General features: G+C 40.2%; 2 protein-coding genes across 3 annotated transcripts; both read left to right on the forward strand.

Moving 5' to 3' along the window:
- The first annotated feature begins 1555 nt into the window (after window positions 1-1555).
- On the forward strand, window positions 1556-6018 carry LOC306830127 (gap junction delta-2 protein). 2 transcript variants are annotated; one of them, XM_079353393.1, is made up of 3 exons: window positions 1556-2319; window positions 2815-2894; window positions 4185-6018. In XM_079353393.1, the coding sequence occupies exon 3, from the start codon at window positions 4193-4195 to the stop codon at window positions 5300-5302; it is 1110 nt and encodes a 369-aa protein (XP_079209519.1). In that variant the 5' UTR covers window positions 1556-2319; window positions 2815-2894; window positions 4185-4192; the 3' UTR covers window positions 5303-6018. The 2 variants fall into 2 exon arrangements, with proteins under 2 accessions (XP_079209519.1, XP_079209518.1); XM_079353392.1 differs by having other exon boundaries at window positions 1556-2894.
- A 3070-nt stretch (window positions 6019-9088) lies between these two features.
- On the forward strand, window positions 9089-47170 carry LOC306831041 (RNA-binding protein Musashi homolog 2-like). Its single transcript, XM_079354898.1, has 15 exons — window positions 9089-9336; window positions 10073-10113; window positions 10238-10319; window positions 10733-10817; window positions 11727-11768; window positions 13507-13599; window positions 20390-20438; window positions 33691-33773; window positions 36239-36353; window positions 37113-37187; window positions 41088-41150; window positions 41250-41438; window positions 43937-44091; window positions 44325-44399; window positions 45962-47170. Exons 1-14 carry the CDS (start codon window positions 9275-9277, stop codon window positions 44364-44366), a joined length of 1176 nt encoding a protein of 391 aa, XP_079211024.1. The 5' UTR covers window positions 9089-9274; the 3' UTR covers window positions 44367-44399; window positions 45962-47170.
- The last annotated feature ends 4182 nt before the right edge of the window (window positions 47171-51352 follow it).

The raw sequence follows: 51352 nt of genomic DNA on the forward strand, positions 1-51352 counted from the left end.
TTCTCAGTTAACTTCTTCCTCAATAAACATTTTCCTTCTCAGTTTATCATCTATATCTCTAGTTTAGTCTTCAATACAACATGTATTGTAATATAGGTCATGATTACATTTTGACTGTAAAGATACCAGGTAGCAGGAGAGGAAGAGCTGTTCTATTTTGGTTACCTGATAAGCACTCAAAGTCACTGAGTGTCAGAATTTAAAATTTTAATTATAGATTTTTTTACAGCATGTATTTTGTGGGCTATACCACAATTAGGAGCTAGAATTATTCAGTGTCAGAGCGTTTTTTTTTTAGTTTTTTTTTTTACTGGAATTGCACACGAAAAGCTTTTGCTCACACCTTTCATGTCCAATAATCATGTCTACTGTAGCTGACATTAAAAAGTAATGCAACAGAGTGGCAACATGTAAATCTTTATTCTCTAAGTACTTAAAGAGATGTTTTTCCAAAGTCACAATTTAAAAATCTTTCAATGGGGTCCCTAACCTTTCCTCATCTGAGAGTTACTTTGAACAAATTATGTCCTGGAGCTATTTGCATCACATCACTGACATTTATGTATCTTGTATACAAATGTGAAAACACAAAGTTTTAAAACATTTTTTAAAAAGTAACATTACTAGCATTTCAAATATATGCTCTCCATCCATGTTTAGAATTTAAATGAGTCAGGTCAAAGTCTTGTGCTCTGTATTTTAACATCAGTTTGTCACATCAGCATTAATCAAATATCGTAACTTAAACCCTGTGTTATTGGCCATATGTTAAGTATGTCACTGAATAGGGTCCAACCGGAGAGATTCAGTTCCTTATTGGATGATGTAGAAAAGTTTACGCAGTAGGTGAAATGAGTTTTCTTGGAACTTGATGTGAATTAAAGATGTTTTGATAGAGCAGGAGAGCATAACCACTCGGTTCTGTCAAAGTAATGTATTTATTACCCGAGTTACACAGGAAAGGTTGATGATGATCAGAGAAAACCTTTTGATACATTTGCAGGTTGCACCAGCATGAAGCCATTTCCTGACCAAGACCATCCCTAAAAAAATCTGTTCAATCATTTTTCTACATTAAACCTGTTGCAGTAATGTGTCCTCTCTGTGTCTCTGTCAAATATTCGTTTCCTGTTTTATTTGGTCATTGCACCCTCCTTGTGTTCCTGTTTTCCTTGTGTGTTTCTTTGCTGTTAGATTCTGAAGTTTAGTGTTTCCTGTTTTATTTTGTAGTTTTTTACCATGTGTGTGATGTCTGGTATTTCTTCCTGCCTCTGTGTTTCTCTCCAGTTTTGATTGCCATGATAATTTTCACCTGTGCGTCAATGTTCCTTCTTGTCTGTCACTTCACATGTCTTACCTGCCAGATTTACGTGTTAATCCTCCTTATGTTTTGATTTTTACCTTTTGTGGATTAATTGACTTTTTTGTTGGAATCTTCGACAGTTAGATTTGTTTAAATTAATTTGCTTTTTTGAAAGCCTTCAGTCTGTAGCAGGGTAACTAAGTTCAGCCTCAGGATTTTCTGCTTTTCTTCACTTCTATCAGACTGTTTTTTTAATCCAGTCTGGTCGATTACTTATCAGTCTGCTCCACTTTGGTATCTCCTTTTAGATCTTTTTCTATATTTGAGCTTTTTTGTATAACGGTGCGTGGCCGTGTCTTTATTTGTGTCTTGCTATTGTAAACTACTTACCTGGAGAGAGTTATAAAGTTGTTTGGACTGAACTGACAGTTGACGAAGAGTGTTTGAGTTCTGGTGTGTATTTGTTTGATGAGAAATGTTAAAGACATCTTTTTGGGCTAAGGAAAACTATGATGAACTATTTTATCATTTTTTTATAGAATACAGCTTGTAGCACTGTGATCACACAGCTTTAGAAAACATACAGGAACGATGTAGATGTGAGGTGAATAGGACATATTTTTTCTTAATATGTAAAAAAAAGATGAATGAAATCTGAACAAAGTTCATGCTAATCTTTGGATAGGTCATCCCTTTTGTTTATCCTAAAAGGAGAGTTGTGTGCTGGTGGACCTCTGCCAGGGAGTTTGTGGGACTTTGGTGGTTTAATGGTTGGTTTGCCTCCAGATCTGATTTTTAACACATCCATATTGTAGTTCTATTGTGGTTCTTTTTTTGCCAGTCTGAACACAAAAAGCTTCGAGATTGGATTTTTCCAATTCTGATCCAAACCACATCTGCAAGTGTTTTCGAATGCGATTCAAATTGGATTCCTATAGATCTGACTCAATTGGAACGACGAGTGGGACTGACTACGTAGGGCCCCAAAGGAGGAAGGGGCCCTTACTGGTCCCAAAGTAAGTCTGTAGAGTTGACTGAGGCTGTGATGGAGGGGCCCAATGTGCTTTTCTTTTCATGGGGCCCAGTAATCTGGAGACACCTCTGGCTGCAGCTTCAGTACTCATTTAAATTGTGTTGTATCGCTCTGTAGTAAAGCTGACAGCTGCACAGGCTCCAGCTGCTGTCATTAGTCTGAAGCATCATCCAGAAAACAAAGAAATGCAGAATAATTTATTCCTGTCTAACTTTTGGAGCTGCATTAAAACAGAACTTTTGCATAAGCCTGCATTCTGTCCTCTTTCTAGCTTGTTCCATGCTCTTTTTGTTTGACTGTTCCCGGCTGTTCAAAAAGGAACCCCCCATTGTGTTTTGAAATCTTTGTTGCACTGTACATTGCCAGCCTTTGTAGCACCGTCACACAATGCCAGTTTCAGACAGAGCGGCTCAATATGTGTGGTCAGCCTATTCTCCCCCTACACACTCAACATGATTCATCTCATCATTGCTTTAAGATAAAAAAATAGCCATGCACGCTGCATGGCTAAGGCAACTCTGTGAGGATTTTTTCTGGAAAAATCAAGAACGCATTCAGGTGAGTTTTTCATTTTATAGACTTTCTACTATTAGATAAAAGATGAGTTTGTTTAACTGTTTGACAAGGAGTGAGACTTTTATATGTTTTGTTTATAGAAGCACAGTTATAAAGAGCTACAAATGATACATCTGTGTGATAGAAACTTTATACTTCAGTGTAGAAAAGTATAAAGGCCAGAAAACCCTGAGGATTTAAAGTTACAGATAGTTAATGCAAAAGCTGACATTAATTTTAGATGATTGACCTACAAATTCAAAACTCCCATGCTCTGACAGAAATATTTCACAAAGTTTATCAATGTCCTTACCTAATTTCTTTCCTCATAATATAAAGAACATTCTTGAATCTACGGTAATGTACCGTATATGATGTCGGCTAAACTCTTGAGACTCAAACTGATCCAGGTCTGATACCAAAACAATATTTCTCCACTGGTAGTTAATCTGTGTATTAATAATCAATATGATGTACACAGTAATTGTATTACAGTGCCCCATGCCCTGGATTGTTAATGATAATCATTTTATTTATAGAGTGCCTTTAGTCAAAGTGCTATACACAGCTTAAAAACACAACAGACAAAACACATCATTAAAAACATCAGCCATAAACAGTGAAAAGATGGGTCTTCAGCTTCGCTTTGAATACATCAAGGGATCAAGAAAGTCTGATATAATCATCATGGGATGTTTGAGGGTGAAATGGTGAGCTTCTTTACAAAACAATCTCAGCAGAAAAGTCCCCATGGGATCAGTAGAGGTCGTCAGGTTCTATGGAGCCCTAAGCAGACAAACATCCATATACTTTGTTTTAATTCCTCGTCCCAGTGATAACAAATACATTTAAGTAGTTTTCTTGCCATATCAATGGGCAATTTGAGTGCATTTCTGCTTTCTAAAAAACTACATATGATCGCTGTTGTTGTGTAACAATCTGAAATGACTCCTCTACTTGCCACAAACTAGACAATAGTTCATACTGTGTATCAAAAGTGATGCATCAAGAAAATCCAAAATGAAAGGTGTAGAGGTGAAAGAACATGTCAGGGCCTTCTCATGAAACTTATTTTAAAACAATTTATTTTACAAATGTTTTTGTGCAGTGTGTTATTTAAAAAAAAACATTTCAAAATATTGGGTACCCCATACTTCTATTTTTGGTGCCATGTTGTCAACATTTTAGAATCATATCAGAGATTGCAATTCTGGTATTTTGACACCTTTATAACTATGTGCTGGCTGACTGGTTGATAAAAACCCGAATGATGTGTCATACTCTCTCTCTCAGGGTGAGCGATGGGGGATTGGTCTATACTCGGTCGCTTCCTGTCCGAGGTCCAGAACCACTCCACAGTGATCGGCAAGATCTGGCTCACAATGCTGCTCATCTTCCGCATCCTGCTGGTGGCGCTGGTGGGAGACGCTGTGTACAGCGACGAGCAGTCCAAGTTCACCTGTAACACCCAGCAGCCCGGCTGTAACAACGTGTGCTATGACACCTTCGCCCCCGTGTCTCATCTGAGGTTCTGGGTGTTCCAGATCGTGCTGGTGTCCACGCCGTCCATCTTTTATATTGTGTTTGTTCTTCATAAGATTGCCAAGGACGAGAAGCTGGGCGAGAAGAAGCCTCAGGTGTTAACTCAGAGAGCATCCAGACACGGAAGGGAGGGGGGCATGGAGAAGGAGGGGGTGGAGTCTCTGAGAGTGGGCGTGCCTACATACTGTCCTCAATACAGGGAGGACTGGGACCAACGTGACAGGGAGGGGGACGGTCAGAGGTATCTAGAAGAGGATTATGGGGAAGTTGGAGAGGACCCTACCCGTCAGTCTAACCAGATCCTGCTCATCTACATCCTGCACGTGCTGCTGCGCTCTGTCATGGAGATCACCTTCCTGGTTGGCCAGTACTTCCTGTTTGGGTTCGAGGTGCCCCACCTGTACCGCTGCGAAACCTACCCCTGCCCCACCCGGACGGACTGCTTTGTGTCGAGGGCCACAGAAAAGACCATCTTTTTAAACTTTATGTTCAGTATCAGCCTGGGCTGCTTCGTGCTCAACATGGCTGAGCTTCACTACCTTGGCTGGGTCTACATCTTTAGGATCCTATGCTCCGCCTGCTCCACCTGCTGCGGTCAGGACAGGGACACCATCCGCCTGTACTCGCACCACAACCCCCTCCTCCTGCAGCTACGACATTCTCTGAGGGGACAGCTCGTCCTGCAGACCCCTGCCGCCATGGTCCCTGAGAAGAGTGGGGGTCTGCTCGCACACGGCCCAGCGATCTCCTTCGAGACAGACTCGACTGTTGAGTGCACGTCCAAGAGGAGTCCAGAGAGCAGAGACAAGGTCAAGGTGAAGCTGGCCAACATGGCCCGCATGGGACGGACTAAGAAGTCCTGGCTCTGAGAAAGACCACTTTAGAACCGTGACAAAGATGACTGTTAGGCTTAATATGAACATTAATATTGAAAAGACAATGTGAACTTGAAAACCTCTGAGAGACGCATCACTTCATCTCTGAGATGAAGAGAACTGTGACGCTTCAAATGGACGTTCATTTGATGAATATGTAAACACGTTGTGCTGTGCAGAGACCGGGCCACAGAAAGGATCCGCTGAAAACGTGCCAGTGAGTGAGAGCGTTCGAGCAGGAGAAACTGTTTCTTTCGCTGTGTCCTAAAACAGCTCAGTATACTTAAAGCACAGAGACAGCAGAGCAGTGAAGTGACAAAGTTGTAGGATTTCTCTCTCAGAACTTTCACTTCTAACACAATCATCACTGACTCAAAATGTCAATGTTGATGAAACTTTTGATTGTTGCTTCTGTAACAAAATTAAAAAATCATACAAATGTACATCATAAGTAACTTGAATGATCTAAGAAGTTATTTTAAACCAAACCAGCTTTAAAAGAAAAAAGAAATCTAGCCTTCACTTTGCCAGGTTTGTCACATTGAGATCAAGAACCTTTTAGGTCAAGACAGCGAGCAGCAAAAAACATAGTTAGCCAGAGACACAGAAGGACAAAACAAGACAAAGTCAGTCAATCAGTCTTTATTTGTATAGCGCCAATTCATAAAAACATGGATCTCGAGACACTAAACAAAAAGCATTGAGTCCAAACTTGGCAGTCGAGCTAAAAACACTGACTCCTGTAGAATCTGTTTCCAAGTGTTTCATTTTAGAGTTTGGGACATGGAGCATTAAGAGGTCCTGAAGAATACTGTCCGGCACTATTTCTGTTCATTTAAACCAAACTGAGATGATTTGGTTTCTAAATTTCACCAAACAGCGACTATTTTACTACCTTCAACGTGTCAGAAGGACTTTCATGTCTGCACTTTCGTCATTTCGTGAATAAGTAACAAAGAACACATTTTGAAACAGAATATTAACACACATTAACACATGACTGTTCTCAACATACTCAGCAGTGTGGTTTTTAATTATTGAGGCAGATTGGGTTTCAGCATAGACATGGAATAGTTTCTCATAAAGTCAGACTGGAACTTTGAAATGGATCACCTTTATAGAAATGATGAATTATTATTACTGTGCTGCTGCTGCTTTTAAACCTGATCAGGTATTTTAAAGTTTTTACTGTGTTGTGATGATACAGCCACAGTGTGACACTGTTATTTTTTGCCCTCTTCAATCTTCATATATTTATATTTTGCTGTGAACCAACATGTTGTCAACTTTTCTGTTTTCACTCAGAACAGTTTTCTCAAAGTCATCAACTTTCTTATTTTTTAATAATCACACACATGACACAGACCTGCCTGGAGTTGTAATTTGCAGTTTATTCCTAACAGCGTATCTCAAAGTCTATAATAACTTTTTATACGCCATCATGAGTATTACCTGCTGCATTCACACATCTCAACCTGATTTTACACTGAACATGTGTAAGGAGGCTGATAGGAAAACGTCTGGGTGAAATTTTTGGTGCACAGTGCTTTGTAGTTGGGCTAAATGAAATATATTTAATATCACATTTTGATGTCTAAGTTTGTTTTAATCAGCTGACCGGTCACCTCGCTCATCGGAAATGCTGATTTCTCATCTTGTGTTTGAAAGTGATGAAGTTGCATCATCTATCTGTGATCTGTTTACAGTCTAATGACAGCTGGTGGAGGATAAAATGTATTGTAATATAGCCAATACAGTCTGTCCTTTTATAACCCTGGATGGCCAGACATTCTTCAGGTGCTGTGACACACTCGGTCCTGCAGGTGGAGCTCTAAGCTTGTAGTGTGGCATGTCCTGTCACTGCTCTCAATCACCATCAAAGTACAGTTTTTAAAGGCAATTAATTTTAAAAATGTATACTTTGAATCACGATGACAACAGAGAAAAAAGAAGGAAAAAAAGCATATTTGAGAGAAATCTGTGTGCTCTTTAACAAGCATTAAATCGCCTGTCTGGATCAGATGAAAAGTTAAAGCAATCTGTCAGTTTAACCTAACACAAGGTGTGTCCACAGAGGACACTTTAACTCACACAATTGTGGTGTTTTATTTAACATGGTTGATTTCTGTCATGATATAAGAATTTTAAACTTTGTGATTCAGACAAAATTCAGGAAAAAAAATCCTGCACACTCTCTAAAATGTCCAAACATGTTATTTAACATCTTTTGTACATACACTTTGCAAAGTCCCTTTATTTATAAACTATAAATTAATTAAAAGTATTCCATCCTAATTACCGCTCGTAATCGAGTTAAACTGATCTGTGAGGTAAAATAAATCACTGCAGCTCTGTCTTCTGACATAACATGCCTGAAGATGTGACGTTCTTTAAAACATTGTTTCTTGTCAGGAGGCTTGTGTAGATCAGAGATATGAACAGAGAGGAGGAAGTGTCTCCTCTGGAACACAAGGTTCATTATTTTCTTCCTTTTGTGCGAGATCATAGATGAAGAAGAGCTCTGGTAGAATAGGTAGAGTGCAAAAGGGCTTTATTAGCATGGTAAAAACTATGTTGACATTTCTAAAGCTAAAGTAAAACACAAAATTAAACAGAAGAAAGAATACATATCAAAATTAACAGCTGTGCTAGTTCATGTTTTTATTTTAAATACAAGACAAAAAGGTAATTTAGCTTTTAAAATATTTGCAGATGACTACAGATAACTTACAGAAATATAAAATACAAATATTTAGATAAAGAGACTGTATTTACAGCTCTGTCATCTGTGCGCTCTGTCTGTGTTTGGATCCGTTCTCTGTTGCTCTGCAAAACTGACACTGACAGCCAACCTACAGCTCAACAGCAAGAAAGAGACCAAAGACGATAAAATGTGGTAACAGTAATGTTATATAAACATGTATCGTGTATAGCCAAACCAGGATGCCACTGAAAAACAAACTGAACACAGACAGTCTGAAAACTGGAGCTCTCGTGTTTTTTTTATGAAACCATCTGATGAGTATGTTTGAGCTCCCCCTGACGCTCTGCTCGGTCCTTAATATAGCTGTTTACTTGTTCAGGTGTAACACATTATTTCAATAACATCTTTTTTTTCTTCTCCAGAGTTACTTCATAATCTTGTGCTGAGAATCCTGGGAAAAATCAGACACCTCGTTAGTTGGTCCTGCAGAGTATGAATGTTTGTGGATTGACGATGTGGTTTAATGTTTAGGTGGCATCACTTTTTTCATTTTTTAAGTTTGATTTTGTGCAATTAAGACAGCAATCTCTCTCGTCTTCTTGCGGCAACTTTTATTCAAAAATATGACATCTAAAAGTTACCACTGTGGGAGATTCTCTGGATTTTTTATTTGGACTAACTTTTCTCTTATGCTCCTATCTTTTCAAATAAACTTGTCTTTTAAGTGTCAGTACAGTTTGATCAAATTAATCATCAAAGTAATGATCATTTATATCAATGGTGTATCCAAAAGTATTGAGTAAAGTGTTGACGACCTAAAATGAAAGCAGAATGGGTCATTTCCGAAATAGATGTGTGGTTATAATAACATATAAAGGTTGACAAAGGCTGTGGTGGAGGGGCCCAATATCTTTTCATAGGACCCTGAAATCCTGGACACGCCTCTGGACACTCCTGCAGCACAGGTGAACTCATTTTTGAAATGTAAGCCTTTTTATAAAGGTGTGCTTGGCTCTTTTAATTATTCTTATTTAAGGCTACCCACATACAGTATCTCTCCTGTCAGTGCACCTGACAGTTCACCGTTTAACGGGGGGGCAGGGCGTGAATTACGCCACACAGTCGGTCAGTGACGTAGGAGGAGGGACCGCAGACCGGACTGACCCCACGTGTGACGGAGCGCTGTCTACCGAAGCCCGGCTCCATCCTCCGACCCTCCTTCCGTGAGTGTCCGTCAGTCATTGCTTGCAGCCCGGGCAGACATGGAGGGAGACCGGGGCCAGTCTGCGCCTGGAAGCCCGAATGATCCGCATCAAGACCCGGGGTAAGGTGACCGCCTGTCGGTGTCATTTCACTGCTGCGTCTCACCCCAGCTGTTCTTTACGAAACTGTTTGACTTTGACTTTACTCCGCCTTCATGGTCCGGTCAGTGGTTCATGTTGTAGTTAGAATGTAAAATCAGACGGTATATACGGCCCCGAAATGAGCTGTTACTGCGCGGGTCGGAGGACGCACCAAACCTCGTTTAGAAATCTGCTGTTTAAATATTACCGTACCTTTGGCTTTACAAACACTGGTTAAAAATGGTGATTTTAACATTATACGTAACTTAACTTATTATTTTATGATCGGCATGTTGGTTACTTGGTTATCTTATTTTTTTCTTCAATGAAACATAAGAGTTTGTGTGCCGCTTCGCCTAATTGTCTCACCTGATCAAGACTTTAAGTTGAACTAAGCAATTATTAACGCTGCAAAGTGTATGAAATGCATGCCGAATCCAAGATCATTTTCAGATACAACCTCCGCACTGTGCAGGGTTGTTTCATCCGTCATCGTTGACTTCAGAAAGAAGTGTTTACACTGCATGTTTTAAATGAAGGCTGGCGGGACGGAAGGGCTGCTGCTGCCTGATCGGCTCCGGGAACAAAGCTGTCGTTTCTTCTCACTCATATTGTCCCTAGATTTTAAAGTTCTCCACAGGCAGACAGGAATTTCAACTCAACATCAGAATTTTCCACATGACTTTACTGACTTCCGGGTGTTTCTTTTTCTTAAAGGAAAATGTTCATTGGTGGGCTCAGCTGGCAAACTTCACCAGGTAAAGTCCCCCCCCCATGTCTTAAGCAGTACGGAGTCCTCCCCTGTGTATCACACTGCCATTCACTGTTGACTATTTTCTGAGTTAAAAGTCATCGTTGAATGGTGTTATTGTTTCTCAACAGACAGCCTTCGAGATTATTTCAGTAAATTTGGTGAAATTAGAGAATGTATGGTGATGAGAGACCCGACCACTAAACGCTCCAGGTAATTATTACATCAATATGCTCACCTGTAGAAGATTGTAGTCTGCATTATAACAACACCCTGCAGACATTGAAGTGTGTTTGTTGTGAATAAAATAGATAATGCAGGCTGACATTGACCACAGAGCTGAGGATAAAAATCCTACAGCTTTAATTTCTCTCCTTCATTGCTGTTTCATGGTTTGTTTTTTTTCAAGGATGCTACAATATGAAAGTAAACAGTCATTTAAACAACCTTACAGAATCACACTGATTGTCTGAATGAAACTCTTGTATAAAATGTGGATGTAAAAAAAAAGGGAATGTAACAAGGTAAGATGTGTGGATGCAGACATGCAGTATAAAGTGTCTGTTCTGTGAAAATGACAAACTTGATGAAATAAATGTCCTGTATGTTGTTTTGTGCGTCTGCAGGGGCTTTGGCTTCGTCACGTTTTCAGACGTCACCAGTGTAGATAAAGTGTTAGCACAGAGGCAGCACCACTTAGACTCTAAAGTGGTAAGTTCACCCTTTTTATTCTGATTACATGACACACAGGGACATGATTGATCTGTCCTATGATACCTCTGTGTGAACACCTGTGGGAGGAAAGCATGCTGGGTACACTGACTTCATGCAGCAGTTTAAGTTTCCTTAATCTGTTCTGGCTCAAAGATCTCAGAGTGTGACTGGGTTTGATGGAGTTTGTGTTTTTGCGATCAGTTTTTATTTTCGCTGGGGTTCATCTGAGCTGGAATACGTCAGAGCGAGTGAATTTAAGGGGGCTTTCACATCTGGATGATTTGGAGAAGTAGTTCTTTATTCAGGAAAAAAAGGAAAACTCCTTTGAGATTAAAAATCTATTTTTCCAAAATGTTTCAAACAATAAGCAGCAACACATACCAACATATTACAAGATACAGCAGAGTGACACTGATGGTTAACCTGAAGCTGTATTTTTTAGTGTGTTTTCTGGTTTAAATTACCAGGGCTTGGTTGTTTGAGAAACTAAATCTGTATCAAAATGATCCTGTTTGGAAAATCCACTTGTATTTCTGTCCAGGATCTCACCTCTGTCTTTGTTTTTCAAAGTTAAGCCAGATTTAATCCAATTTATCCACACTTGATTACTAAAGAAGACATCTTACACTGTGATGAGAGCTTTTTCACTGTTTATTCATTAAAAAATAATGAGTGATGGAAAAAATGACACGATTATTCCAGAATGAAAACTGAAAGTGCAGCCTGAAGTCGGTGTTTAACCTATTCATGGTTGCTCACAGCAGCAGCTCATCTGTTGTTCATGTGTATGTTCTTCACACTGTACTTAGCGCTGTGAATAAATAATATAAAGAAGAATAAAAAATCCCTGCAGATAGTTTATATAAAACTGCTGACTTCAGTCTGTCCTCTCTCTCTTTCATGCAGATTGATCCTAAAGTTGCCTTCCCCAGACGAGCTCAGCCAAAGGTAAGAACATGTTCTGTGTGTGAAACACTCTCTACTGTCTGAATGAGGGGATGTGGTTGTTGATACGTGAAGACCAATTAAAGATAAATGACTAAAGACAAAGTTGGAGAGTTTTTATTTAGAGAAGATGTGGTTTAAGTTTGATTAGCACTTGATCAGTTTCTCTAATTGATGTTTTTTTGTCACATTGGTATCTAATGAAGTCTTAAGTGAGACTCTCAGAGCTCTTTCTCATCAGGTTGTCATCCTGCTTCTCTCTGTCTTTTTGAATGAAACTTTTTGTGTGTGTGTGTGTGTGTGTGTGTGTGTGTGTGTGTGTGTGTGTGTGTGTGTGTGTGTGTGTGTGTGTGTGTGTGTGTGTGTGTGTGTGTGTGTGTGTGTGTGTGTGTGTGTGTGTGTGTGTGTGTGTGTGTGTGTGTGTGTGTGTGTGTGTGTGTGTGTGTGTGTGTGTGTGTGTGTGTAAGCTAAGGCTATGCAGTGTTTTGTGTCTGTCTTCAGATAACACACACACAGCTTTTACCTGTGACAGCACTTTCATCCACACAGAGACTTGGTATTCATGGTCAGGAGGTGATGACAACCATGACGTTTTGTGAATCAGCTGATAATTCAGAACAAAGATTAGTGTAGGAAACACATGTTCACTCGTGCTGCTCTGTGTGTGTATGTGTGCTTTTTTTCTTATTCATTCGTCAGAGGCTTTAAACATCTAACATAGTGATAACTATGAAATCACAGCTCCTTATGGATTCACTTACTCATAATCAAAGTCTTTAAGGATAAGGATCAGTTTGTTTTACATTCGTTTTAAACCTGTTTGATCATTGATTAAAGATAGTCAGTAGCTTTTTCCTAAAAAATAAAATAAGATCTTATACAAAAGTAATGCCACTGAGTCATCACTTATGGTCCTCTGTACATGTGTGCTGGTCACTGTCCAGTTGTATGTTTTGCATTCTGGTTGGAGTTGTGACATATTGCTCCATATTGGGCAGATGTGTGGTGATGTCACACCAGTACAAACAGCGGTTGCTCTCCAGCCTGATTGACAGCTCTGTTATACCAGTCAGCTATGTGCTCAGCAGCTAGGTTGAAATCAGGTGCTGGTACACTAAAATGACAGAACTCTCAGGGTAGAGAGTGTGGTCTGAAGGACACAGTCATTATTTCGCACAGCACTCAGTTTTCCTTTCACAATCATGAATACAAGATTATCAAGATTCAACGTGTACTGTGTTGCACGCCACGGTGTACTTATTTTGTTTGTGTTGTCCATGTCCTAAAGTGTTTGTTAACATAGAAGAGAAAAGTAAAAAAAGTGTCTTCAAATGTTGCCATATTTTTTATGTATGCATCTCAGACAAAGCTGTCTGTCTTTCTCTCTGTGTGTGCTGAGAAGCAAATTCCTGCCTGTCCGTTTTGTCTCTATGAGGACAGTCTGTTGACAACGGCTGCTGTATGACCGACACTGCTCTGTGACTTTTTAATGTTGTGTTGAGATTGTGTCTCCTGATCGGAAGAGGGCACAAGACATGATTGGTAGGTGGCAAAACGATGGGGAATGTCATACGCGGCCTCTCAAAAAAGGGGGAGCGCTCAGGAAAAAGGACTGCTGCTGCAAACGCTGCTTTGGAGACAATTGAAAAAAGACACTGGTCAACGGGGCTCTCTCTCTCTCTCTGTCTCTCTCTCTCTGTCTCTGTCTCTGTCTCTGTCTCTCTGTCTCTCTGTGCTCCAGATGGTGACGAGAACCAAGAAGATGTTTGTTGGGGGACTGTCTTCAAGCACAGTGATACAGGATGTGAAGGTGTACTTTGAACAGTTTGGAAAGGTAAGTGTGTGTGAACATTCAGAGCAGTGTGATGTGTTGCTGTGCGTGAACTCCGTCAGGAGCACAGATTCGGATGGAGGTGTACTTCCTGCATTTTAGTCCATCACACTAATGTTGGTGTTGTTGATTGAACCGATTATAGCTTTTGTCTGTCATGATGATGTCCGTCTTGTTGGTTCAGTAAGTGCTTATTAATGAAATAACCAACATAAAAAGTACAACAAGCTAATCCATTTGACTTTTTATTTGCCATACAGATGCCATGAGATTAGCTGTGTTTTTATGCAGTGTGGCTCATTTCATTGAGCAGCCGTCTAAAGCTTCTTTATCAAAGACGCTGTACGGGCAAAAGTCTGTACAAATAAAGCATTGTACTTTTGTGATCATCTGAACCTGTGTTGTTTGGGACTGCATTAGCACACACTGGCCCTGTGTAGCGAGTATAGCTGTTGTTGCTAGCTACTTGTCATGCATTTGGAGGTTGGTTGTGATGCTGCAGTATCCTTGTTTTTTCAAAAGCTTGCACGTTGCATGTCTTGTGTCGAACTCCAGACTCCCTGCTGTTTGTAAAAATCCCAAATGGTCCCATGAACCCTGTTCAGTTCAGCTCACTTTGCATAGAGTTTCTCATCCATTTGGATTTGAATCACGTGTTTTGCATCATGTGGTTTAACTTTCCTTGCCACCTATTGGCTTTATTGTGAACTGCACCACAGGCAATGCCTTCACAGCTTCAAGGCTGTATTGATACGGTCAAATCTGCATCGATGCACAGATAGGCATGGCGATATATCGCCATATCAATTTGTTTCGGCACTAACACACACACACTCACACTCACACACACTCACACACACACACACACACACACACACACACACACACACACACACACACACACACACACACACACACACACACACACACACACACTGACATCATTTCATCGCTCTCTCTGACGTCTCCTCCACAGAGCTTCCTCTCTCTGGACCGAGCCAGATAAGCAGGTAATTCATCATCTCAGTGAAGGGTACACGAGCACACACACACACACACACACACACACTCTCTCTTATTCACACACACACATACACGTACACACACACACACACACACACACTCTCTCTCTCTCTCTCTCTCTCTCTCTCTCTCTCTCTCATTCACACACACTCTTATCTACAGGAGCACTGTGGCAAGCCTATGCAGGGTCTGCCTGAAAATGGCCTCCATATCACCATGACAACATAAGAATTATCCTGTTGATGACAAGAGACAAATTCATATATTTCCCATCAACCCTCTGTGCACAGAGCTCTCAGTTTATGCTCATATCATTGTTCAAAAGAAAGAACGGTTTAACGGAGCGCAGTGCTGTAAGGGGGGTCTTTATAAATTTAAATTACCCACAATGCCTTTCTCCAGCAGAACAATGAGGAGGAACAGTCTGAGAGTCTGAAGGGAAGAGATACAGCTTCACTTCTTTCTTGACTTTGCTTTCTTTATTTACTGAAGGAAGTCATTCATAGCACATTATAACACAATCAGACAGAATGTGACTCATCAGACAGATCCATCAGGTCTGAAGAGAAAACCGTGGGGATGAAGACGAGGGGGAGGATTAGAGCAGTGAAACAGAAGGAGTTTTTTTGGGGGGGAGTAAAAATAAATCCTCTGAGGAAACAACTGTTGGACAGGTTTTAGAGTCTCTTTTGTGTTTTGAAAATTAAACGTAGCACACACTTTTGAGAAAGAAGTATTCCTGCGTCATTCACCGAGACTCAGTCATTAGAAACCGTCTCCAACACGTTTTTTTTTTTTTTTTAAATTTATGTTATTGTCTTTTTAAAACCTTGCATGTAAGGTGTCCTTGGGGTTTTTGAAAGGCATCCTCAAATAAAATGTATTAGTATTATTACCATAATCTGCAGCTGCAAAAACACATATTACCAACATAAAAAAATGGTTGATGAAACGGTGTCCCATCTATCAATAAAAACCAGCATCAGTTCAGGTTTAATACAAAACCTGATGGATTTAAAGAGACAGATCGCTCAGCTTTCCAGAGTTTGACCTTCAGACTCCTCTGTGAAGGTCACCCAGCCTGAACAGAAAACATCCGTGTCCACAGAGTGCCTTCAGCTAGCCGCTACAGAGTTCTCATGAGCGACAGGAAGGAGACACAAAAGATCTAACACATCAGATTTAAACTGTCAACATGCAGATACTTTATTCTGTATCCTTTCGTCAACATGGCACCATCACACACTCGGTCACACATAGTGATTCAGTCCTGTGACCGGAGTTTCTCCTGAGCTTCATTAAACATGGTCGAACCACACCCGATTCATAAACAACAGTTAAAATGTTTAAAGGTTCAGGCAAAGACAGAGCTGACATGTCATGTATTCAGTCGTTTTATACATCAACATCATCATGTACGTCTCTCAGCATCCTGTAGATCTGTTTATTGTTGTTACATCTGTGTAACATCTCCATCTTTTGGGTTCATAGTGCTGTAGTAAGCCTGTTCTAACTTAAAACAGAACACACATTTCATATGAGCTGAAATACTTGAAGGTAGTTGCATGTTTTATGCACAAGCTGGCGAGCATTTCCCCCCCTGCGGAGAGCTAAGTTCAGATTTAATATGTGTGTTTTTAATGATGAGGAGCTGCACCTGCTGCTCTTCATCATGACTCTGATGGTGATTGACAGCTCAGACAGGAACAGACCTCCCCAGAGAGAAACCTGTTGACCACAGCGAGTGTCACAGGGCGGACATGTGCAGAGAGAGAGAGGAAGGGACTTTTAAATGTCAAGAAAATCCTTGTACGAATCAAACTATATTGATACCTGTTTGATACACAACAACAAAAAGAAATGGCATCTACTGTTGAGCACGTTCTCGTGTCCAATTCAAAATTGCAGACACACTGCTGAAATCGCATAGAAGTTATCAACATTTGGATTTGCACTCACTTAAGTTATTATTGGTCATTACATTGCTCAAAAAAGTAAAGATAACACTTAAACAACACAATGGTATTCCAAGTCAATCAAACTGTCCACTTGCAACACTGATTGACAATTAATTTCACATGCTGTTGTGCAAATGGACATAAACAACAGGTGGAAATTATAGGCAATTAGCAAGACACCCCCAATAAAGGAGTGGTTCTGCAGGTGGTGACCCCAGACCACTTCTCAGTTCTGATGCTTTCTGGCTGATGTTTTGGTCACTTTTGAATGCTAGCAGTGCTTTCACTCTTGTGGTAGCATGAGACGGAGTCTACAACCCACACAAGTGGCTCAGCTAGTGCAGTTCATCCAGGATGGCACATCAATGTGAGCTGTTGCAGGACGTTTGCTTTGTCTATCATGGAGCATGGAGGCGCTACCAGGAGACAGGCCAGTACATCAGGAGACGTGGAGGAGGCCATAGGAGGGCAACGACCCAGCAGCAGGACCTCTACCTCCACCTTTGTGCAAGCAGGAACAGGAGGAGCACTGCAAAAGGACCTCCAGCAGGCCACAAATGTGTCTGCTCAAACGGTCAGAAACAGACTCCATGAGGGTGGTATGAGGGCCCAACGTCCATAGGTGGGGGTTGTGCTTAAATCCCAACACTGTGCAAGATGTTTGGCATTTGCCAGAGAACACCAAGATTGGCTAATACACCACTGGCGCCCTGTGCTCTTCACAGATGAGAGCACATGTGACAGACGTGACAGAGTCTGGAGACGCCTTGGAGAACGTTCTGCTGCCTGCAACATCCTCCAGAATGACCGGTTTGGTGGTGGGTCAGTAATGGTGTGGGGTGGCATCTCTTTCGGGGGCCGCACAGCCCTCCATGTGCTCGCTAGAGGTAGCCTGACTGCCATTAGGTAACAAGATGAAATCCTTAGACCCCTTGTGAGACCATATGCTGGTGCGGTCGGCCCTGGGTTCCTCCTAATGCAAGACAATGCTGGACCTCATGTGGCTGGAGTGTGTCAGCAGTTCCTGCAAGATGAAGGCATTGATGCTATGGACTGGTCCGATTGTTCCCCAGACATGAATCCAATTAAGCACATCTGTGACATCATATCTCACGCCATCCACCAACGCCACAATGCACCACAGACTGTCCAGGACTTGCTTTAGTTCAGGTCTGGGAGGAGATCCCTCAGGAGAGGCAGCATGCCCAGGCGTTGTAGGGAGGTCATACAGGCACATGGAGGCTACACACACTACTGAGCCTCAGTTTGACTTGTTTTAAGGACATTACATCAAAGTTGGATCTGCCTGTAGTGTGTTTTTCCACTTTATTCTGAGTGTGACTCCAAATCTAGACCGATCCATTAGTTAATAAATTTCATTTCCATTGATCATTTTTGTTGTCAGCACATTCAACAATGTATTTAATAAGAATACTTCACTCATTCAGATCCAGGATGTGTTATTTCAGTGTTCTTTATTTTTTTTGAGCAGTGTATAACGACGGCCTCGTCTTAAAACATCTGAAAAAGGATCGTAAATTACTGATTTATCTCAAAGTTGAACAACCTTGGGTGTCCTCCTCTGATCAGTTTCGGTCCCCTTTTGTGCACCTTACTCTGTAACCTTAGCCTCTTACTGCGGTGAAAACTGTGGAGTCCATCAGATTTCATGGATTTGAGGCGAAACGCCGCAGGTGTTCGATGGTCTGTGGAAAGTTCTGGAGCATTTTGTCAGCAGGTGAAGCTCTTATCAGCACAGTCGATCTCATTTTGAATAAAGGAGGGGTTTAAAGTTCTTCCTCTCTTAGAGGGGGCTGTGGATGAAGCAGTCAGCAGAGGGATGTGAGATTCAGATAAAGTGTTTCTTAAAGGCTCAGTCTGTTTATCCGCGGCACTCTTATCTCTTCTCTTGAAACCTCCACATGTTGGGTTAATAATCTGTTTGTGTCAGATGATTGCAGTAACACAGTCAGGGTTTGAGTTAGAAACTTGCTGCAAATACATCTGTGTTCATATCAGCGCAGCAACCCTCGATCAGCCGACTCTCACTCTTCACACAGCTCGCTCTTAAATGTGAGCTCTTTCTTCTTCTTCTTCCTATTCTCCGTGTCTCTGTATTTCTCCCTCTCCTCTGTGGCTTCATGTCTCCATCGTCTTAGGAAGTCTATTTTCTGATTACATGCTCAGGATAAATCAGCTCTGTAGTTCTGAGAGCAGATTTGGTCAGTGTGTGAAACTGCGCGATGCATAACTAACTACAGTTCAAGCTCTCAGTGAAGCTCAGCACTGTGTGAATGGAGTTCACCTGTGGATTTTTAGAACGGTGTGTTTCTCATTTTGATCGCTTTTATAGAAGTTTGATCCCTTCCAAAGTGCTGACTCTGGAAATATCACCCTCATGTCTTCAAGCTCGCATGAATTTCTATTCTATGATAACAATGCACGTGGATTCTTCATGTGGCTTAAGCAGCTCTCCTGGAGTTAAAGTAAAATCATATCTACAGATGAATGAATCTCAGAGAAGTCAAAACCAACGTCACGTATAATCTTTAATAGCATCCATGCTTCCCTTAATGTGTATTTTCCTGGATCCTCTCCCCTCTGAGCAGCTTTGGCTCGGTCTTCAAGATGGCGTAAGAAAAATGACTTTAGTTTTTAGCTAGCGATGGAGGAGTGAGAAAATAACAAACTAGAGACCTGGGGTGTGCTTGCATTTTCTAATGACCATTTTTGTCCTTGTGTTTGTTCTCTAATAACCTGTGTGCTAAACTCTGAAACAAGATGCCAAATCAGAGTGTGTTTACTCACATTCAGAGTCTTGCAGTCGAGTCCCGGCCATGATTCCGTGCAGACTCGGTCTGTAACAGAAGTGAAGTTTTTCTCATTATCTTCATGAACACAACCAGCTGCTTCCTGAACACAACTGTTCACATACTGTATATCACTACCTGTGTTATAAAGGATACCTGCAGAGGGCGCACTACAGAGCTCAGGCTGTATGTAACGTCCTGATGTAAACCACAGACATGGAAACGCTTGAGGAGGGGAGTGTTGTTCATTCCGAGATCATTTCAGGAAAAGTGACAATGGTGAACAGAACAGACCAAGTCTGCACCATCTGCACGCCCTTTTTTTTTCGAACAGCATCCTTTCAGTTTTTCAGACTACAAAAACAGAACAGATCCGTCTGAGCTATTCTGATAGACGCGTCTATCTCCAAAACTATCTGTCATTATTGTCCCTGCTGCTGTGTTGACTCCGTCACATCCACTTTGCTCTGCCCCTTACTATGTTGTGTACTGCATGTTGAAATAAAAAAATACATGTTTTATAAAGATGTGAATAGAGGACGTTCCAAACAGACGCAGGGGAAGAGAGGCAGCAACCATGCGCATGTGTAGTTATAAGTTTGTTTATCTCCGACCTGATATAACTTGTGCATCTGAATGAGACACCAGTGTTTTAAACAATCAAAGAACCTCTCTTTTCTCTGATCCCTGCTTTGTTCTTGAGAACGCTGATTCACTCTTTTAAAAAGGATTAAAGGAGAGATGATTTGACGAACACGGTCTCTGTGTGTGTGTGTGTGTGTGTGTGTGTGTGTGTGTGTGTGTGTGTGTGTGTGTGTGTGTGTGTGTGTGTGTGTGTGTGTGTGTGTGTGTGTGTGTGTGTGTGTGTGTGTGTGTGTGTGTGTGTGTGTGTGTGTGTGTGTGTGTGTGTGTGTGTGTGTGTGTGTGTGTGTGTGTGTGTGTGTGTGTGTGTGTGGGCATATAAGAAGTCTGACGTTTTCACTTTTTTGTCTTTTCTCACAGGTAGAAGACGCCATGCTGATGTTTGACAAAACCACCAACAGACATAGAGGTGAGACAGTTTTCTGTTCATACAAGTCCAAGTTTTAATCAAAAGTCATGACATGCTAAGATATGCTGCAAGCACGCACGCACGCACACACACGCACAGACACGTACACACAAACATCAATTTAGACAAAAGTTGTAAACGTCCTCGAAATTGTTCTCCCTGAAGGTCGACTCATCGCTCATCACAGATAACTTTCAGTTAGACACCAATCCATACTGAATCTGTCCCCTTATCACGCTGATTCTCCACACACACACACACACACACACACACACACATACACACACACACACGCACACACACACACTCACTTTATTTAACCTATCTCTCTTTAATTAGCCTCGTTTCCCCTTCGGCTGTTTTGTCCCTCTGACGTGTCGATATGGATCTGCTCTGACGTTCTGCTGATGGGGTGAGGAGGGGGATCAGGTGAAGGGGGACAGGTAAAGAAAAGACCCCCCCCTCCCCCCTGCAGAACAGAAGGTGCAGACTAAAGGATGGAGGTGTGTGTGGTCTGATAAGGTTCAGAGAGCTGAGGCTGCAGAGAGACAGGAGGCACGATGGTTATCTCACACACACACACACACACACACACACACACACACACACTGGACTTTACAAAGACACAGCAGACACTGTTCTCAGCAGATTTAAACAGGGACCGATCTGCATCACAAAAGTTCTTTAAATGTCATACTCTGTTTCTTATGATCTTGTCTCAAAATGTGCATGTTTTTGGTAATAATAAGAAGGTTTGATTTATTTGTAGTTGTAAATCCAGTAATATCTTCCATTAAAACACCTTTTCTCTCAACACACAGTCCAATTAATGCGTGAAGTGCTTCACTCCTTAGTGCTCTTATTGAAACCTCAGTAACGCGCTAACTGAGCATGATCTGCTCCCTGCCGCTCATTGACACTCCTCCACCTGTAGACAGAACTCCATTCATTCCCTCACGTCAGTCATGACATAAATGTGAGATGCCGTGGAGGAAAATAGCAGCTTACAGCAGTAAACGTCTGTACTGGAGCTCGCTGTTGGATTGGAGCTGTGTGGTCTTCTCTTTCTTTGCTTGCTGTTTGTCTTCTGATCGTCTGGATACAAAACCTCAAAATACATAAAATCAAAGTAATTGTTAAAGAATTGTTAAAGAACAAGGACTTTTTTTTCATCTGTGGCCATGGAGAATCGTACTGCAAGGTCTCTATTAATGTTGATTTGTTTTTGTTTTTTTAAAGTCTCTAAACTTGCTCGTAGACTTCGATAAAAAAATGGGAATTTATTTTTAATCCACAAATTAAGTATTGTCGTTTATAGTTTATGTAAACGTTTTCATGTTGTGGTTTTAATTGATGTGTGAAAACATGAAAGATATTTATCATGTAGTTTTTGTAGTTTTCATCGTTAGTGGGTTAAGTGTCGATGGCAGCAGCAGCAGCTGTAAAGTTTGGGTTGTGTATTTCCAGCTGCTGGAGATGATCTGTTGTTGGAGGCGAGTCTTCACTCAGTAGGGGAAGTTTAGTGAAGTTATTATGCAGGACCAGACTATACTACAGAGCATCATTTAGCATTACATTCCACTATGAGTACAACTCCAAACGTCTCAGCTACTGCTGCTCACTGTTAGCATTTTCTAACTCATCATTCAGTGAGCAGTGGAAACTGATTCTTCCTCCTCTGACTCAAACTTATAAAGCTGCACACACTCATTCCCGTGTCATCAGAAATTTTCTATTAACATCCAATGAGGTCCGGTTTAAAAAAATGTCTTCAAGTGAACGTGAACATCATATCTAACTTATATGATATGATTGATGATATGATTCAGTTCCCTTTATTCTGTAGGACAACAACTGACTGACAAATACAGAAAGTTCAGTGCTACCAATGGTTTTACATCATTTCCTGAGGGTATCAGATGGTAAAATAATAATAATAAAAGAAAATTCAAATGAAAATGATTTTCTTCTGGTAAATGAAGGTGTGCGTTTAAAAACAAGACAGACAGAGCCTGGAAAAGATAAAGAAATAAGAAGGCAAAAAGTGTATTAATGACAGATATAGTTTGAGTTTCCTTTTTAACTTCCTACTTTGAAGAAGTCAATTATTATAACTAACAATCTCAACACATATTGAAAATGTAACCATTTTTACATTTGCTTTCTTCCCCTTTTATATCTCACTCGTTCAAGCTGTTGAGCTGTATTTGTGTCAGACAAGCCCACAGTCCGTTAAAGGATTTTCCCATTGACCGAGTACCAGATCAACTTCAAGGGAACATTGCTGGCACGTTGTTGGTGGATTCTGCTGGATCGATCATATTGGCCTCTTAGTTCATTTCTTTTCTGTGTCCTCAGACTGGATATGAGAGAGGCTGATTGCTCAAAAGATGAGTGCTTTGCCTCGTTGGGATGTTCGTGATTGCTGTGTTTTTATGTCATGTAAACCATGTTGACATAGAAAAAAGCTATTATGACAGAGTCTGAATAACTCTTATGACTCAGATGTCTCAGAAGATTCTCAGCTTTGATATCACATTTTTTTATTTTGACCATTTCCAATCAAATTTTCCAGAGACTTGGGTTTTCTTTTGTAATCATCTTGTCCAATCATCAGTCAGCATTTTATTTCCTGGTCTGACCTCAGTTTGTTCCCAGCTTGATGTTCAGGTTCCCTGAAGGACACTGTTGATTGGTCCATTAGTGTGTGTGTGTGTGTGTGTGTGTGTGTGTGTGTGTGTGTGTGTGTGTGTGTGTGTGTGTGGGTGTGGGTGTGTGTGGGTGTGTGTGTGTGTGTGTCTTTGTGTTTAGTGTAGTCGCTTGTGTGTTAATTTTGTGTATTTGTGGATGTTCTGTATAAATGTGTGTGTGTGTGTGTGTGTGTGTGTGTGTCTTTGTGTTTAGTGTAGTCGCTTGTGTGTTAATTTTGTGTATTTGTGGATGTTCTGTATAAATGTGTGTGTGTGTGTGTGTGTGTGTCTTTGTGTTTAGTGTAGTCGCTTGTGTGTTAATTTTGTGTATTTGTGGATGTTCTGTATAAATGTGTGTGTGTGTGTGTTGGGGTCACAGCTGGTCTCAGCCAGCCCTCTTGCTGTTGAAACCTCTGATATAAATAATCTGAGCTGACTCTGACCTACACACGACCACGTCTGTGTCTTCATCGCTGTCTCTGATTGGCTCATCTTTTATTGAGAAACTTCCAGTTCGCAAAGTCAAGAGTCAAATCAAGAGTTAGTTTGTCTCACTGCTGGTGGATTGTAAAGACACAATCTTTATAATCTGAATTATTCCTCTTATTTGAGTTAGTAGTTCTGTGCACATTTAACTGATTTAGGAAACACTTGAGTATCAGTTGATGATTAGTGTTACACATGATAGTCCTGATTTCATGTCTGTAGTTGCTCTCTTCAAGCTTTTTCGAGTTGTAAATGTCATCAGCTGTTTTGTATCATTTAAACTTCTTTCACCTGCGCACTTGATTGAATATTTAGTTATTGAAACAGACAGCCAGACTGAATTTTTAATCATCAAATTTACAGCATAAAATTTCACCAGTGAATCAGAACAGTGTACTTTGTTTAAAACTAAACTGTAGTGTGGTCTTAAAGTTATAGCTCTTTATCTTTCAGGAATTTTACAGATGTTTGGTTTTGTCTAAAAAATAAAAAAAAAAGTTCAAGTACCAGAATGAATATCTGAAAGTATGATGCCTCTTTAATGACTACATTTGTTCTACCGAATTAGACAGTTAAGCTTTTTCCACTCTTATTTGTTCTCAGTGAAGAGCTGATTGTCAGATTTCTGGTCTGATGACAGAAAACAAACACTCGCTCTCTCATTGGGCATCTCCAGCAACGTCGGCTTCTCCAGCGCTAAATCTCTCCTTGTCCTTGAAGACGTCCTTGAAGGATATTTTCTCTAACAGGCAGTCGCTGCCTCCTTCACTCTCTCCAAGTATTGATAACCTCCTCTCCAATGAACCTCATTACAGCTGCCAAACACAGCCGCTTGCCTAATGGAGGTCCCCGAGGGCCTGTTGATGAACTCACATCTACATCCCTCCGCCGTCTCCTCCGCCCTGCTCTCAGCTGAGGATGGAAGCTTGAAGGGGGTAATTAAAGCACCGAGTTGTTCCCAGCGTGTCAGGACTCGTGAGTCTGACCGCTGCTGTTTGGCAGTCGGCTGAGCCTCGGGGTGACCTGTTTGTCATCTTATTAACTCGTCCAGAACGAGAGAGTGGCAGATGTATAGATGGAGGTCAACAACTGTGAGGCTGAAGGAGTGACAAACAGAGAGACGGCACGCTGCAGATATGGAAGACTGCAATGTCGAGATGCTGCGTTCGCGAGCGTGTTCACTCCAAAGGCCAACATTTTCGCAAGGTGTTTCATTAAAATGACAAGGACGTTTTTAATGGATGTATTTCTAAATGCTGTAATGTCTTTATGTTGTGTGTGCAGACTGCAGAGCTGGAGGTTAATGAGAGCCAATCTCCTGAGTCCCAGCTGGAAGGGAAAGAATATAAATTACTCAGAGTGGTGTCAGGAGGAGGCATGGAGACAGAAAGAGACCGTAGACCAACACAGTTTAAAATCACAGCATCAACATTTTCCCCCTTTAACACTTGTGAGACAGCTTTAAGTTTGTGTGAAAAGCTTCTCAAATAATTTACAATCTACATGGTGCCATTCAGCTTGAGTCCTGTCATAAGTCGTCTGTGCTCAAACAGACAAAAGAATATTTTTCAGCCATGCACTCCTTAAAATTCAGGCAGGCTGCCTCAGAAATCTTCCTGCGTTGCGAGCAGCATTCTCAGATCTTGAAAAATGAAGCAAAATGCTGAAGTGCAAAATCCTGCAGTGTCCTTAAGTGTCCGCTAGAGGCTGGCTCCAAAAACACATCACATGAATGATTCATTAACTTGTTTACAGACTGGTACAAAAAAACAAAATAGGTCTGATTAGTTATTGTCATCATAGGCACACATCGGATTGAATGTCTCCATTTTAATTTTGCGAACGATGCTTGTTATCCATTAGCCACGTTTCTGACAGGTGGGCACGATGTAACGTTTAGTTAAGAGGCTAAAACCCGCCTCTGCTCCGGCTCTCAATCTGTTGTTAGGTTGTCTGACGGTTAGGTTGAGACAGCATTTCCAACATGGCGGCTGCTGCAGATGAGCCTCCAGAGCCCCCTGTCGTAACAGATGGCTGATGTGACTCAGGCTTCATTCGTTAGTATTTACAGTCTATGGTCCACACATGCAGCTCACAGCAGGAGACTTTTCTTGACGGACCATAGGGCAGAGGATCTCATCCAGGATGTAAAAAGAATAAGAGAAATGGTAAATGAAGCAGCAGAATCCGAGGTTATTTTAAATGTTTTAAATGTTTTGCATGTATTTCAACCCCTACATGCGATGTGACATATTCACAGTATCAACAGAGCCAAAACAATCACTTATAAAAAGAGCATTTTTACCCTGCACTCTGTGTTACACAACAAGCTTTTTACTCCCTTGTGTCATTTTAAAGGTGTTCTCTCTGAGCTCCGAATCTGCGATGAGATTATGATGGGTCATTTTCGAGGCCTCCTCTTTATCTCGGAGGTATTTCTCTCCTCATCATGAATCCTCTCATCATGCACAGCTGACTCTTCTATCGCTGAGGTTGTGCTGAAGATGAGGTCACCTCTTTCAGATATATTAAACGGTGTTAGAGCTCTTTATCTCTGCAGGATTACATAGAGCTGATATCAGAGGAGAGACCTGAACAGAACTGATGAGAGACAAGGTCAGTGGGTGGTTGGGTGGGGGACTTGGTAAGGAGAGAGGGATGTCCTCTCCACACATGAGCGTCTCACATTTGATATTACTTCCTCTTTGGAAGAACAGACGAATCTGCCGTACAATTTGTGGGCTCTGCCATCTTGAGGAGGTCGCCACTGCCGCTGGTGGCATCTTGGCATCTGTTGCTGCCTGCTTATTGTGTCCGCAGCATTCTTTGTTGGATTTAAAAAAGCAGCAGACATGAGCACAGGAACACGTAGTAGAAAGCAAGTTTATCTCCTCCTCAGACATTTCTGATCATCACCCACGTTCTTCTAGCTTCTGCATCTACCAGTCCCACTATAAACAAATGAAACACATAAATGGAGTCTTGGCAGGAAGTCTTTTAGGGTCTGTGTCCACTGATGGAACTTTTTTAGTTTTTTGTGTTGCCACGATCATCATTCAGTGAGCTGATGAGAAACCTCTGTTTCAGAGCGTTTCTCATCAGCGCTCATTGTTGCCAGGCTACAAAAGTTAACTTCTGCTCCTCTCTACAATGTCTGTTAGGTGTGCTTTATATACTGTAGCGCCATGTGCTCAGTATTTGCTTTGATTCCAGTACACATAACGTGAAAACGATATAAAGGACTCGACACCTGGAAATTGTTCCTTGAAAAGAGAGTTCGGTCTAGCGTCTCCTCCCCCATTGATGTTGACAAATCTGATGTCAGAAGTCCTGCCACCATTCTAAAAGGGGAACTGTTTACAACTGAGAGTACTGTGAACTCATTGAGAAAAAACACTGAACTGCAATAGTTTTGTAAAACCAACCAAAAAAAAACGGGCCCTTATTGCTCAGTGAAGCTACGCAGGGAGCCACAAAGATTTGGCCGTTGCTCATTGTATGGATTTCTACGTAATGTTCTTGGTGTTTTTGGATGTTAATTGCTTTTACATTTTTGGCAACTTTTTGGCACTCAAAAACTCTACAAGATGAAGAAAGAACACCACGAGAATCAAAAGAGCATCTGTCTGGGATTACTGCAAAGACCAGCAGTACTTTGACCCCTGCATCTTTGTGTGCAGTCTTTCATTGTTCTGTATACTAATGTGTGACATTGAATTGGAGGACTGATTGATTGACTAAAAGCTGGAATATTTCAGGAGTGAGTTTTGGTTGAAAAACATGTTTAAAGAGCAAGCGGCTTTGTAGAATCTGAGGCAAGTACTGTGGGCTTTTTATCTGAACAAGCCTCGGATATTTCAGCTTTTTTTGTAACATTTTCTGCCTCTGATATTCTTCTTCGAAGACATTTTCTTGCACACTCTTCTCTTCTGCGTTTCCTGTGAGTTCCCATGCCTCGTCTCCCCCAGTGCAGGATTAACTGGAGCAGTTTAAAGCTCGTTCTCCTGTCACAGATGTTGGCTTTGAGATTCAGATGAGCTCTCTGTGGTTAAAGGACTGAATTAAAAAGGAGAGGAAATGTAAACCTGAAAAACCCTGAGGAATCAAAGTCTCTTCACTGCTGAAGAAAAGTGTAAAAAAAGGATTTTGACCCAGCTCGATTTCAGCACAGTTTAGTTTTTAAACTCTTACAACCCAAAGAGCTTTACAAAATGAGCAACTTTAAGACTTAAAGAGTGCAACCAAACACTTCATGTACTGTCTGACACTGACATAGCCTGAGCGATCTGAGCTGATTCTGAATGAGAGCTTGTACAGCAGGTTTGGACCGGCCAACCTCACAGGTGAATTCTTTAGAAAATGAACAAGATGAACATAAATCAGGCAGCGCTCATTGAGTGACAACTGGTATTTATACAACAGATACACATTTTTTCAGTCACTTTTTTTGTAAAACTAATGAAGGCAAAGTTCAAACCAGTAACACCTACTTGTCAACAGAATTGTGAAGCTAAAGGTTTAGACTGCAGCCACAAAGAGTGAAACCTGCAGCATGTTCTCACTGCCTTCTCTAATGACTGTAAAACCTCCAGTAGATCAGTCAGTGGAGCGGCTGTGGCTCAGTGGTAGAGTCAGTCGAGCGTTCGATCAGCTTTGACATGTCGGACGTGTCCCTGGGCAAGACACATAACACGATGTTACTCTCGCTGCTTCGTCTGCGGTGTATAAATGTGTAGGAATAAGATTAGTAACTTCTCATGGTCATTTTACAAAGCAGTGTCAGAGTGAGACCTGCAGTGTTAAAGTGCTTTGAGTCAGGATATGAATGTCCAACAGTCTCTGAAGTGAGCTGCACCTGAGTCTCCGCTGTCTGCAGCACAAGATCTCGCTTAGTTTAGTTTAGTGGAAGCCAGTGATTTGACTTGGTGCTTCGTTCTTGTGATAAAGTTTACCTTCCTTCACACAGACCACAGCTCACTACGTAAGTCTTGTCATTTAACAAGAGCAGAGATATATAATGTTGGTATTTCAGAGACGGAAAGCTGCTCACTGGATGAACCCGTCTGTGTTTGATTACTACGAGCTACGTTCTTTCTCCTAGGATGCTGCTGTGCTGATGTAAGCGTAACCTCGCCTGCATGTCGTCGACTGTTTCACATACAGTAATGAGTGCTTTTAATTTCAGTACTAGTTGCTGCAAATGGTGGTGGCGTTAGAGTAACAATTCAATAAAAAAAACTTTATTTGTTCCTGGGGGGGAATTCAAAAGTGAGTAACGCGTAACATAATAACGTTTTGGTCCCAACAGGGATAACAAATAGCGAGTGCTTTTGATTGACTATAATTTTAATGATGTCTTAAAATTTCATTGGATAGAGAAGCAGGAATTGTTGGGAGGAGGGAGTCAGGGAAGACATTCAGCAAAGCTCGGTCGGACTCAAACCCACAAACTGCTACAATGAGTACTGTAGTCTAAAGACAGTGTATGAGGCGTACAACTTAATCACCATCGGCTATCCAATGGCCCCAAGGGTGATTGAATTTAAAATGAAACTAAATACAGAACTAGTTACGCAAATATTAGTGACATGATCGTAAGTAAGTAGCAAGTAAAACAATATTCCCAACACTAAAGAGTGTAATCAAACAAACTTTTATTTTTTGTCTCTTTACCTCCACACAGCGTGCAGGTAATCAGCCCATGTTCAGGAGACAGAGATAACGGCGTGCTCAGACTGCAGCGTCAGATTTCTATTAAAGCTGTCTGAGAGCTTCTCCTTCATCTAATTAGAAAATCTCTCCGTCTGTCTGTTCATTCAGTCTCCCCCTCTCATTCCTCTGCTCACCCCATCGGTCACACGTTGATTTGTTTGAGAAAAGCCTCTCTTGCTTTCTTCCTGATGCGTCTCGAGTAATTAAAGCTCAAATTGTTTTGAGGCGGCTGTAATCACATTAGTGTGAGTTTGCAGGACGGACAGAGAGCAAGGAGGGGAAATAGACTTTTTTTTTTGTTTGTTTCACACCATCAACATGCTGCCACTGCCTGATTTCGTGTGTGTGTGTGTGTGTGTGTGTGTGTGAGGGTGCATGTGTGCTAATGGGCATGGAGCTGTCACCATACCTGCTGCCCAGATGGTTTCCCATTAGTCTGTCAGATGTGAAGGGAAGAAGACGTTTTGGGCAGGTTGAAAGAAGAAGACACAGCTGAGGGGAAAAACTTCTTTAATTTTAATGTCCAAATCAGAGCTGCGGAGTAGACTCACATTTACTCTGTTGAATCTTTGCACTTTTGTTTTTGAGCTGCCAGACTAGCTTATTGATCAAAAGTCATTGATTAGCTGTTAAATGTTCTGCTGTTTTTGATTGATAAGGGCTCTTCTTTTAACGTCCGAATTCAAATTCTGGTAAGAAAACAGTTCAGCACAATTCATTGAATACAGTTAAATACAGGATCTGATTGATTAGCAGAGTGTGTCTGGTGTTTGCGTGCTTTCCTTCAGTCCTTACCAGTTGAACCTGACACTACAAAAACAGTGTCTCCATTTTCTAAAACAAAACACTGACAAACTGCTACTGGATGGTTAGCGTCCAGACAGAAGAGGGAGAAGAAAAGGCATATTAACTGGAGCTACAGCCCCAACTAGTGGCCAAGATCAAAGGTGCGTTCGAATTCTCTAAAAGCCAAGGAAAGGTACATCCATCCATCCATCCAAACCGCCTTTAGCATAGGAAACACTGGACCTTCCATAGTGGCACCCCACAATTCTTTGCTGCCACGAAATATAAAGCGACTCGCGCATCTAACCGTTCACGAAAAGTCACGATGACTGAGAATTTGGTTTATTTTTTGATTTGACTTATAATTTGTTACTGCCTTTGAATTTCTTTCTTTCTTTCTTTTGATTTTCTGTGTGAACATCACCTTTCTCTAGTCCTTTATGCATTCGCCAAACATCTTTCCTTAACCCCATGACATTTTCCACGGGGTTAAGGTAAAGAAGATAATAAAGAGATTATCACATGAATAGCTTCGCTTGGATTCAAAATACCTGCATTATTTGAATCTCAACTTATTTTGGCATCTTTGCTCCAACGATATTGTTATATGAAAAAACTTGAATATTGTGAGTTTTTCAGTTTTCTCACAACATTCCTTGAGAATCTGAGGAGCACAACAATTGTTGACGATGATGAGTCATGTTATAGAAAATCAAGACTCGCTTCTCGTACATGAAATGCTTGATCGGAATCTGATCAGCGTTTCTTTATTTCAGCTCTGTATTCGATCAGAAATGTAGCTGCTTGAAAATGCAGGATTGTAGACCTAGACAAAGTTTCTGACTTTACAGTCTGCTGTCAGTTTCCTGCAGAGACATCGACTCTTAAATCCTTTACTGTGTCTTTTCTTTCTCACAAGTCTGACTCATTCCATCAGAACAGACCTTTCCTTTGCTTCCTCCTCCTCACTCACCTTGTGTTCCTCTCTCAGCCCATAAGTCTAAATGTATTTCACTCCTCTCATTACAGTGCAGTCAGATGGCTTGCTGCCTCAATCGATTCCTCTGTCCACTCTCATTTAGTCTACATGGAGTCCTGCTCTGAAGAGTTTCACTGTCTCCTCCTTTTATCCAGAGAGGATGTGTAAATAATGGGGCACAAACCGGTTTTAATGCATCCCAGTCAATTTATTGACTTCAACTTTTTGCAGACAGGGTTTCTAAAAATGTCTGAATTTTCTCATGTGGTTATACGAGCTGCTCCATCTGCAGGAACAGATCTCAGAGTGTTTATTCTCCCATGGATCAGAGCAGCTGTTACACTCTCTGCAGGCTTTGTTTTACACTGATTTGATTATTTAAAAAAAAAAAGAGAGAGTTTCTTCTCAATCAGTCAATCTTTGTTTGTATAGTGACAATTCATAACAAGTGTTATCTCAAGACACTTTACAAAAAGCAGGTAGAGGACCTTACTCTTTGTCCGTTAATTACAAAAGAGCAGGTAACAAGACCATGCTCATCTCTGCTTCTTTTTTAATTGCCAGAAGAATCAGAAGTAGAACCTTATTTGCTTCCTGCTGTTTTTATATTTTCATTCAGGTAGAGGAGGAAGGATTAACACAGATAAAAAATATTGCATTATCTTTTAACCTCTCATTGTTTAAAAACATCTCTTTAAACGTCTTTAAAAAAAAAGGGGGTCATCGGGCCACCATCGTCGGGATTCATAACGCCTCTTCAGTAACCAATGGATGACATCACTGAGACTGCGTCCACGTCATACAGTCTGTTGTTAAACTTGAGATAATACGGGTGATAGATGAGAGTTAAACAGAGTTATTAAATATGGAGGAGTTACAGGAACATAGTGATCTCACAAAAGCTCTACAACAAGCTTGTCTGGTACCTAATCTTTTAAATTCTGTGTGTGTGTGTGTGTGTGTGTGTGTGTGTGTGTGTCCTGATTCTTAATAAGTGTGAGATTCCATCCCAGCACCTCACCAACTGCGGTTCACACTCATTATTCTGCTCAGATTGAGGCTGCATGTTGTTATTGAAGGAGTGACACACAGTGACATCTGATCCTAAATCTGTTTTTTATTTTCCTGTTCTGAAATGAGGTGAGTGTTTTTGATACCTGTCTGTTCAGACTCTTTTATTCTCCACTCTCACTCTCTGTCTGTTATGATTATAATTCATGATTTATTTGTGGAAGATGTTAAATTAATCTGACTACATTTCAACCAGTAGCAACACTTTATTGAAGCAGTTCAGTATGAAACATTTGAGCATTGCTTCAAGTTGTTGCACAGAAAAAAAACATTATTTATGATACATGTTGACGCTATTGTTATTTTTATGTTTATTACATGTCTAATGTAGTGATGTCACATTATCAGAATTTCAAACCTGATTTTAATAAAAATCTTATTTTGAAATCTGTTTCACGATGTTGATGACAAAAACAGAAGACCTAGAAACCTGTTTTAGCTCATTTATTGTTATTAGTTGCTGTCTAAATTATAACAAATACATTGGCTACATTTCAGTATTGAAACATTGCCAGTGTATCAGAGCATAGTTGCTGATATTGTCCTTCTACAGAGCACTTATCGTTCATGTACCTCCTGGACTTTTAACACAAGTAATTAATAAGCTACACTTATAAACTGTTCCTACTTTAATCATCACACACAGTAAGATAGGAGCCTCATAAATAAACAGAATAACACATTGAATACACAAGTTTTGTTTTGTACCATGTTTGATTTGCTGTTAATTCTTTCAATATGATGATTCAGAAATATTTCACGAGAAAATGAAAAATAAACGATTTTTACCACTGGAAGTTCAAACTTTATATTCCCTTCTATGAGACTGGTTTCTTTTCATTTGGCCTGTACTGAATGTTGTTGTTGTTTACATCATTGCTTGTGTACCTACAATCTAAATGTAACTGAAATACAATATAATGGAGTCATATCTAAGTGGATCTGTTTTTGATGGAAACTAACCGGGAAAAGAAAATTACGAGCAAGTGACCTATGCAAACATCCGATCTGATATCACTTCCTTATATCATATCACATAATAAAAAACCCAATATAAGCCATGAATATGAAACTTTCCAATCTAGATTGATCAAATTATAACATTTAAGCCTTAAATAAGTTTCATGTGCAGAAGGGAAAACCTTGCTTTATGGAATGTATAACACTTAAAGTTAAGTTACAACCACTATAAATACCTGCTGTATCACATTTAAAACAAACGTGTTCACTTTGATTATAAAATGACCCCTAAAATACAAATTCATTATGTTTCCTCAATCAAGAAAATATCAAAATAAAAAAACAGGTCTCACCGACTGACTTCCACCATTTTCGAGGTGCCATACAGTCCTATGGAGCATGCTTTCTGGTGGCTGGTGGATCATTTGTGTTAATCAGTATTTTTTTTAGGGGGAAAACAATCCCAACAATCAAATCACATATGAATAATTTGTCTTTCTAGGGTATAAAAGTGAATGTTTGATCGTGCAGCTGTTGAATTGTAGCTCAATGTCTCTCTCTCTCTCAGGTTTCGGTTTTGTGACATTTGAAATCGAGGACGTGGTGGAGAAAGTCTGTGAGATCCATTTTCATGAGATCAATAATAAAATGGTGAGTGGCTCCTCTTTCTCTTTCTCACATTGATTCATGTTTCATTTTCCTTACGTGTTAGGAACTGACTCTGAACACTGGAGCACATGCACAGACACACACACACACACACACACACACACTTTGACTGTTAGACACAGCTGAGAAATATGATTGGAGTGGAGATCAGTAACCATGAAACTGTGTGTGATTTTGAACAAACAGGTTATTCCTCTCTGTGTGTCCTTCACGTCTCTGATCTGCTCATTAGACATGACAAACTGACACTTTGACATTGAAACAGATGATAAAGGTCACAGTGAAAATGGTTGTAAGAGAAGAAGAAACAAGCTGAAATCTGAGTTCTAGGTTTGAATACTCGCTCAGTAAGAGAGCTACAGTGTTTGCTGTCAGTGCACACTAATATAAGCTCCTATTTCCCAAATGCATTGTGAGTACTGGCCCACAGCTGAACTCAGATAAAAGCACAATAAGCTGCGAGAGGTTTAATTATTCTTCTTTTTAATACCCAGCAATTTGTTGCAGGAGTGAGGAACCCCTCTAAAATTATTCTCATCATAACATCATCCCACTCCTGGATCCTCCCGGTAGTCCATCTTTCTATCAAAGATTGATATTAAGATTTTATTGAACACTTTTAAAGCCGAGCTGGATCAGGTTCAGAGCTTTGGAGCAGAAGCATTAGTCTTAGGAGTCAATCACAGCCAGAGATCCTCAGATGGGCCTCCTGCTTGTTCTGAAGTCGAGGCCTGAATCTTAAGTTGACCTTGATTTTGCCCTCAGTCTCTCTCATATTGATCGTGGCTAATAACGTGGATAAAAAAGAAACAATCCCAGACATTTCAAGAAAGACTTTCTTAGGTTAAGCACATGCCCTCAGTGCAGTCAGAATAAATTAACATTTCTGACACTGCACAAACTAAACCCTTGAAGCAGCAGTGGAACAACAACTCTTGTCTCTTATAGAAGGTTAGGCTTTCTCTCCCAGCTCCCGCAGTCAAATGTCCAAGTGTCCTTGGACAAGACGATAAACCCCAAATTTCTCCCACCGTCACCTGAATTGAAGCCAAATTACCCACACAACAGACGCTGACAAATTGTGTTGGTGACATCATTTGGATACAAGGCACGAGAACACACATTAACTTCATGATAAAAAGTCAAAGGTCCCTCTGGTGGGGACAGTCCACTGCTGAATAAATCAACTCCATACAGACACTCACAGTTCTAGAAAGTTCAATGGCTCTTATGTTACTGTGTTTGTTATGTTTCCTCTCACCACTTGTCTTCTACTTAGATAATTGCACACAGCATTACAGGAGCCTCATTGGTAAACAGAGCTGTCAATCACTGAGTAATACCCCTTTTTACATCAACAAATAACTTAATTTAAACCAAACGTCTTACAAAAATCAAATCTTGCACATACATTAGCATGATAAGCATTAAATAAAATGAAAGAAACCAGGTTTAAGAGAAATGTTTTTGACATAAACGGTAAATGGACTTGAGCTTGTACAAGTTCTTTTCTAGCCTGCCCCCTCAAAGAGCTTTTACACTGTTTGTCAAACCTACCCATTCACACACTGATCGACAGAGGTTGCGACTGTATGCAAAGTGACCAGCAGAAGTAACTCATCCCAATCATACACATGCATGCAGCTGACAAAGCAGCACGGGCAATTGGGGGTTAAGTGTCTTGCCCAAGGACACATCGGACATGCTGCTGCACAAGCTGGATATAGAACCCTAAACTTTCCAGATGAGAGACAGCTGACTACCAACTGAGCCAAAACTGTGTATTTAGTTTTTTTAGGAAGTGGAGTTCAGGACCTGTTCTGCAACCAGTCAGCAGGGGGAGCTCTAAATATTTTGTCTTCACTGCCAGGCGGCAGGCTTTCCATCCATCTTAACAGAAAGTCAATGGTTTGGATTTAGACTAATGTGTAACGCACAGAATCACTAACAACCATTCAAAGCAGACCAACAACTCGTGCTTTCTGGGAGGAAACATTCCTGTTTTTCTCCATGTAGTCTGGTGTTTTTGTAGAGATTGATGAAACATCTTCTTCTTTAACAGTTTGTTTGAGGAAACTGTGTTGCTGCTTTTCTTGGCTTTTGCTTTCGAATAAAGGTCAAATAAAAAATGCAGTTCAGGGGGCGCCGATAGCTCAGTGGCAGCGACAGCGCGCGTACCATGTTGCGAGGCTTTACTCCTCGCGCGGGCGGCCCGGGTTCGCGTCCGGCCTGTGGCCACTTTCCCGCATGTCTCTCCCCACTCTCTCCCCCTTTCCGACTCTATCTGTCCTATCAATAAAGGCAAAAAGGCCAAAAATAATCCTTTAAAAAAAAAAAAAAAAATGCAGTTCAGGCCCTGGGGAGTCAGTAAAAGTAATTTGTCGAGCACTGTTATGGTGATTTAGTTGGATTTATGTTTGATTATCTTTGTCCCGCGCCCTCTACAGGTAGAATGTAAAAAAGCTCAGCCTAAAGAAGTGATGTTTCCTACGGGGGTGCGAGGACGAGCCTGTGGTCTACCCTACACCGTGGACGCCTTCATGCTGGGCATGGGCATGCTCAGTGAGTACTCTCTGTGTGTGTCTTCTTCTCTGAAAACATTTGGAGATTCTTTTTTGGGGCTTTTCTCAAAACAACACAAGGAGCCTTACGTCTAACTAATATTTCTGTTTCATTATAATGTTTGGACATGTGATGGAGATGATAGAAACCAGAGGTCATTATTATTCTTTCAGAAGTCGAAACATATTCTCACCTGTTTGATACAACTGCATGAAGAAAAGAAGTCCTAGACGAAGGAAATTAGATTAATACTTGTATTTAATGACCAACAATTGCAGACTAAGTCATGCACATTGTCTATTCATTATACAAAAACATTGGCATTAATTTGTCACCAAGATGTTGCAGATGTTTTTGCTGTTAGAGAGTGCTCTCTCTCTCTTTCTCTGGCAGCAGCTAAAGGTTAAAAATGTGGCTGAAGTTTTTTCTAAAGCTTCGATACTTTTAGATCCCACCACAGATTATTGAGCTTATATTAAACCCTTCTCTTCTCAAGCTCTATCTTCTTATTCAAGTATGGGCTCTTCCTGATCTAGAAAATAGACAGTCGTGTCATCAAACCAAACGTTGATAAACCAGTGGCTCCATTAGTTTATTTTTTAATCTGAAGCTTGGTCTTCTCAATGTATCCTCACATTCACTTCAAGAGACGAGAGCTTGTGTTTGAACTGTAGCACACAGACATGCAGACACAGCTCGAATTACATTTATATAAAGAAATGTGTATCTTTTTTTAATTTGATATCTTAAATCTTGCAGGTTATCCAAATATTGTAACGACTTATGGCAGAGGATACACCGGCTTTCCTCCGAGCTACAGCTACGAGATCCCCGGTGAGTTCTCTTAAAACTGTCTGATTCCTCCTTACTAGGGATGGGGACTGAAACTGTGGACCCTGTTCTTTTTGTCTTTTTTCTTTTTTTTTTTAACTCAAAAATCAGTAATGATTGAGTTTATTGATACAGCTGACAAGTTCTGTGGTCCCTATGATGTAAGGTTTCATCTCAAGTCAAGTCAAGTCTTTTTAATTGAATCCTTGTGAACAACCATCACTTGTATTGTACGGTTTAGCCAACAAGCAAATCTTCACTGTGAAACTATTCAAGAAACAATTAAAGAAAAATGCAGAATCTTTGAACGTCTTTGAGTTAAAAAAAACCCAAAAAAAAACCATCTCTGCCGCTGACGGACAGTCCTACTCCTCCTTCTCTTAAAGCAGCCGGAGTGATTGTAACAAGTGCCTGAGTTTAAATCAGTTGTCCAGTGTTGAAATCCGAATGGAAATAGTCTTGATTAACGTTCACTGAAGGTAATATTCTGATGTGTTCAAGGTCAACTCAGTGAAATGACAATTAGTCGAAGAGAAATTAAACATCATGATGTGTTCGAATGTAACAAGAAAGCAAGAACTTTAAAAAAAAAAAAAAAAAAAAAAAAACTTGAATAGATGTATTTAAGTGAAGGTGGATTTTGTACATTTCCCCAGAAATATAAACCAGATATCAGCTCTGTTAAAAACTTTAAGTTGTCTCGTCTTTCCACCAAGTAACAGAACATTTCTAAATTTACCAATTTAGATAAAGACTCTGATCTTTAAAAAGTCTCGATAATGGTATCAAAGAAATGAAAAAAAAAAAAAGAATGCTCCTGATCCCTTCTCCTAACACAAACACACATGTAATAACACGTATGTTGGAGTCTGTGACTCGGGTTCGTCTTTCTCCACCCAGTCTCAGCAGAAGGAGTCCAGGAGTCTGGTCCCTTTTAAGCAGTTTTTCCGTCTTTAGTGGGTTGATGTTGGGTCGTTCCTCGTGATAGAAAGAAGAACACACTGTTCACTGTATTGGACGCAGTATGAGTCTTACAGCCTTATCACTGCAGTGTCTGTCTGTTTGAGCACGTTAATGAGTGAGAGGTTGTGATGAGAACAAGCGGAGAGGTGGAGTCATGCTGCATGAGGACAACCAATTAAAATCCGTCAGCCTACAGACGTGATGCATTCAGGGATGCAAAGTTCAGCAGAAAGCTTTGCAGGAGGCATGCACACACACACACACACACACACACACACACACACACAGACGGTGCTTTCAAACTTGCTTAAAATGACTTCAAACTTCCTGAAATATCGGGGTGACCTACATTTTCCCTCCACCTGGAATGTGCCCTGTTGGCCTCCTTGTAAATGTTCTGTGGAAATTCGGGGAGAGCAGAAAGTAAAAGCAGGAAAATTTACTGAGAGCAGGTGGTAGAGGGTGACCACATTTATTACCTGCAATCAGAATGTAACCATTGGGGCTGGTTAAAAATATTGATTCATCAACGCATTGCACTTACTATTTTCCCAAGACCAAGCTCTAGTAACTATAGATGGTACGAACACGACCTGTGTGATAACTTTGATATGACGGTAAAAATGATCATTAGTGTCAAAATCTGCTGCTCCATCCAACATGTCATATCTTGCCTTCTGAAACCCCTCCCCACCTGTCCAACAGAAAACGGTCCCCTACTGTGAGGTGCACAGGGGAACAACCCACTTAGCAAGATTTCAGGGGCAACCTGTCTGAGATCTTGCTGAGATTTAACGAGTAAATGAGTTTAAAAAAATGGCTACAGGGACAAACATACTGTGCTCTGAGGGCGTCTTGTAGTGAACCGCTCCTGGGGGTTTGTCCTTCACACGTCCTTCATCTGGTGCTGATCTCAGTCTCTGGAGGCTGAGCGAGGATCAGGTGTGTGTCTGAGTGTGTCGGCTGTAATCATAACACTCGTTATCTGTCTCCATAACGACATGAAGGTGTTTTTCTCTCAAGACATCAGAGGCAGCTGAGAGTTCTTCCCATCATTGCATGCAGGTGTATCTGTCTCATCATCCTGTCCCGTCCAATCAAAAACCCTCCTTAACAACACCGTTAGAGCAGAGCTGATTGGTTCAGCTTTACCTTTCTCTCTGCTCTTTATCTCGTCGCTCTCCTCACTCACATTCTGTCTGTGTCGTCCCGATCGCAGCAGGACGACCTTGGAGCTCGGACATTAAAGGTGAAAGTCTTTTTTTTCCCTCTCCTCTCAGTGTGGAGGGATTTAGAGGAAGTCGTCCCTCTGTGGAGGTTTACAAATTGACTGTAGAGAAAGCGAGGAGCTCATCTTCTTCTGAAGCACTACCCGTAATCCTGTTTGGGACACGAGTCACAGGGGGTCACATAAAAGAGACTTGTGTGTTAGTCTGTACTCAGCCAGCCACCACTTTCCACCAGCTTCTCTGTATTTAGACCAAGTCAACAGTCTTTGTGGTCTTCTCCTGTTTTTATGCAACATTCAGTTTCCTCTTATTAACTCTATATATATATATATATATATATACTGCACGTTTTTTTGTTTTTTTTGTGAGTTAATGATTCCCTTGAGAGTTACTGCAGCCGTCGTGCAGCACTTGTTCCAGTTTGCTGTGCACGCGTGGATGTTAAAAAAAAGCCGTAGCCGTTAATTATTTTCTTCTAACTGAGTGTGTTCAGTTATACAAACCCAGAAATGTAGATTGCACATCTATCGCTAACTTAGGGGAACTGTTTAAGCCTAAAGCCTTTTGAAATGTTACTTGAGTTATAACACCAACAATGAGTACTGAAATAATCAGACCAATCCCTAACAATGAAGAGAAGATAATGAAATGGAGACATTCACATTAAGCTCCTTTAAGGTTGCTGAAAACCAACACAAATTTGTGCACGCTTCACAGATTTAGGAACACAATGTTGCGTTGTTATGTGTTACTGATCAGCTCTTGGTTAACTGTGAGGAGGAGCCTGTCTGGACTTTGATGTCGCTGTTAGGATACGTGATTCCACACGCTACAGGTACCCTGCAGAGCCCAGCACGGCCTCAGACAGCAGCTCGTCCACTCAGACTTCTGTTTTTCAATCCACAGCTACACGTCCTCCACCTTTAAGAGCTCCTGCGATGCTGCACTCACCTCTAGAGAGGCAGCCTCAGTTCGCGGGCTTTTACCTCTTCGCTGCATGATGGAGCAGAGAGAGAGAGAGCTCTTCAAAGAGAGAGTAAACACCGTGTGTGTATTCCCTACAGAGGGATGGAGGGACCAGATCATTCTCTCCGTGCTGTAATGTCCTCAAAAATAGCTCTGTGAAAAACTCCATTAGCTCTGACTGCAGGCATCCAAAATAACCTGTGTTTGTGTCTGCGTGTGTGTGTGTGTGTGTGTGTGTGTGTGCGTGTGTGTGTGTGTGTGTGTGTGTGTGTGTGTGTGTGTGTGTGTGTGTGTGTGTGTGTGTGTGTGTGTGTGTGTGTGTGTGTGTGTGTGTGTGTGTGTGTGTGTGTGTGTGTGTGTGTGTGTGTGTGTGTGTGTGTGTGTGTGTGTGTGTGTGTGTGTGTGTGTGTGTGTGTGTGCTGCAGTGAGTGTGTGGGTCTGTGCATGTAAATAAGCTAAGGCTATGCAGTGTTTTGTGTCTGTCTTCACATAACACACACACAGCTTTTACCTGTGACAGCTCTTTCATCCACACAGAGACTTGGTATTCATGGTCAGGAGGTGATGACAACCATGACGTTTTGTGAATAATTTTTTCTGCTCTGATTTATATTATGATCGGATGAATTTGAGATTTTAGAGTCAGGTCTGTTGTCAGTGTCTGTTTTTATTGCGGTAAATTCAATCTTAATAAAGTCAGTCTTAATATTTCTTATTTGAAGTGTTTCTTTTAAATTATTATTAGGTTTCCCAACGGTGGCATACAACCCGATGGCGGCAGGGGCGATAGCAGCAGCTCGAGGCTCAGGTAGGACGACCCATGAAAAAGGCAGCATCTACATGGGTGCGTCAGCTTCACTGAGTTCTGACTCTCTGATCGCTGTTTGTCCCTTGCTCCATCTTCCAGGTTTCGCTGATTACAGTCTGTATTCTGGTAACGTGCGAGGAGGAGTATCCCACTCAGTCGCAGACTACGGCTCCATGGGGGCCCAGGCGACCCCTCAGATCCTCCCAAGTGAGCATGCCAGCTCGGCTTGCACTTCCCCCTCCTCCCTCCAGCACCACCTGCACAGCCCTGACCCCTTTAAGAGCCCAGGTGTGTATCTTTGTGTTTCATGCATGTAGAGTCACAAAAAGCGACAGAGACAGAGAGAGTGTGCAGGAAAACAACGAAGCCTGAGTGTGTGAGTGACGGCACCATAGGCTGCACAGAATCAGTGCATGGCTTCTTTCTGAAACTGTTCATTCGATTCTTGCTGTGTTCATGTGTCATCATACACTGAATGTTTAAAATATTCTCATCGTGGATCATTTCTTGTTTCTGAGCTCTGTCTGGTCTTCTTATAACAGAGAAGGTTGTGTGACATTGTGGGTTTAAGTGACCACTACAAAGACCTTTAAATAAGGATGTCACGATACCAGAAATGTAAACTGATGGGATTCTAGTAAAACTTGGGTTTACCTTTTTATGAAATGTGCTATACAAATAAAATTGAATTGACTTGACTCTTAACAACTGAGCCACAGCCGCCCATAATACCTGCTCCGTACAGCTAGCCCCGCCCTCACTCCTGCTCTGTTCTTTGACTCCACATGGGATCATAATTAAGGGAATAAATCAACTGATAAGTTTGACCATCATAATCATCATTTCATAGACCTCTACACAATCGGCCTGTTTCCGGAGTTGCCCCCCTTTTGGACATAAGAGGAAATTAGACACTCACGTTAAAGACACTCATGATGGATTCACGTTGGGGCTTTGTAACATACAGTCACAGTCAGTCTTTTTTGTACGACCTTACTCACCGTTATGTTGTGTTAGCTGCTCATTTGTAAAGTGTCTTGAGATAACATTTGTGATGAATGGGGGCTTTAAGATTGATTGAGTGAATGTTAACTTTTCATCCATCTCTGTTCATGTTTTGTTCTGTATATTTTATGTTTTATTACTCTTTACTATTTTAACACCTGCTTCTAATGTGAAATCACAATATTATGGATGGTTTGCAGTTCATCTCATCTTCACTTTGACTCCCTCAGGATGTGTTTCCTGCAGTCTTTTAACCCACTTTGCCCTGGACACTGTGTCATTTCCTGCCTGTCAGAAGGCCGACTGGAATCTATTATATCGAGCACTTTAAAGAAGATAATCACCATCATACTGTAAATCAAAAAGACACTGTGGGAGTAGGTTTTTTTTTTAAGTGGGTAGAGGTGTGGGTGGAGTGAAGTGTGCAGGCTCTCTGAGTGACAGGTGTTGATTAGAAGAGGGCTGCTGTGCCTGATTCCCCAGTGCGAACTCTGTCAGATATTCACACAAACTGTCTGACCATCGTATCTGAACGTTAGACTCAGAACACCAAACAGAGGCTGAATGTGACCAGAATCTGCAAGGGTTTACATTAACATTGGCAGGACAAGAGACAAAGCTTAAATTACATTTATGGAAATATCTTAGAAAGCAGTGATCACTTACTCTGCACTTTGTACAGTTAAATTTTGCACAAACATAACCATTAGCTGTAGCAGAAAAGCTAACAACACTTTTTAGCCTGTATTTGTTTGAAAGAGTTACTAATGGATGTTTGTTTGTCAAATGTTCCCTTTAAAATGCATAGACTGTGTGTCGGTGTGTCCAGACAAACAGAGACATTAACTTGATATAGAGGTACATAATGATGAAGCTTGGCATACAAAGGCATTTTAAACAACATTTTTCAGACTTGAAAAAGACAGTGAGATGCAAATCATTCATTCATCCTTTATTTAATCTGGACAAATCCTTCAGGAACTAACTTACATTAATTTCTAGAGTACAGTTAAAACAAATAAGTAACATGAAGCGTAACTAGACTCGTGAGCACTATAATTTGTAATCCTGTTTTCATGCTAACAGTTGTATTGAGTGTAAGTGTATTTTGTAATGTGTTCCTGGTGTGTGAAGGACATTTTCCCAAATGTTTTCTCGTGGAACCTTCAACATAAGCAAGTCACTTCATTGAGTTCCATAATGATTATCAGCCCAGTTTAATAAAGAAGTGATGTGTGCTGGTAGATTACAGCTAAGTGCTTTATAAATAAATAAATAGCAATCGATGTCTGTCACGTCCACAGCACTGAGAGTCTCCTGAAGTCCTGTTGTTGCATTAAAGTTTAAAGTCTCTGTTCTTTAAATAGATACTAAACTGTTAAATGTGACAGAATATAGTAGGCAACAGGGCTGTTGTTTTTTTTAGTTGTTTTTTTTAGCATTTTTCCTTTATTGACAACTGAAGACAGACAGGAAATGTTGAGGGGAGAGAAAGAGGGATGACGTGCAGCGAAGGTCAAACTATTTGAGGAGGGCGAGGGCTATAGCCTCTCTATATGGGGAACCCTGCAACAGGGATCTTTATCTCCACATGGGTATATATTGAAAACCACTACATTAGAATATGGCTAAGGAGTAAAAAAAACCAAACATGGACAGTAGCCTGAGGTCTTTGTTGAATAAAGTTCCACTATGTAGATGTACCAGGTCAGAGGAAGCTGTACTCTGACTACCCGTTGTGTATCTCTGTCTAAATCTATCCTCTTGTCTCCCCTCATCAGGAACCAACCCGGCCCAGCCTGGAGCGTTTCCAGCTCCCAGCAGTCCTGGTCCTATATCAGACCTTTATGGAAGCAGCCGTCAGGACTCTGCTGTGGGAACCTTCCTCAGCACCAGCAGCCCTCAGCCTGCCTCAGCCTTCAGCCACAGTATAGCTGTAAAATAAGTTTATTTTTCCACTTTCTGCCCCACTAAGTTACAGTTATACTCATTTGTAACACTCTGGTCTGGACCCAATCAGTGCCATGATTATTATTTAAAAGCAGTGGATATGAGTACATCCATTAACACTGTCACTACTTCTAATCAATAAACCCCCTCACCAGTACTCCTTACAATGAGTTCAATATTTTTGTCTTTTTCCAACACATGTATTATTTTACATTTCAGGGTCCTTTGATCGCAACAGCTTTTACAAACGGATATCACTGAGACCTCAGAGGAGGCTGCTGCGTCTCTTTAAAGGTATATCAAACTGTTTCTGCACCGCAACATGTTTTAACTCTTCATATGTGCTCATATAATAACTCTCAAACATCAAATTATTTCAGTTATCTCTGCTTCTGTTGTATTCAAAGTGAACTCTCTCTCATGAATGCACTTAGCAAGTTTAATAGCTCAGGTTTGGCTCACATATTGAAAGAAGATCCTTTTGTGTGCGCAAAGTAACTCAACATTTAGTTTTTAACTCCATTTATCTCAAGTGACTTCTGCAGCAAGTGAAAAAAATGTAATCAAGCCCAAATAGTTACGTTTGCAGCAGATTAGTGATGATGAAGATAACAAACAAACTCAGTAGAACACAGACAAAGTCATGGTGAGTGTTCTTGGCACAAGCAAAAATCATCAACTGTTTTATCCTCTAGGTGCGCTCGGTGTGTGCCCATCGAGCATTTTTCCATCGAGAAGTTGTCTAAATGTCTGTGGCCAAGGGACAGACAAACCAATCGGCTATATTCAGTCTGTCTGAGCACTAGTCCGAGCTGTACAGCCGTATTTCTCCTCGTCTGTTTATTATGCTTAAAAGTGCTCCAGTCACAAAATGTCGGAGCCTCCTTGTTAACAGCACACAGCTATTAAAGCAATATACTAATGGTTTTTATTTGAGAATTAAAATGCATGAATTACATCTTTGCAGAGACAGGATTTCACCAACTGCTTTCGAATCATTATTTATCATCATTGTTTTCATCACTCTTTATTTCCCTTACGATAGATAGATAGATAGATAGATAGATAGATAGATAGATAGATAGATAGATAGATAGATAGATAGATAGATTACATAGATTACATAGATTACATAGATGTACTTTATTGATCCCAAGCTGTGAAATTGTGGCGTTTCTACAGCAGCAGGACATCAAACACACAATGCTATTAAAAAAGCAATATACATAGAATACAAAGTAGAAAAGCATTAAAAATATACAGAGTATAAGAGCTAGAATAATATATACACAAGGATTTAACTTTAACATACCAATTAGTCAAAAATTGGAGAATTTAGCTGTGACATTTGTAAGTCATGTTTATCTGAATGTAAGCATACTTTGGTGAACATGTGCAAGAAAAACAGTGATGACAGATGTAAGCAGTATTGATATCCATAGCAAAAATCAGTGATACACATCAAAGCGCAATAGTGAGAATAGACAAATTAAGCAGCCGAAACTATTGACTGTAATGATGAATAGACAAGACATTTGAAGTGAACTTAAATGTACACAGCTATTAACAAGTTGTCAATACTATTACATAAATTATGTTTTCTGACACATTTATGTAACAGTGAGTAATCTGTTGTAAACATAGATGTTGACTCTACGTCTTTAAATGGTCATTAAACGTCTTTTCAGTGAGCGCTCTCTCTGTGTATAAAAACATACTAAAAACAAAAGAGGGGAAAAAAGGTAGTTGCTGTTTGTGTGTGTATTTTATGTGTGCGTGTGCATATGCACAATATTTCTTGAGGCAGGGTCAGTCAGGTCAGAATTTCCAACCTGTGTTTTTGTGTTTTTGTACAGGTGAAGCCGTCCAGCATTAACCACTGAAGCCTCCTCGCAGAGCTGAGGAGGAACGAGAATAGGAACAGGATAACAACAAAAACCATCACAGAGAAAGTGAAAGTTACGACAGTTCAGCAGTGTTCAAAGTCTAACCTGCTGCTTTGGAGAACCGTCTGTCTGTTTGGAGACCTGCTGGTCTGATTTTATTTTAATTACTTTTACCTTTTCTTAATTTATGCCTTATTTGATTTGATTTAAATCCCATAATGAAAATATATTTTTATATTCTTTTCTTATATTTCATGTGTACGTTTGTTTAGTTTCACCTTCACATAGGGGCATCAATGACTGTGTCACTTTGTGCATCTGCTCAGACAATGGATACTTTTTTTAAATCTTTGTGTGATTGAAATGTTTGTCAGCAACAAAAAGAGACAGAACCTGTGTGTCTGAGTTGTTCATTCGTCAGAAAGGACACAAGGCAAACCCGTAACACAGTAGCTTTGGTTTTAACGTCATGCTCACTACAGTAAATGTACCTGTTTTAGCAATAAGAGGACAACAATATTTTCTGTGTCCTGTTTTTATAAATATTTTACAGACATGTTTCTGTGATAGGTCATCAGAAATAAGGACACATGAGGCTGGTGTAGCAGACAGCAACTGTCACAGGACTAATCAATGCAATCACATTTTCAACTGCGACTGATAACCAAACCAGCATTTTTGTCTACCTGATGAGTTACAGTGTGCAGAATTAGAATCAGCAGATCCTGGGGACATGGATTAATGAAGGGATGTCAGAGTGCGGTGGCTGTCCCCACTGGATGCCTTGCTTGAGTTGCAATTTCCATATTTTGGACCACATGCACTTGAACCGGCAACCTTCAGGTTCCGAACCCAAGTCCCTACAGACCAAGCTTAGGGCATATAGTGCCCTATGCCCCATGAACAGATCTCACATTGGGCCCCTCCACCACAGCCTCAGTAATCCCTTGAGATCTAACTATAACCACACATCCATTACAGAAATTATCTGTGAAAGATTTAATTTACAGTTGTCAAGATTTAACTTTTTAATACCACACAGGACATCCACACTATTGAAAGGTTTAGGTAGCCAAACAGTTATGTTGCCCATGGAGTACAGAGATCCGCTTTGCAGCAGCTGGGGTTGACATTCGACTTCGGCCTTTTGCTGAATGTCTGAATATCTTTAAAAAGTAGAGAGCTTTACAGAAGCTTTAAAGAAACTACATCTATTTCATAAGAAAGGTGCATACGAGAAAATTGAGTCCATCAAAAATTGCATTGCTAATGGCTGGATTTGTGCGTTGAACTATTGCCAATGTATTTGTGCAATTGAGACAGTGTTTAGTAACGATTTATTTTTACTAGAATCAAATCAAGTCCAACATTTTGTGAGCGACGTGTTTAAAAAGAAACTGTGGAACATGCCAGTGGCAAACTTAAATCGTACTTAAATCTTGTACAAATTGTCAGGAGTGCATGTGTGAAAGACGACTGACAGGCTCCTGCAGCTCAGACGCGTTTAAAGAAATCAATCCAAAGCACAGCTGATGTTTTCTGCACACTGCATGAATCAGTTTCATCTTCATAAAGACGTTAGACTGTAATTGTCCTCACTGCTGTCAAACTAAAGGCAATATTTAAATCTGATTTATGTTCAGTTTGTCTGTCTTCCTAAGGATGAACTGTTGTTTATTACCTCACACCTGTGTTTTTCTACAAGAGGAGGTGTTTTAAATATGACCGAAGTTTATAAGAAGTGAAACTATGAGCAGATTTAACAGAAATATGTTTATTTATAAATCAGCTGGGGTTGGGTTAGCTTGAATATGAGCTGACTGTATTTTCTGTCTTTATATTTTGACTGTTGTTGATTCTAATGACTGCACAGTCACACGCATGTTTAAAATTGTGTTTGTCTGAAATCACACACTACCCACTATGTAAAGTGAATATCCCATTTTCTCGTATTCTAAGTAAGAGTTATCAGACCCTGCAAAGTGTACTCAGTGTCTCTCAATTCTAAAGTCTCTGGGTAATATGCAAATAAGACGGGGCCCCTTGAGGGAGTTTTCCTGTTTTCATTGCAAACTTTGCTCAATTCAAGCCGCTGTGGTCTAAAGTTTGTTTGCTGTGGGGCCCCCTACTGACCTGTGGCCTCAAGCAGCTGACTGTTTAACTCCTCTGCCTACGATGCATTGTGAAAAGTAGTGTATAACCCATGGTCACTAAAGAAGAAATATATAGTATACCATGATGCATTGGTGCAAAAACATGTTTTATCATTTATTAAAAAAAATCATTACTTTATGTATTTATTTATTATATTTGGTTGGTTTGTGAAAATACAGTATTATAGTTATTACTGAAATTTAGGCTGTTATTTACCCTTATTGATCCTCAGTGAAGCCGCATGTTTTAATTGACAGCAATGACATCATTGTCACCTGCCGACGAGCGAGCAAGTAATGTTATTTTATTGTGCCTATATAGTCCACTACAAAGAGCGGCCTTTGTGAGAAGGATGTGAGTGTGTGATTTCAAACAAAACCTCGCTACCATTAAATTATGTTTTGTTTTTTTTATTGACAATTTTCTGTTTCTTTGTGTTAATATAAATATTTTAGTAATTCCTTTTAAGATCATGGTTTGCTGAACTTAAGTGATTGAAAATAACCTCATGTGTGTTTGTTGTCCACTCAAAAGAAAAATGTGTACATTCACTCGTATGATTTCTAAAAAGGTTGAATATTTCTGTGATTGTGAATGATTGTAAGAGTATCTAACAATAATAATCTAATGTACTGTAACACCTCACCACATCATGTTCTCATCCTCTACAATGATCTTCTGTTCATTTATATATGAATATATATAAAGTGTTGTCTTCAGTGATCTTTACACCTTTAAATCTCCACTCATTACACTTCTAGATGTTTTGTAGTCAAAGTAGATGATCGTATACTCTGTAGACAATGTTAAAAAGTAGAACTCTTATGTTTAATCTTTTTTGTTCTGTGCTGCTCTTGTGGTTTGAACCAAAGCTCACTGGAAATATGTAAAGGATTTTTATTTGTTTCTTTTAAAGACATAAATGAATCCTCACTGCTAAATGAATAAAAAGGCTGTTTGTTAAGGTTTTATTTCATTTGCAGAAAAACGTTATTGTGTTCTTGTCATAACAGGTTATTGTTAACAATGACGATTATAAATAGCTCTGACCTCTTTGTTTTATTAGTTTCATTGAAACATCTCAGTGCCCTGTGCTCCTACTTTTAAATTATTTATTCTTTTTAAGTTAATCATTTTTAATTTAAATCCCAAATCACCCTGACTACCCTTCTGGGTCAAAGAAACAGTTATCACACATCCACATTGTTTGAGTAGTAATTCCTAAATTAGTCCCCATCATTCAATGCTACTCTTTTTTTATGACCAGATTTTTCCCAGTCTTAAAAACAGATGCATATGTGCTTTAGGTATGACACACATCTATGGCTGTACGCACGCATGCACACACTTCAATTAGGAGAGACGAGTATTAAGAAAATTATTTATTATGATGATAATGAGATTTGATAGAAACTTTGGTGCTTGGACTCTATATGGTGGATGATGCATATAGAGATGAAGTTTTGCTCGTCGTGAGGATAGCTCCGTCTATGGAGTCCAGATCCTGGTGGTGGAGAACTGATGATTTGATGAGACCGAGTGGGAGAAGAATTGATGGAAGTTGACTCTGCTGCTGGAGATGGCGGTGATGGTGAGGTGGAGGGGCACATGAACGCTAGCATGAAAGAACTCGGGAGACCACACACACACGCACGCATACATACACAGATTCACATACATACATACACATAAAAACTCACAAACACATACATACATGCACACTTGTAAAAAAAAAAAAATACATACAGACACATACATACACAAACACATATACATACATAGAAACACACATATACACACACACATATATGCATACACACACAAACATACACAAATACATACATACAAACACACATACAGACACACATACACATATACATACATGCACACACAAATACATACAGACACATACATACACAAACACATACAAACATGCATACACATAAATACACACAAATACGTACATACAAACACACAGGCATACATACACACAGACATACAAGCACACACACTTACATGTATAAACAGATACAAACATACATCCACACATACATATATGCATACACACAAACACACGTGAAAACATACATACACACATAAATCAACGCACACATACATACAAACATACACATATATACATACATTTACATACATGCACACACAAATACATACATACACATACACACATACATACTTATGCATGCATACATACATGCATAGATGCATACACAAATACATACATACAAACAAATATACAGACCCATACATACAAGCACATGTACAAACATACATACAGACATAAATACACATACATACACAAACATATATACATACATGCCTATACACACAAACACCTACATACATACACAGACATACACATATACACAAATACATAAATATACATACACAAATGCATACATACACATGCACATATACACACACATACATACATACATATATGCATATGCACAAACATACATATACAAATACATACACATACACACATGTACACACGTACATACATACACTCAAATATACATACACACACATGTACACACATATCTACACACGCATACATACACACATACACAAATACATACAGACATACACGCACAAACATATACAAATACATACACACATACATACAAACACACACATGTACATACAAACACACATACACATACACACATGAATGCATACATACATGCATGCATACATGCACACATGCATACATACACGCATGTATACATGCACACATGCATACATACACGCATACTCACACACTTACATACTCACACACTTACAAGTACACACACACGTACACAAATGCATACACACATACATAGATACATACACAAACATATACATACATGCATATACACACAAACACATACACAAACATGCATTTACACGCAAACACATACAAACATACACACACACGTACAAACATACATACACACAATACATACATACTCACATACATAGTCACACACATACAAACACACATACACAAAAACATACAAACATATACATACAATACACACAACATAACACATTAACTGAAAAAACCAACATACATACCTATGTTAAAAAAAATAATGCTGAAAAAAATGGACATACATACCTCAGTCGAAATAATTTAAAAAAGGATAAACACATATGTCCAAAAAATATACATTCATACCTATGCTGAAAAATATTGACATA

This window comes from Symphodus melops (assembly GCF_947650265.1).
Source record: "Symphodus melops genome assembly, chromosome: 10".
NCBI lineage: Eukaryota > Metazoa > Chordata > Actinopteri > Labriformes > Labridae > Symphodus > Symphodus melops.

Excerpts from the sequence above, each read along its gene's own strand:
- LOC306830127 (XM_079353392.1), top strand. The coding sequence starts at position 4,193 with ATGGGGGATTGGTCTATACTCGGTCGCTTCCTGTCCGAGGTCCAGAAC.
- LOC306831041 (XM_079354898.1), top strand. The coding sequence starts at position 9,275 with ATGGAGGGAGACCGGGGCCAGTCTGCGCCTGGAAGCCCGAATGATCCG. Across the intron at positions 13,600-20,389 it reads ACTTTGAACAGTTTGGAAAG|GTAGAAGACGCCATGCTGAT; the intron begins GTAAGTGTGTGT and ends CTTTTCTCACAG. Across the intron at positions 37,188-41,087 it reads CTACAGCTACGAGATCCCCG|GTTTCCCAACGGTGGCATAC; the intron begins GTGAGTTCTCTT and ends AATTATTATTAG.